The sequence below is a fragment of the Suncus etruscus genome, chromosome 6, assembly GCF_024139225.1.
Source record: "Suncus etruscus isolate mSunEtr1 chromosome 6, mSunEtr1.pri.cur, whole genome shotgun sequence".
Lineage (NCBI taxonomy): Eukaryota > Metazoa > Chordata > Mammalia > Eulipotyphla > Soricidae > Suncus > Suncus etruscus.
In genome coordinates, this window is record NC_064853.1 from 66,465,026 (window position 1) to 66,537,114 (window position 72,089).

At 44.6% G+C, this 72,089-nt stretch overlaps 1 protein-coding gene and 1 non-coding gene across 2 annotated transcripts; both read right to left on the reverse strand.

Moving 5' to 3' along the window:
* Window positions 1-16,204: 16,204 nt before the first annotated feature.
* On the reverse strand, window positions 16,205-50,887 carry TIPARP (TCDD inducible poly(ADP-ribose) polymerase). Its single transcript, XM_049775228.1, has 5 exons — window positions 49,691-50,887; window positions 26,210-26,378; window positions 24,517-24,677; window positions 19,198-19,476; window positions 16,205-17,759 (listed from the first exon to the last, which is right to left on the reverse strand). The coding sequence occupies exons 1-5, from the start codon at window positions 50,602-50,604 to the stop codon at window positions 17,312-17,314; spliced, it is 1,971 nt and encodes a 656-aa protein (XP_049631185.1). The 5' UTR covers window positions 50,605-50,887; the 3' UTR covers window positions 16,205-17,311.
* Window positions 39,733-39,890, reverse strand: LOC126012742 (U1 spliceosomal RNA). Its single transcript, XR_007497147.1, has one exon. It is a non-coding gene; the product is annotated as a U1 spliceosomal RNA (small nuclear RNA).
* Window positions 50,888-72,089: the final 21,202 nt, after the last annotated feature.

The following is a 72,089-nucleotide window of genomic DNA, read 5'->3' on the forward strand; positions in this document are numbered from 1 at the left end:
GGAGCTGACCTGGGGCTCTGCTGTCAGACAACCCCCTTACAGACAGAGAATGTCTCAGGCAGAAGCTGTTTTTGCATGGGAACCTTGTCTTCAAATGTGATTTCTATTTAATGGGCCAGTGAGGACATCTGAAATCAATACCAGTTGGTAATCCAAAGCAGGAGGTGAAAGGAGGAGTGTGTGTAAGCAGCTCTAAGGCCGATGAAACAGAGGGAAAGTGAGACGGGATACCCCATGGAGAGCTGGTCTCTTGGGACCCAGAAGGTTACTGTCATGCCATCACGCACATGCACGCACAGGCCCATGGCTGTATGCCAGCTGCCTGCCAAGCAGGAGCAGAGCGTCCATCTCAAGAATGGGGCAGGGAGCATATGGGCATGGCCAGCCACATGGCTGGGCACAGCAGGGGCTGGTGTTCCAGGAAACATGCTTCCCAAAGCACAGGCGGGCCCCTGTCTCCCTAGCTTCAGGGCCCTCAGGCTGGTAGTTGATACTCACCCAGAATTGCCTCCTGTTTCCATCCCAATTTGGACAGCTGGGGATGCAAATGAGTGTGTAAATGAGTGAAAAAAATGACTGTGTGAATGAATGAATTGTAGTGGGTGAATGAATGAATGAACATATAAATGAGTGTGAGTGATCGAACAGTGAATGACTGCGTTTGTACATGGTTGATGGTAACAAGCCAACACCCTTTCTCAATCCAGGGTCTGTCAATTGAGGGTGCTCCAGAGGCCTGTCCCTTCCCACTCTTGGTGGAAACTGGGAGCTGGTCTCAAAGGGAGAACCTGAGTCTTCCCAATCAAGCAGCCCCTCAACACCAATGGGCCCCAATGTTCTATAAGCCATGTGTTAATACCATGGTGAGGAGACCTCAGGGTCACCTTCTCATCTCTCCTTTTCCTTCTTGGCCAGGTCTTGGATTTTTGATGGTTTTGGTTTTATTTTAATGTTCTATTTACAGAGCTATTGGCAACAGTTCTGGCATCCAATGTCCCCAGGGCCAGCATCTCCACCAATGACCCACAGCACCTTGACCTGCCCGCCCTGCTCGTCCTGTTTCCCCACCAACCCTTTCCTTTCCCTTTCCTATTCATTTTGGGTCATGTGCTCCACCAGTGTCCATGCCTATGGCCCTGCTGGACTGAGTTGCCTCACCTGTTCCCCACCAGCATTCTGAGACCCTTAGCCAGTTCCCTCTGTTCTTACCGCCCCCTCTTTTCCTGCTGTTCCTCTGCAGCTCACAGAACCTAGGAGCTGCCTAGGCCGGGCATGAGGCCATGGGTCATCCCTGCCCCTGGCCAGGGCCTGGCTCAGCAAGGATGTGATGAAATTCAGGTCAGGAGACAGGAGGCCCAGTCTGCTGGGGCCTCAGGCTGAGAGAAGGCCGTGGGGCAGGGAGGGAATCTGCTCAGAATGTGGCCCTGAAGAGCTGCAGGGACAGGTAGTAAGGCGGGTACAGACACTCTGGACCCTAGTTGTTTGGTAGTAGGAGGCAGGAGTTTTTCTGTGGACATTACGGAAACTTTACTGGGCCAAAGCCCAATCCTTAAGCAGCCCACAATCTGCAGATCCCTTTTCACAGATGAAGATTGTACTGTAAAGTGCAGTGGCTGGTAAATATAAGTGCTAGAACCTAGCCCGGTTGTGCCCGCATGCTCATCCACACACTTGTTTACATGCTCATCCACTCCTTTGGCCCAACAGTGCTTCCCAGTTGGGCTTGCTCCCAGTCCCCCTTTTGCAGCAGCCACTGAAACTCACCTCAGATGATGAGAACAAGCGTTTTTCTCACCAAGGCTCAATCCATACATATGTACCCTGCTAAAAATGTAGATCACAAATGTCAGGTGTTTGATTCATTTTTAAAATTGCTCAGGCCAGCACATTTGATGCTGCTGCAAATTGGGTGTTTAGACGCAAGAGAGAAAACTATCTCCCAAAGCAAAGCAAAACCCATGGGGAGTGCTGCAGATTCACATGGCCGCAGTTCTTTACAGCTCAGCCCTCCGCCATGGTGTATCAACTGGACTGAAGTCCATGAAGCAATCAGCACTTCTCGACAGCACGACTGGAAAAGAAACATATTTAACATGCTTCCAGGCAGCCACAGGAGGCACAAATACCCATGAGAAACAGCGCAGTCTTAGGGCCTTGGTGCAGCAGAGGGGCTGGAGACAATTCCTGTCTCCATGCTTTCGAAGACATCTTTCTCATATCCTGCACCAGACATGAACTATTTGATGAAAGGTTGATTTGCTGGACAAATGCAGCCTTCCCGCTATTGCCACTTAATGTCCTATTTATCAAAACGACATAGATTACTGTCACCTCTGAGCTTGTGTGGGGGCAGGTCTGGTGCTGGGCTGTGGCATTCCTGGTAGCCAATGGAACTTCTAGAAAGCCTATTTCACCTCAAATCGTGGATTTCAGAGTCCTGATCATTCCTGCAGAAGTGGCCAGCTGTGAGGTGTATGAGTGGCTGTGATGTGACTCTCAGACTCCAGGTGTGATTATGGAGCCTTTCTGGACAAGGGACCAGGTTATAGGGACACAGCATCCTTGAGATCAACAAGAAATTGTTTGTGCCTTTTGTTTCCTATCTGAAAATATCCAGAACTCAGGTCATTTGTGAGTAGCCTGCAGGGGACCGATCTGGGGGATGGCAGCTTCAGCCAGCACTTGGCTTGGTTTCACTGTCACTGTGTTACCCCAGCATATAGCAGAGAAAAGACTCCTCAGTGACCCCATGAGAACTTTTCAACATCAGGGGCTCTCCAAGTCCTCCCACTTTGTTAGCTACCAGCACAAGTGATTGCACACAGGAGGCAGCAAGAGACAGGTACACAGCGGCAAGGGCACAGGAGACCAATGAGGAGCCAGCCTGAAACCCGGCCATCCTATTGGTGATCTAAAAGCACCTTCTCAAAACTGTGAAGTAATTAAATGACTCATTCTCATGTGGAGTCCTGTATGACAACCTTTACCTATCACTCAAGACCCAATTACTCAAGGGAAAAATCCATTTATCCACTGACACTAAATTGGCACCGGCAGCTAAGGAAGCCATGTTGGGGGTCAGCTGAATTGTCACTGCCAAAGTACCAGGACAGCACAGTGGATGGGAGGGCTTAGTGACTAGACAGCTTAGGAGTCAACTGACACACAAGCTTGGAAAAATGTCCTTAACATGTAAGTCCTTGTAAAGTAGATACTTGAGGGGCCGGAGAGATAGCATGGAGGTAAGGCGTTTGCCTTTCATGCAGGAGGTCATCGCTTCGAATCCTGGCGTCCTATATGGTCCCCCGTGCCTGCCAGGAGCAATTTCTGAGCCTGGAGCCAGGAATAACCCCTGAGCACTGTCGGGTGTGACCCAAAAACCACAAAAAAAAAAAAAAAAAGTAGACAAGTGAACTATTTCATGAGCATTCCCAAAAGCCATGTTTCTAATGAAGATGTAGGACCAGAGAGATATACAGTGGATAGGGCTGTTGCCTTTATACACAGCCTACCCAGGTTTGACCCTCAGCATTCCATATGGTCCCCTGAGTACCATCAGGCGTGATTCCTAAGTGCAGAGACAGAAGTGACCTCTGAGCATTGCCAGGTATGACCCTCCCCCTTTCAAAAAAGGAAAAGAAAATGTAGTCTCCAGCACAGCCAGTGAAACCACATCTTTAAGAACCAACATCTCTTTTTATAAGAAAATCAGTGAAAGTCAGTGGAAAGCTAAACCACAAGTCAAAAATAACTCAGAAGTGGGAGAGACAGGCCGGATAAGGTTCTACCTTGCACGCGGCTGACCCTGCCTCACCCTCAGCACCACAGATGATCCTTAAGCTCTACCAGGAATGATCCTTATTGCTGGATGTGGCTCCTAAAACCAACAAACAAAACTCCAACTCAGCTAAGAGAGAAATGGTCCATCCAGCTTTGCACTAAGTGATAAGACAATGTGTTTTAAATCCTTGATTTACAAAGAATTCCTTCAGGTTACACATAGGTGGGCTTCAGAATCCAGGCTTGGAGGCATCCCCTTTAGGTGCTGGGTGTGGGCAGAGGCATAGCTGGTCCTCTGGAAGGGCCTTCTCTCCATTCTCCCCAAGCGACAGGGGCCAAGAAGTCTGGGACAGTTAGGAATGACCTTCCCTGGAATTTGGGGGATTAGCCTGTAAGGGTCAGGTAGGGGGAAACCCCATTTCCTGGGCATGTCCTCTGTGTGGACATGTGGACATCACTCCATGAAGCTTCCAAATCCTTTCCCATCTAGGATGCCAATGCTGATTGTAGCAGGACCATCCTGGTAGGTCAGGGTGAAAACACACACTGGGGAAGCTAACAGAAGTTACTCAGTCCTGAGTGTCCGTGTCCATGTGTGTGTGTGTGTGTGTGTGTGTGTGTGTGTGTGTGTGTGTGTGTGTGTCCGTGTGTGAGTGTGTGTGATTACATTAGTCAGTTCTGAACTCCTGCATCCGGGGATGAGGAGAGGAGAAGGAGGACCCTTTCCTCTAAAATTAGGCCTGACTCAGCTCCTTACCATTTGCTAGCAGGAAATTTTCCTTGGTAGCCTCGTCCTGACACAGCACCCTCAGTGGTCATCCAGACAGAACCTCATCTCAGGCTTGTTCTCGGCCAGGACGTGACCCTGGGGATCAGCCCATGTTCCACAAGATCAACCTGGACTCAGGCCCCTGGTTCCAGTGTGATGGCTTTGTGTCCCCTCCAGGCCAGAGTGCCTGACTCCCCTCTCCACACAGATGGTCCCCAGGCCTCTCCCCTGTGAGAACAGGGCTGGAACCTAGGCAAGAGGAGGCAGGGGCCTGTATGTTGGGCCAACCAACAGGAAGTGGCCTCAGGGCTGGTCAGTTCCACAGCCCTGTTGCAGGCTTCCTGGTCCTAGTACTTCAGAGAGCCTCAGACACTGCTGGGAATGACCCACAATCTTGGAGTCAGGAGTAACTTCACAAAAGTGTGAACTTTGCAAAGTGTGGTCCCCAAATCAAAAAGAATGAATTAAGGGCCCGGAGAGATAGCACAGCGGTGTTTGCCTTGCAAGCAGCCAATCCAGAACCTAAGGTGGTTGGTTCAAATCCCAGTGTCCCATATGGTCCCCCGTGCTTGCCAGGAGCTATTTCTGAGCAGCCAGCCAGGAGTAACCCCTGAGCACCGCTGGATGTGACCCCCCCCAAAAAAAAATGAATGAATCAAGTGGCTGCCCCTTCCTGGGATCCTCCTGAGCCCTGCTCAGCTAGGCCTAAGCTCTGCTGGACTGAGGGCTGCTGGGTTTAGAGGAAGCTGACCCCCAGAGTGATCCACAGACAGGGACCCTTCCTCAGAAAACTTCACCCTGGGTGTGGAAGCAGGCTCAGAGGCCTAGAGGTGCCAGTCTGAGTGGGTGCAGGGAAAGAGCAATGGCCAATGACCCACCTACACTGCCAGCTCATGGGGACTACCAAGATGGGGCTTCTTTCCAGGATCCCTGAGAGGAAGGAGTGCTGGGGGTACCTGCTGGGTCCCAGGCCACTGTCCTCAGATTCCTGAGCCTCTTACCTAGTTTGTGACCCCACAAAAGCAGAGCTTGGCCTTCTTTGAGTCCACATCCACAGTCCAAATTTGAGGCACAAGCAGCTACTCAGGAGTAGCATCTGGGGGTAATGCCTGTGACAATGTCACAGAAAACACAGAAAGACAGACTGACACAGATCTTGGACAAAGCCTCAACTAGAGCCGAGACGTTAAGCCTGGGGCTAGTTCCTATCCTGGCGATGGGGGAGGGGTATATGGAGGGTGTGTGTGGTCACTGCAATGTCTCCCCCAAACTAAGATGCACTGAGTCCAGCTGGCCCCAACACCCAGACTTCTAGGACTCTGGATAGAGCAGCAGAGATGCTGGAAGGTCAGCTTAGGGGAGATTTACTGGAGACTGTTATTGCAGAGATTCTGGTACCCCAATCCAGCCTGGGTTGGGGAAGAAACTGGGGACTCCCAGTGGAACTGCTCTGTGACAAGGTATGCTGGAGCTCTGCTGTGGCTGGCCCTAGAAGCACCCTATGCCCATCCCCATCTGCAGCTGATGGTACATCTTGGATCTGTCTCAGCCAGGCCAGGGAGCAGCAGACAGATCTGGGCCCTGTGTGGCCTGTGCCTGATTCTAACCCATGCACGCATCTGTCATGAGCAAATTTGGCTAGAAACATGCAGCCTTTCTGTTTGAGTGACTGCACAAATCCCACAGCAAGGTGATGCAAATACTCTAGAGGCAGCCATGGGCCAGGCAGTGAGCATCTCTTGGCTTCTGCAAGAGGTTTCTGGAAGGTACGTTGTCCAGGATAGGCTATTCAGAAGAAGGTGTATTTGCCCTCACCCATCCCAACAGTGCCCTCAGCCCACTGGTGTTCCACTGTGGGAGCATGTGGGATGTAGCTTTCTCAAAGACACATTCTGAGCAGAGATGACATTGCAAGTCTGTGGAAGTCTGAGGGACCTTGACTCCAGCAGGAATGTATCTCAGCAATCCTGGCTGATGGTGGCTGATGTGTGTATGTGTGTGTGTGTGGGGGGGGGGAGGACTCTGCTCCCAGTATCAGCCCTGTGACCCTCTCTGTTCTTCCTTCAGCTCAGCATAGGGACCGCATGAGCACAGCCAAAAATACTGAGAGCCCCTGTCGACCCCCAGGGAGGCTGAAACTACAGGGAGGCCCACTACACAGAGCAATTTCATTGCACAGGAACGAGCCCTGGGCTGATCTGGTCATAGCCGGGGCCTGTAGCACTGTGTCCAGCTACAACCACGTGTATTGCTGAGTTCTGGTCCACTAAGTCTCAACAAACTAGCTAATCAGCAGAATGCATGTGAGCAGAACTTTCCAGTTAAATGGCCAGACTGATGAACTCATGGTGGCTACCCTGCAGTCTATCCGGGCCTGCCAAGAGAGCCCAGTGCTGTTCCTTTGGAGATCGTGCACCTGTGCCCCCACTCTGCCTCAGAGCTCCTTAGCAGCAGAAGGAGTCCTGGGCAATGGCTCCTGTCCTATCACTAGTGTTCAGGGGTGTAGGATCCCAAGTTCCTACATCAGACAGTGACAGAATTGGCCCTAGGTGCTCCCACAACCTGCCCAGAGCTCCTTTCTGCTTGTCTCCAGCTGATCTCTGAACCCTACCTTCAGTCCTACACAGAAAGATTCCTCATGCCACCTTACTTTATCCCCACTGTCTCTGAGATTCCTGCAGGCAACGGAGAGTCAGATTCTCAGAGGGAAGCAGCAGCCAGTTCCCATGGAGAAGAGGAGCCAGGCATTCCTTTCCATTACTGTTTGACTCCTTCATTAGGGGTGTCTGAGCTGGGGCAGGGGCACTGTTTCATCTGCATGTACCTGGGGGATTTGGGGAGCAGAGGGGGTAGGGCTCCAGCCTGAGCTGACAGATATCCTGGGCTCAGGGATGGGGTGGCCCAGAGTTTCACCCTCAGTGCCACCCACATGCAGAGGAAGGTCCAGACAAGGCCTCCTGACCCAATCACACTGGCACCTTTGAAGGTTTGTGCACAGCCAAGCTCCTCGGTGACCAGACCTTTCAGGCATACAGCCAAGGGCCTGGACACTGACTGAATACACTGCTTTTTGAATCCTTTCCAGAATCTTTTCTAGTGAGAGTTTGGACTGGCCAAACTCTGTCCAAACTGTCCCCCACCGGCCGACCTTTCCGAGATGGAGCTTGGAGCATGAGGCTGGGAAATCATTCCTGTCACACCAACATCCCCTCGTGACCAAATCCCAAGCCTGAAAGATGAGCCGGCTTTTCTATTTATGAAAACAGATATTTCAAAGTTGCTGACCTTTTTTAAAATTTCTGATGACAAGTAGCTGACTCCAGTGACCTAGAAAATATTCTTGAGCAAAACAATTCCCTCACCCCCACCATACAATTATTTTAAGTGGAATGTCCTTTTGTTTTTAAGCACTGCTTGAGAAATGCTTTCCTTCCCTAGAAGCCTAAGAGGTGTGGGGGGAAGGGAGTTGGTCACCATTGTGCGTAATTCTGTTTCTAGAAAAAAGCAGGTCCCACGAATCAGTGTTCCCACTCCACCCTTAGACCTAGTTGGAAGCAGAATGATCCTTTTAAATCCCATCTCAGAAGGGCTTGGGAGGAATTAGAAGCCGTGTGTCAAACATACAAACCCAGCAGTTGGCCAGGTGCTCACAGGAATGACTGGCTGGTATCTAGAAAGAGCAACATTTGCTGGATTCCAGTAGGAATCTTGGTGGAGAGTGAGAATGGACAAAGGGTGGGGATGGTGTGGGAAGCTCTGGCAGCCACGGTCGGTCCTTGGATGCTTCAATGCAGGAGACCAAGCAACCAAGATAGACAGGATGTGTTTTGCCAGGTTTCTGGGGACCGCCTGGAGGGATCACCCTGGGAGGTCTTCCTGAACAAAGAGGCTCACTAGTTTGTTGACTACTCAGGAGTGGTGGGACTCCATCTCCTCACAGTCAGTAGTTCCTGACCTGTAGTACCCCACAAGCTGCACAGGAAACTCCAGTGCTGGCACTACCCTCTGCCAATACCACCCTCATACAAATTCTGTGAAGTCCAACTTCCTGCCAGTAATACAGAGCCGGGCATTGACTGATGCCAGGGAGGGACTGGCACTATTGGCTTGATTCCACTGTCATCAGCCTGACTAGTGAGTTACTGGGGCATCACGATATTGGACTCGTGAGTTCCTGGGGCTTCACTATATTGAACTGGTGAATTACTGGGATGTCACCATACTGAAATAGTGACTTACTGGAGCTTCACCATATTGAACTGGTGAGTTACTGGGGGCTTCCTACTGGCATTTAGTGATTCAGGTTGTCAGTTTCACACCATTCTGAGGATGCTATGCTGTCCAGCTGAGGTGCTGGTGAGACCCCAGGGTAGGGTCTGCAAAGTTGCTCCCAGTGTTCTCAAGGACCAAGTGAGGCCAGAAATCAAGTGTAGGACTGTTGCATTCCAGGCCTACATCCAAACCTTGTACTATTTCCTGGCCCTAGTATTATATTCTTTTATCACTATTGTTTACAGTTCTAACTTACTAGAGCTAGGCAGAAGTGGGGTGTTTCACTTTGCAGGGGTGTCCCTAATGAGCAAAGGTCTGTGGACAAAGGCCATAACCAGTCTGTGTCGCTGAGTTGGTGGACACACTCAAGGAGGGAAGGAAATGGTCTTGGGCTGAAAGATTTGGTCCTGTGCTGTCCCAATTCCTGACTGGTAGGCACCTCTGTGTGCCCACTCCCATAGTACCTCACAGGATGCTGAGTGGTGGTCCAGTGGGAACCACTTTGAATCCAGACTTTTGCAGACCATGGGTAAATAAATCCCTTTCAGTCTGTTCTTCTCAAGAGACAGCCTATTCCATAATAACCTGGAGTCCTGGGGAAGAGGGCTGGAGCAGGGCACCCCTAGTTCCACCTACAGTCAGAAGCATGGCTATCACTGCATCTGCACAAAGCCAGCCTGTTCCACGGAATCACCCTGTCACAGCCGTCCTGCTGCTTACTGGGATGTGGAGGGGTGAGGGCAAAGGAGCAGTATGGTCATGAAAAACACTATCACAGCAACAGCATGCACTGGGGGCTTTGTGAGAATTTCCTGGCTCCTGAGAGGAGAGAAGCCTCTGATGGGCACTGCCCTTCCAGCTTTGACCATTGTGAAGACTGGTGGGTTAGGGTCACAAACATCTCTGGAAAATGTGGCTGAGAATTGAGATGGTCTGGGTCCTTGGAAATGTTGGACCTTCATCATCAGCCCATGTTGAAATAAGCTGCTCTGAATCTTCATTATGAGACACCCAGAGTTCGAGCCTTTAATCTATTATGATTTTAGACGTTTTTATGTCTTATTACCTATCTTGCTACCAGGGAATTCTGTGGAGGAAGATGCAAAAGGGAAAAGCCAAAGTCCTTCTTTCAAAGCTAAGGACCAAAGAAGCTCTGGGTTATTTTGTTTACTTCTGTTGGACTACACCTGTGTGCTCAGGGATCAATTCTGGAAGAACTCTGGGACCATATGTGGTGCCAGAGAGTCATCCCAGGGCTGCCACATGCAAATGCCCCACCCTTTGTACTATCTTTCCAGCCCCAATGGAAGTTTTTGGGAAAAGTTTTGTGGATGACAAGCAAAACTGCTAAGAAAAGAGCTGGAGAGCAAAACAGGGTGTCTCCAGATACGAGAGTTAAGAAAAATCTCCTAAGAAGCTAAGGAAAGGCAGAGCTTGTTTAGCACAAGTTGCTGTAAAGCCCAGAATATTGGTCCTTTCAAGGAGAAACCCGAGTTCTCAGAGCTCATCAACACATTCCTTCCCTGCTTATGAGAAAAGATCACTCAGCCAGGCAAACATCTGCTCAGGAAAGCCTCCTGGAAACTACATGCTAAAAAGCCCATGCCTTTTTGTACCAACCAGTTTTAAAGCCACTTGTCTTTTTTTGTTTGCTTTTGTTTTTGGATCACACCTGGTAGTGCTCAGGGGTTATTACTACCTCTGTGCTCAGAAGTGGCTCCTGGCAGGCTCAGGGGACCACATGGGATGCCGGGATTCGAACCACTATTCTTCCTGGATTGGCTCTGTGCAAGGCAAATGGCCTACTGGTATGTTATCTCTCTGGTCCCCCCATTTGTCTTCTGGAGACTTACTTAGGTTCTATATATCATGCGTGTGGGCCTCGGAATTAAAGCCCCTTTAAATGCCCAAAAAGGCTTTTTTTTGTTTTGTTTTGTTTTGTTTTGGTTCTTGGGCCACACCCGGTAACGCTCAAGGGTTACTCCTGGCTATGTGCTCAGAAGTTGCTCCTGGCTTGGGGGACCATATGGGACACCGGGGGATTGAATCGCGGTCTGTCCAAGGCTAGCACAGGCAAGGCAGGCACCTTACCTTTAGCGCCACCGCCCGGCCCCAAGTTTTTTGTTTTTTTGTTTTTTTGTTTTTTTTTTTTGGTCCAAAAAGGCTTTTAAAGCTTTTTAAGCCGGGGTTCCTGCCCACAGTTCTCACTGCTTGTTTCAGTTTCTTTTCTGCCTATGTCCCCTCTGGACAAGTCTGCATTCTCTTGAGCACACATGTCTCCTTTCTCCTGCTTCACCAATCATGGGAATTGTTCAGATTAATGATGTTCTTCCCTGTTATTTATGTAGAGCTGCGGCCTGAAGGCTTTGCAATTTGTATCTGTTGACTTTCTGGTCAAAAGACCTGAACCTGAAAAGCTGACCACGCCTGTTTCTTTTGGACACCAGAGGGTATTCTAGCTTCCAGCCCACATCTTCATGCCCAAGTTCAAAGTCCGTGGCACAGCCCTGGGCATATGTTTCCCTACTAAGGACCTCGTGATGGCCAGAAGCCCTCTGCAATCATGTGCCCCATCCGGCCGGCAAAGTCACACTCCATGGCCTAGGTTCCTAGGCCTAAATTCCTGGCCTCTTTGAGCCATTACTTAGCCTCCTCCCCACTAGTATTGCTCCCCTGGCAGAAGAATTCTGACTGCAGTTCCTGAATCAGGCACAGTGCTGTCTGCTGCACACGAGCTCCAAGCTACACATGCTCAGCAAGGTTTGTGACTAAGCCAATGTTTTCTGATAAATGACATCAATTCATCACAAAACTGAGTAACGATGATTCATAAAATCTGCACTTACTCTAATGTAGCACCGACTTAAGCTTGCAAACTCATTATAAGGCTACAAGCCTGTATTTTTAGTAAAAGATAGTCAGAAAAAGAATCATTTGGGTGGAAATTTGCATTTTTGAAGAAATTTTCAGCTCTATGTGAGTGGTTGAGATTCTGAGTTCCACTACTTCAGTCTAATAAGGCCAATTGAGGGACACTTCAATGCACGCAGCTTAAACCCCAACCAAACTACTAAGAAATAGGCTTTTGTCAGTTATGTGTGGGCTCATTGCCCAAACCCAATTTACAAACTGATCTTATACCTCAATATCCCACCTTGAGTGGGGGGTGGAGAGTAGGAGCGCTTTAGTCAATGTGTCCACTGGACTGCAGCAGATGCACTGGAACAAATGATGTGGCCCCTGACACTTGCTAAGGGTCTGCATGGGTTAAGCCTCTGCTGGCCAATCGCGTTAAGGCTATTTCAAGACTGGATATTAAAGATTGCTAGAAAAGCATGCTATAGAAAAAGTCTAGCCTCTAGTTAAAGTGGGCCTTGACCTCACAAAGGGTTGATTTAACTTCTGAAAAATGTGTCTGACTGATAAAGGCTTAAGGAGGGTCTCAAGTTGGGTTATTCATAACTAGCTTTTTTCAACTGCATTCAAGTTTACATTAATGAGGAGATGCTGGAGAATCTCCCCCAGGGAACCTGGCCTATAATCAGACTGGAGTTTAGTCACCAGTGATGGAATCAATCATGTCCTTGAGGTAACAGCACTGCCAGGAGACCCCTGAGCTTCAGAACTAGCAGGAGGGGGTACAAATCAAGCTCCACCCCCTTAGCATGCCTCAACATCCCTCTCTCCTATATGCTCCCCGAGTTATTTCATTTGATAAATTGATAACCTAATAAACTGAATAAAAGGTTTTAAAATAAATTCCTTAAACTGAAGAGATTACTCAATAAATTGAGCACATGCTTTACTTGCAGGAGGCCAGGGTTTGATCCCTGGCCCCACCTAGTCCTAAGCACAGAACAAGCAGCCACCGCAAGTGCAGTCAGGAGGGGCTCAAGCCCCTCTCCAAATACTATTTCTCTATGATGACCAGTAGGTTTGATTTCTCTTGTTTTTTTGTTTTTTGGTCACATCCAGCAGTGCTCAGGGTTTACTTCTGACTCTGCACTCAGAAGTCGTTCCTAGCAGGCACAGGGAACCATGTGGGATAATGGCATTCGAACCACCATCTGTCCTGGATTGGCTGCTTGCAAGGCAAATGCCCTACCTCTATGCTATCTCTTCAGCCCCAATAGGTTTGATTTCTATACCTTTTATAGGCCTATACCTCCAGAGCTGGTTAAAAATTTCTCAAGTGAACATGCGTTGCAAATGGAAGTTTCCGCAATCCTGGGCTAGCCAGATCATCAGCTCCTGCAGCTCTTGGGTGTGACCAGAAGGAGCCCAGTAGCTTATCTGAGCACCAAATGTTTTCTGTAAACATGGCTGTGGTGAATAATACAATTTTGCTTTAAAAGATCACTGAATTCAAAAGATTTTCTTCATTTTACACTTAATCACCAGGATTTCAGTACTTAAAGTGGCTGGGCACCTCTACTTCATTCTGAAGTAATGGATCAGAGGGTAGGCATGTCACCCATACCTTGCAATTCTTAGGGCTTTTTTTTTTGGTTTTTGGGTCATACCCGGTAACATTCATGGGTTACTCCTGGCTTTGCGGCTCAGAAGACCATATGAGATGTCAGGGGATTGAACCATGGTTCATTCTGGGTCAACTGCGTGCAAGGCAAATACCCTACCGCTGTGCCATCACTCAGACCCCCAGGGCTTATTCTTGACTCTGTTTAAGGATCATTTCTGGCAGTGCTTAAGAGACCATAAGGCAGTGCTGGGGAATCGAACCAGAATTGCTCATTATTAAAGGCAAATGCCTCATCTCTCTTGTGTTTAAAAAGCTTAACTAGTGTTCATGAAATATTTTTAAATATGCAAATATCCATTAATGCAAATTAAAAGCATTAGTGTTTTGGAGGGGTTTGTTGTTTTGTGGAGTCTCCCCAATAATACTTGGAGTCTACCTGGACCATGTCTGAAGGTGCAGGGAGGAAGGGGGATATGGAGCCCAGAAGCCTTTCATGTATGCTTGTCTACATCTCTGACCCAACTCCCCAGTGAGAAGATTACAGCTTTAAAAACAGCCACTACCTGATTTAGTTCCAGAAAAGATCAAAGATTTGCATGAACACTACCCAAATCCAGTTTCTCAAACCCAAAGAACATTTTTCAGAAGGAAATCTGCATCCTTTTTAACCAAATTGAGTCCTAGTTTTTAGCCTATAAATAAATGTTTGCATCACACTTGTATTGTCAAGCTTCAAAGTTGAAACATCTACCTTATATTTGCAGCTTTACCCCAAAACCAAGACTCAAATAGGTGAAACCTATAGAAAGTTTAAGTGATTTGTCCAAGATTAGAGTCGTTAGTATAATAAGCTCAAGTTACTTTTAAAAATCATACCATTCTGGGTCAGAGAGATAGCATAGAGATAGGGCTTTTGCCTTGCACACAGAAGAACAGTGGTTTGAATTCTGGCATCCCATATGGCCCCGAGCCTGCCACAAGCGATTTCTGAGCATAGTTAGGAGTAACCCGAGTGCTGCTGGGTGTGACCTCCCCTCCAAAAAAACCCAACGACAACAAAAATCATACCATTTCAAGACATAAATGATGTGGATTCAATTTTACAAAAGGGCCAGAATTTTCAAAGCACATTTGGCCCACCAGATCCCACCTGATGGTCTCCTTGCCTGTTTAAATGGGAGAACCCTTTCATTTCCACCAGCAGAACAGAAGTGTTGTAAAGGTGCAGAATACACTTTCTTTCTTTTTTTTTTCTTTTTTTTTTCATTCTTTTCATTTTATTTTTTTTTCTTCTTTTTCCTTTTCTTTTATTCTTTTTTTTAAAAAAAAAGAAAAGGAAGGAAGGAAGGAAGGAAGGAAGGAAGGAAGGAAGGAAGGAAGGAAGGAAGGAAGGAAGGAAGGAAGGAAGGAAGGAAGGAAGGAGGGAAGGAAGGAAAGAGGGAAAGAGGGAAGGAGGGAGGGAAGAAAGGAAAGAGGGAAGGAGGGGGGAGGGAGGGAAGAAAGGAAAGAGGGAAGGAGGGGGGAGGGAGGGAGGGAGGGAGGGAGGGAGGGAGGAAGGAAGGAAGGAAGGAAGGAAGGAAGGAAGGAAGGAAGGAAGGAAGGAAGGATGGAAGGAGGGAAGGAAGGAAAGAGGGAACGAGGGAAGGAGGGAGGGACGAAAGGAACGAGGGAAGGAGGGGGGAGGGAGGGAGGAAGGAAGGAAGGAAGGAAGGAAGGAAGGAAGGAAGGAAGGAAGGAAGGAAGGAAGGAAGGAAGGAAGGAGGGAGGGAGGGAGGGAGGGAGGGAGGGAGGGAGGGAGGGAGGAAAGGAGGGAGGGAGGGAAGGAAGGAAGGAGAAAATACACTTTCTTAGTTTAGTTCTTTCAGACCTATTAAATTATGAATCACTCTCAAAAGGTTAGTAAAATTCAGGCTCCGCTGATTTTTTTTTTTTTTTTTGGGCCACACCCGGCAGTGCTCAGAGGTTACTCCTGGCTGTCTGCTCAGAAATAGCTCCTGGCAGGCACGGGGGACCATATGGGACACCAGGATTCGAACCAACCACCTTAGGTCCTGGATAGGCTGCTTGCAAGGCAAACGCTGCTGTGCTATCTCTCCGGGCCCTACAGTTTATTTTTTATTTATTTATTTATTTTTGGGTCACACCTGGCAGTGCTCAGGGGTTATTCCTGGCTCCAGGCTCAGAAATTGCTACTGGCAGGCACGGGGGACCATATGGGGCACCAGGATTTGAAGCGATGACCACCTGCATGAAAGGCAAACGCCTTACCTCCATGCTATCTCTCCGGGGCCTCTACAGTTTATTTCTATCTGCACCTGTAACAGACACTAAAAATTTTCACGAATGCTGTTTGCAGATATTAAACTTGCTCCTTTTCCCCAAATATGTACATGCCAAATAAAATACCATCTTCTGTTACTTAGTCAACTGTAATGCACTTTGCACTGAGTTCAGAGCACAATTCTAAGCTCAGACTGCACTCATTAGGTCACTCACTCATCCAACTAATGAACCAGCTAACTGTGAAATTCAGTTATCTTAGATAAAGCCAAAACACCAAAACATGTGAAAGAATTACAGAACTTTTATTTTTGCTTAGTTTTATTAAAAAAATAAATATGTCATAAAGCTTTTTTTCCTTTAGGAAGGAAAAAAACTCACGTTTCATGAAGTCAAATAAGCAACTGTAAATGTTTTAACTTGAAAAGACTGGGAATCACTGGTTTACACAGTATAACTAAATCAGAGACCCACTGAAACAGTCAGTTGGCTGTCTCATGCCAATGGCAGCAAACAAGACCAACTTGGATAGAATAAATAATGTGTGGAAGCCCTGGTAAGTGGTTCAACAGACTGACTCACTGAGACATCAGCGTAGACAGATCTTGCAGTAAGCGACAGAGACAAACATACTACAAGAGCTTAGTTTCTGAAGGAATTCAATGATCAATCCTTTCATAACTTCTACTTCCATAAATCCAGGACAATTCCTAAAAGCAAAGTGTCCCTAGCTCCCCATCTCTGGACTGAGGCCTGCATTTCTGATAAGTAGTGTAAGACAGAGTGAGCAGGAGGAACCTGCATTGGTGATGCGAACAGAGGGGTAGGGGTACCACCATTAACAGTGTTTCCAAGTCAACAGTGCTATCCAGTGTCTGCTCTGTGTGAAGCACATCAGTAATGAGCTACATCAGTGAGTTATATGTGAGTCTTCTGCCCCCGAAACTTAGAACTGCTAATCCTTAGAACTGGCTTTCCCCAAATTTGCCATTCAACTCTTTCAAATTGGGATGGATGGTAATGAAGGAGACAGCCCTCTAAAGCTGAAGTTTAATAACATGACACTTCATATACTTAGTATGACCTTTGCTGGTGACAAAAATGTTTCAAATGCTTAAAAAAAATAAAATAAAACAAAAAAAACCTTCCTTCAAAGAGAACCCTGAATTCACAGGCCAATTCAGCAGCACAGCTAGATCACCTACCCTTTCTAGAGGGAGGCACATTTCAATACTGCTGCCACAGAAGCTTCTTTCACCTGCTGAATGCTACAGTCTTAGCTATGCCACAACACAGGAGCTTCCTGTAGGCAGTCAAATGGCAGCACTGGCTCAGGTCAGTTTTCTCAGGGTACAGAGGGTACAGAAAGAATTCTCGCTCTCCCCTCATTCTTAGATGGCCGAGCTCCTATCAGGCTCAAGCCACTTTTAGTTAGGCTGTTGAGTTTGTTTTTAAAATGCTGCAACTAACACTGATGCCTACATGTACAAGTGTGACTGAAAGGAGTATAGGATCTGCAGTCTTTTCCACACCTAGAACACTAACAACAATTAGTAAATCATTAAAGAGTGGTCATTTTAAAAGGCTTTTCTTTAAAAAAATTTTTTTTCACTTTCCTAGAGCTTAAAAAAAGTGCCCTCCTCATGTCCAGTGCTGATCCCAGCTCTTTCTCACTCATCCAACCTCCACAAATATTCAGTGGAGTTCATTCTCCACAGTACAGGGATCCTTCAGACTGAAACAGTGCTACTAACTTCTTCATACTGGATCACAAAGTAAGGGTAACTCTGGTCATCATTAAAAATGACAAAAATCTGAGGCTCAAAGAAATTATCCACACAAGAGTCATATAGATCACTGGTGACGCTGCCAGGGTTGACAGGTGGGGGTCTTCTCATACCATGGCTTCCCATGGTGTACCTGCCTGTCAGCACTTTGGCCAGAAACATGAAGTGCACTCCTTTGGAGGACTTCTTGGAAAAGTTATGAGAGTAGCTTGCCTTTTTGGCAAAGTAACTGCCTTGTCCAAACATTGTGGCATGCTTCCCACAGACTCGAGGATCAAAGTTGTGCTTGCAGATGCCATCCACTACATCCTGGGACGTTCCATGAAATAAATGTCTCTCGTTTATTATTCTGTCACGGCCAAGCATTTTCCTGTTCATATATTCCTTTTTCCTAATGCAAAAAATAAATAAGAAATTCAGAAGGAGTAGGCTAGGATGCATTTGTTAAATAAATCTGTATCATCAAATATTCCTGTTGTTTCAAGGTGGAGAAAATGTTCAAACTACCAAAAGTAAAATGTAACAGAATATCAGACAAATTACAAATTTAAACTTATCTTTTTCCCTCCCTTAGTAGACAAACTTCCTTTCCTTTTTTCTCTACTAATTTTCTTTCTATTCTTCAAATCAAAGGCTCACATCTTTTTCAGATGGTTTGAGCAATTCCACCTACCAAAATGCCTCCTAATTCTGAAACTCCTCAAGCACCACCATAGTCCTTGGTTACTATGGATATTTGTCTGTGCACTGAGAAGCAATAGTCCAGAGATGAAGAGCAAGGCCCCTGGTGATAGATTCCAGGGGCCTAATAACCCAGGACCAAGTCTTAGTAACTGCATTACCTGTGGCAAGCTGCCAATCTTTTATCATTCAGTTTACTTTAAAAAGTAAAATCTGGGGCCAGCGCAGTGGCGACAGAGGTAAGGTGTCTTGTCTGCCTTGCCAACGCTAGCCTAGGACAGACTGCGGTTCGATCCCTTGGCGTCCCATATGGTCTCCCAAGCCAGGAGTGACTCCTGAGAGCATAGCCAGGAGTAACCCCTGAGCATCACCGGGTGTGGCCCAAACCACCCCCCAAATAAAAAAAAAAAAAGTAAAATCCTGGGGCCAAGGCAGTGGCACAAGCAGTAGGGTGTTTGCCTTGCACATGCTAACCTAGGATGGACCAGTTTGATCCCCCAGAGTCCTATATGGTCCCTCAAGCCAGGAGCGATTTCTGAGCGCATAGCCAGGAGTAACCCCTGAGCTTCACCATGTGTGCTCCCCCACAAAAAAAAGTAGAAACCTACTTACAGATCTGTTAAAGAAAATTGTTAGCAAATTAGTGTATGGCAAAATAAAAATATATTAGGTTCTAATCAATCTCAATAGAAAAACTATTCTTTTTTTACTTTTTATTATTAAAACTATTCTTTTTATGAAGAGTTATTTTCTTAATTTTTCCATTATAAAGCAAGCAGGTCATGGGGAAGTTGCCCATAGCATGACAATGAGCACTAAGAGTGATATGAAGCATATCTGGGAGTTCTAAGAGAATCTATCTCACATATACAAACATACATGTACAAAGCCAAGGCCTCACACATACAAGGCATGTATTTTACCATGAAGCTACATCCCCAAAGAGAGTTGTGGGTCTTAAAGGTTCTCATCACAAGAAGAAAACAACTGTGTGGTGATGGACGTGCTTTAATAAAATCACCTCATAATTATACAAATATTAAATCATTATATTGCATATTTGAAGCTAATACAGTATACCTAAATGAAAAAAGTGCAAAAAAAGAAAAAAAACAAGTTCTTGTTATCTTTTCAAATGATAAACTCACCTTTTATATTTCTCCCAAAGAAACTGGTTTTGAACTCGCAGTATTTGCAAAATTCGATATTTGAACTCAGGCACAGTCTTATGAAAAAGATTATATATAATTCGGTAACTTTTGTCCTCTGCAGAAACAGGCACTTGGATGAAGTCCTGAGAAGGATGCATATAAACCCAGGTTTCAGGGTAAAAGTTTGCTGAGGTGACCCCATCTGGGCAGATGATTTGTGAGGAGGAAGTTGCTTCAAGAGGTGGAGGAGCCTGTGTGGGAATACCGCCAAGTGTCCTGGAAGGGAAAGAAGAAGGGTCAGCTGAAACACCCAGACTAAGTCCTACCTCATAGAGAGTATGCGGTAGCAGTGGTTATTCTGCTAGGATATGCATAAAGTACAGTGGTCATGGGCACCTGCCTTACACATGGCTGACCTAGCTTCAATCCCCAGTATTCCATATGGTCCCCTGAGTCCTGCCAGTAATGATGCCTGAGAGCAAAGAAGGAGTAATCCCTGAGCACTGTTGGGTATGGCCCCCAAACATAAATACATACATACACACTCAGATTTACACACACACACACACACACTCTCTCTCTATAACTCTTAGAACAAACACTACCTATACAAATTAAGGAGTAGACATTGAAAGCTGATATTTGGTTATTTTTCAGTATCACCTATCATCACAAAACCATTAATATTCATATTTTACAAGCTTTAGGTGTGATTGAGATGGAGCTAATTATGCTAATCTCCAGGCATAAGAACACATTTGTCAGCCTTAATACAAGCTGAGCCTTTAAATTCAGGTCACACTGTGTGCGGGAGGTCCTAGTTTGATCCCTACATGGGATCACATGATCCCCTAAGCCACATGGTTCAACACCATGTTCCCTTGAACACTGGGAAAAGCTCCCAAGGGCAGAGCAAAAAAAAAACCAGCAATGAGCACTACTGAGTGTGGATCAAAAAAGAAATACACACAGCACTTTACATACACTAATTGAGTATCCCTAGGCATATCCCCCTGTACTACAGCTTGGTTATCTGCACTCTTCAAGCAAAAAAACTGCTAGAACTACTAGCAAAGCTCGGAGACTCTGGCTAGATCCAGGCCTACCCAGGCAATTTCTAAGCTCACACTCATTCATTTTTATAGACTTCATAATGCATATGTACATGTGTGTGTTTAGAGGCCATGAGAGTGAGAGAGATGGACATTCTACCTGAGTGCCAGTGAACCACACCACCACGGCAGTTAACTGCCATTTAAGGAAGTAGACACACCTAAACTTAGGGAGTCTCACTGCACAATGCCCCACTTCAGGGAGCTGTGCTTCCCAGGACCTCTCAGACAAGAGAATTCTTGGTGGATTCAGAGCTTAGGAAAACCCCCAGGCACTTTTAAATTCAAGGGCAGATTTTCAAGTATTGGTTTTTCCAGCCTTCCTGGCAGAAGGAATATTTTTTGTCTTCTGGAGCATTTTCATGTAGCTCAGAGATTTCTCTACAAATTTTGTTCATTAACACATATCCCCAAAGGGACCTCACTGCTTCAGATTCTGAAAGGTCTAGAAATAACTAAGATGTCATCCTCACTCTTCTGGAGGAGAAATAGGAAACAGAACTCTTCCGACTCCACCTTGTCCCAATAGCTGTGCTCATTCTCTTTCCTTGCTCTGCAAAGCGGCAAGTCAACACCACCGGGTTGAAGTTACTTCAAGAAGCTTCCAGGTGGGAAGAAGGGTTAACATTTTCCCAAGCATATGACTTAACTAAGCTTTAGGGAGTGGCAGCCAAATTGAAAGTCTGGCGGTGGCAGCAGAAGGGACCCTGTGCCTTTCTTTTTGACATCACCATTTCTAAGAAAGCTGAAAGCTAGGACACCAAGCTTCCAGCACATCCCCCCACTTTCTCTTTCCAGCATGATGGAAGCTGCCAGACTCAGATCTGCTTGAAGATAAAAGTCAAAGGTATAAACCTCAATTTTATACAGGTGGCTGCTGTGGATTCATACAGCTGCAAATTTTATTCCTACCCACACATGCTTTCTTTCCAATTTTTGGTTTACTTTCTTTAAAAAAAAATTGAATACCAGAAGATATACAGTTACTAACTTGTAAATGACTGGGTTTCAGTTATACAAAGTTCCAACAACCATCCCTTCACCAGGGCACACTTCCCACCACACAAGCTTTCTTTTAACAAGCCAAAACCTTAACTAGGCACAAATAAAAATGCTGATCTGTCTGATAAGACTAATACACACTATAAAAAACATGCAATTATGAACACATCTTTATTTTTTGAGAATAGTGAGTTTTTGTCAGTCTCTTGTTTGTTATTCCACTAATAATGTTACCTGCATCATGCTTTGCATGAGGTCTTGGGTTTGATCCCAGCCATGGAAAATAAATAAAACAAAAGGATTCAAATTTGTAGTAAATTCATGAACTTCTCTCCAACCCCTAGTTCGATGTTCTCTTCGTTAACCTCTCTCTATGTTATTTGGGGCCTTTCTCTGACCTTTGTCTATGACCCTCTGCACTTATGGACATTGAAAACAAAATCTTCCTCCCTGCTAACAAGACAACAGTTTCTCTGAAAACCAAGTTCTTTTACCATCTGCTCTAGAGGAGCCAGCCCAGAGGGTAGTTCTTCCCAGGAACCTCTTGCTGGACTTACTACTGCCTGGCAGTTTTGGAAGAGTCTGCACAAATGCTTTGATATTCTAACCTTGTATTTGACACCTGATTATCACTGCTTCACACAAGACTAAAGCAGGATGTTTTGAGACAAAAAAAAAGGAAGAGAGAACAGAGGAATTTTCTTTGTTCTCTTGAAATCTGTGTGATAAAAAGTGAAGCCATATTTGTGACATCAATATTTTTACAGTTTTAAAAAACGGGCCAATTTTACAAAGGTTTATTTGTTTTAGGAAAGAAACAGATTCATCATCACCATCCTGTAGCTCAGTTCACTCACTTGAGTATTTATTCTTCCTCTCCCAGAGACTCCAGCTCCTTGATTGGCTCAGCATGCCTAGCTGCTGGCCCACTAATTAGTTCTACATCTCACTTGGAGGACAATCTGTCCCTGACTACTGGCCGATGACTCTCTCCAGCTGTGCTAGTAAAATCACAAAATTGGCATTTTTCTTTAAGAGCCTAATGAAAAATATGTACAAGATAAACATATTCACACTTGGACTATGAAGAAAGCACATTTACCCTAAGACAATTCAAATTCCTAAGACTGACTTTATTATAAATTGCTTTTGGTCACTAAGCATTACAGGGGTTTTATGTGTTTACATTATGTTTTCACATAGCCTTTGCAATCTAAGAATGATAACTGTTAAGTTCTGTCATAAAGATCTTGGGGTTGGAATAAATAACTGGTAAGAAGAGGTCAACTCTAGCCCTCCCAAGGCCATGAAACCAAGTTAACTAATTCTCCTGTAAAAATTAAAGCTCTACAGATACAAGGGCCAGGAGTAATAACTAGTTCATGGTAGGAAGCTTGTCACAAAGAGAAGGAAAGTGCAATTAGGGAAGAGAAGAGACTATGAAAATGATAATTGGGGGCCGGGAAGGTGGCGCTAGAGGTAAGGTGTCTGCCTTGCAAGCGCTAGTGTAGGACGGGCAGCGGTTTGATCCCCCGGCGTCCCATATGGTCCCACCAAGCCAGGGGTGATTTCTGAGCGCATAGCCAGGAGTAACCCCTGAGCGTCAAACGGGTGTGGCCCAAAAAAAAAGATAATTGGAAATGATTCACTCTGGACTAGATCTGGATGCTAAAAGGAGGTAAAATGACCTAATACCCCTTCAGTAACAATATTTTAACCACAGTGCCTTAAAAAGGAAGGGGAGGGGAGAAAGAGAAGGGGGGAGGGAGAGATAAGTAGAGGGAGAGGGAAAAAGGGAGAGGAAGAGGAAAATTTCTGCTAGAGTTGGAGAAGAGGGAAGGAAACTGGAGACATTGGGGATGGAAAATTACACTAGTGAAGAAATGGGTGCTAGAACATTGTATGACTGAAACTCAATAATCAATAACTTTGTAACTGTGTATCACACTATAATTCAATTCAAAAATTAATTTTATGGGCCAGAGAGAAGCATGAAAGTAGGGTGTTTGCCTTAAATGTAGAAGGATGGTGGTTTGAATTCCGGCATCCCGTATGGTCCCCCGAGTCTGCCAGGAGCAATTTCTGAGCATAGAGCCAGGAATAACCCCTGAGCACTGCCAAGTGTGACCCAAAAACCAAAACAGACACACACAAAAAAATTAATTAAAAAAAATTCAAGGTCTAACAGGGCCAGGTAGTAGCTTCTGTGGAAGATCTTGTCTTCCACAGAATCAACCCAGGTTCAATTCATGGCATACTACATGGTTCCTTCCCCCAAGTCAACCAGCCAGAAGTAACCGCTGAGCATCAACAAGTATGGCCTAAAAACAAAAACACACACAAAAAAATTCTAACTCTAACTAGGGCACATATGTAGAGTATATTAGAATTTCTTTCAGGGCCCGGAGAGATAGCACAGCGGCGTCTGCCTTGCAAACAGCCAATCCAGGACCAAAGGTGGTTGATTCAAATCCTGGTGTCCCATATGGTCCCCCTGTGCCTGCCAGGAGCTATTTCTGAGCAGATAGCCAGGAGTAACCCCTGAGCACCACCGGGTGTGGCCCAAAAACCAAAAAAAAAAAAAAAAAATTTCTTTCAGAGACAACCCTGGTAATAGTTAAGGGCTGACCGTGTGGCATCTACAAAGAGATGTCCATAGGCTATCTAGAAAGAGAAGGTGATGGTACCTAGAAAAGTAGAACCAAAAAACTCACCTACAATTCAGAAAAATGATGTCTAAGCCTAACAGAATGGCAGGCACTGTTAGTATTACTGAGAGACAGATGGACCTTAACTAGCAAGTGAGAATACAAAATTATTTTTCAAGAAGAATTCTTCCTGCACCAATATTCTGACGAAGAACTGGACTATGCCAGCCAGCCCTGGTAGTCAGCCTGGATTGGGATGCAGAGCCCTAACAGAGAAAGCTTTCAACACAAAACACTTCCACAGGAGGTAAATGCAAACTCATTCACGCCAGAACTCAGCTCTACTTCTCAGATCAAAAAGTCCACTAGTACAGTGACTCTCTGTGTTGGATTTTTCTGAACTCTATAGATTTCGAAGAAATCCAAGAACAATTCAGAATTTCATATCTAATGTAAATTCTGTAATAACCAAATCAAGCTACTACATGAAAATCTTTTCCTCTTAGGAACTCAGTTGTACATTCACAGAAATGCAACTCTGTCCATCCACTCACTGTAAATAGGGAAGCAGTATGAAGCAGGAACGGAAGAGGGGCCTCCTTTTTACTTCTCTCCTGAAGAATGAGTTGTGGAGAATGTAGTGGTTGTTCCACATCATAAATCGAACCTCTTTTAGACCCCGAGAATTGGCTTCTTCAATTAGTCGAATAACAGACTATGAGTAGGAAAGAAAAAAAATACAAGTTCATAAATAAGCAGTATAAAATATGAAGTGCTAATGTAACTAAGGCAAAAGCAGATAACCTTGCTGTTAAAAAATTTTAATAAATCATTAATTTCCTTTATAATAGGACTGGGGATGGAGGGCAGCATGAGGAGTAAAGAAAGCAAAGGTGCAGAGCAGAAAGCTGTTCCCTATTCAGAGTGATGTGACTTCTGCCTATTAAATAAGGGATAAAGGAGGCAGCAGGTAGGTAACTAATCTATTTTAAGGCTTTAATATCCTAGAGTTGTTTGTATTTCTTAAAGGGATGTTCAGAAGAGGAATTAAAGAAATTAAGTTCCAAATACTGAAATCTCAAACAGGGTAATGCAGATATTGGGAGACTACATTTAAAACAACCTCTTGGGGCCGGGCGGTGGCGCTGGAAGTAAGGTGCCTGCCTTGCCTGCGCTAGCCTAGGACGGACCGCGGTTCGATCCCCCGGTGTCCCATATGGTCCCCCAAGAAGCCAGGAGCAACTTCTGAGCACATAGCCAGGAGTAACCCCTGAGCGGCACACGGTGTGGCCCCCCCCAAAAAAAATAAAACAACCTCTTACTCTCTTTGGATGACAGTGATTACTTAAACAGAGTTTTAAATTCAGTATTGCTTTTTAAAGCAATTATCAGAGTAGATAATTTTCTTTTGCTAGTGCCTTAAAACTTAAATTAGATGGGTCCACTCTAGTTATTGTAGTGTTAAAAATGAGTTTAATCAAGCCGAAGAAATAAGCTCTTTGGAAACAGAGTGTTAACATTTGACTCAATTCTCATTGAGTAAAGTGAACCATCATCATTTTAGAAACCTGGCCATGGTTAATTAATAAGCTATTTTTACCTTTTTAGATTAAAGATGCACATGTACCTATGGCAGAATTTTAAATGCCTGACTACAGACAGCTCAATAAACATGTTTAAGTACTTTTTCCAGGGGCCTAAGCGTAACTGTCCTTATAGTCCTGACGTGCAAAGGGCAGTAAGATTCAATACCAGGAGCAGAAGTTGCACAAAGGTTAATCATCTCATGAAAACCATTGAGAAGGTGGAAGAGTCTGAGAATTTGATCCCTCTCAGTTATGATCAGATTAATAGGAAAATTATCTTTTTAGTAAAATAAAAGAGTGAACTTCTATTAACAAGACTCAATTGTACATCCATAATCTAATTTGTAGCTCTGTCTTTAGTGGAAAGGGAAAGTCATTATTGAAAGGAAAAGAACAATGAAAGACAAAAAATTTAAATGCACTTTTGCTGGGATTGGAGAGAGAGCACAGCATTAAGGCGTATGCCCTACATATCCAGGACAGACAGTGGTTCGAATCCCAGCATTCCTTATGGTCCCCCGTGCCTGCCAGGAGCGATTTCTGAGCGCAGACCCAGGAGTAAATAAACCCTGAGCAGCCACCAGGTGTGACCCCCCCCCCAAAAAAAAAACCAAATAAAACAAAAAAAAAATGCACTTTTGCTAAAAGAACCTGTATATACCTCAGGATATTCTCTCCATCCAAAGTGATCCCTACAGAAGAATTTCCAGACTGTGTGGTGAATAGAGTTGACATTGCTAGAGGATGGTGTAGACAACCTTCGTAGTTGGTCAAATTCTGTTGTATCATATACATTCATTCCATTCAAGTCTCCCCAAAATTCTTGTACCCTATATTAGATTCAAGAAAAAAGAAAACCATTACTATGAATATATTTGCAAAATAGAAATATCTAAATATTTCTAAGACTACATAAATATCAAGGCCAAAGAAATAGTACAGCAATTAAGGTGTTTTGCCTTGTACATGGCTAAGGTTTGATTCCCAACATCCCATGTGGTCCCCATAAGGGAATAACTTCTGAGTGCAGATCCAGGAGTAACCCCTGAGTAATACCAAATATAACCCCAAAATAAAACAAAAGCAAAAGATCATACAAATATCTACTTTAGCTTGTGGTATAACTTTCAAAACAGCCTTATTTGGAGTAATAGAACATTACTGATTGGTTTTTTTGTTTGTTTGGTTGGTTTTGGTTTTTGGGTCACACCCAGAAGTGCTCAGAAGTCACTCCTGGCAGGCAAGGGGGACCATATGGAATGCCAGGATTTGAACCACCATCTGTTTGAATCAGCTGCATGAAAGTCAAACCCCCTACCACTGTGCTATTTCTCTGGTGGCCCCCATGGTTAGTATGTGTGACTTTTCATCCATGACCAAAATTTCAAGGCCAAAGAATTATGAAAGGACTGATTCTATACTACATATCACTGGCCTAAATCAGTCCACATAATCCTACCTTCCCCAGCCTGGTGGGATTAGACTGACTGACCCTGGCCTCTATCTGAGCAGCAGCTTCAAAATAAAACTGACAGGAAAGACAAGTCAAGAAAGTCAAGAAGCAGGCTGAGAACAAAATAAAGTTCTCTCAAAGCTTGTCCTTTTTTTCTGTGTTTATCCACATCAATACAGAACTACAAAATATTTTTAACAAAATACCAAAAAAAGGCAGAGCGTACCCAGATGAGGCCAGTACTGCTAATCTACCCAACATCAATATTGTCTCCCATCCTATCAGTAGAAAAATAAATTGGCAAAAAATGAAGAGAACATTTGTTTAGTTTATTTTCAAGTTTAGGTATGAAAATATTTCTGTTGTTATTGTTATTTGGTATGCCGATGCTCAATCAACATTTTAAAAACATCTCAGTATTACTGAGGACAAAAACCTATAATGAATCACATTATACTAATAATTTATAGAGATTCGACTAAAACACTTGCTTCTTTTTTAGAGAAAGAACTTCATCTAATGTTTAAAAGGTATTAATTTGGACCAATCATTTTTGTTTGGTGATGCAACCCTTTCTAAATATTGCTACAATACTTGTTTCAAGCCTGTTAAGAGGCACACTAAGGGGGGGCCAGAGCGGTGGCGAAAGCAGTATGATGTCTGCCTTGTGCACGCTAGCCTAGGACAGACCTCTTATGGTCCCCAAGCCAGGGGCGATTTCTGAGCGCATAGCCAGGAGTAACCCCTGAGCATCACTGGGTGTGGTGGTGGGGGAGGGGAAGCACTCTGAGGGGAGCATCACTGGGTTTGGGGGAGAAGAGGCTCTCTGAGTGAACAATGCATTTGTGGTCAATTGCTTGAAAACACTTGATTATAAAAATTTATTTTTATTTTATTTTATTTTGGTTTTTGGGCCACACCCGGCAGTGCTCAGGGGTTTACTCCTGGCTATCTGGCTCAGAAATAGCTCCTGGCAGGCACCGGGGACCATATGGGACACCGGGATTCGAACCAACCACCTTAGGTCCTGGATCGGCTGCAAGGCAAACGCCGCTGTGCTATCTCTCTGGCCCCTTGATTATAAAAATTTAAATAGTTTATTATCGCAGCCTCCTTTCTTAAGCTATGGACATTTAAATATGATATACACGAACATTACTCTTCCAAACCTATAAACCACTGTTTATTCTTTCTCCCATGAACACCCAATTAACATTTCTCAATAAACACTCCTAGCAAAGGTGAAGGGGGGGGGGATCTATTTCTACCCTCCACTTCAATGTTTATGCATCAGATTCTATTTAAAAAAAAACTCATCATATATTACAGCAGTATCATCTTTTAAATATTAAATATCTTTCTAAAGGCTCATTTCTTGCTTAAAAAGACACTAATAAAATGTGGTCTTAAAAAGAATATGCAATTTTATTTTTTTATTTTTTGTTTTTTGGGGGCCACACCTGGTGATGCTCAGGGGTTACTCCTGGCTATGTGCTCAGAAATTGCCCCTGGCTTGGGGGACTATATGGGATGCCAGGAGAATTGAGCAGTGGTCCACTTGCGCCACCGCTCTGGCTCTAAGAATATGCAATTTTAATTGTGAAATATAAGATAGTAAAATGTAGCTTTAAATCACATCTGGTTATTGCTATGTCATATGGTAAATTTAAAATTTTTACTAAAAAGCATTTTTTTCTTAGAAGTTCTCTAAAAAAGGAGGTCTGGGAGATAGCACAGAAGTTAAGATGCTTGTCTTACTTACATGCTGCCAATCTCAGTTCAACCCTGACCCATAATGGCTAGGAGTGATCCCTGAGCACTGTTGGATATGGCTCAAAACAGAAAAACAAAAAAATAGGAAAAGGAAAGGAGTCCCACACCTTAACATACACTGAAAACTGGAAGTCCTATACATAAATTAAACTTTTTTATAAAATTGCTTTAAATTACTTCCACTTACTCTAATTTTTAGTTTCTTAGTTTCTTTGGTGGTAGAGAGTTGTCAGTGCTCAGGACTTCTGGTTCTATGATCAGAAATCACTTCTGGAAGTGGCTCGGAGGACAACATGCATTGCCATGGTTCAAACTGAGATTGGCATCATGGAAGATAGATGCTTTAACCCCAGTACTATCTCTCCGACCCCTATTTTTAATTTCTCAACAGATTTTATTCCCCTGTAAGATTATCAAGATTAAGGGACCGGGAAGGTGGCGCTAGAGGTAAGGTTTCTGCCTTGCAAGCGCTAGCTTAGGACGACTGCAGTTCGTCCCATATGGTTCCCTCCCCCCAACCCCTGAGTGTCAAATGGGTGTGGCCCCCAAAAAAAAAAAAGATTATCAAGATTATTTCCCTTCAAACATTCCCAATTGTCAGTTAAATCCTCAGTGTTTTTTGTTTTTGTTTTAGCTTTTGGGTCATGTCCAGCTGCGCTCAGGGGTTTACTCCTGGCAGGCTAGGGGGGCCATATGGGATTGCCAAAATTCCAACCACAGTCCGTCCTGGGCTGGCTGCATGCAAGGCAAACGCACTACTGCTGTGCTATCTCCCCAGGCTCCCACAGTGTATTTTTTTTTGGTTTATGGGTCACACCTGGCAGCGCTCAGGGGTTACTCCTGGCTCTATGCTCAGAAATCGCTCCTGGCAGGCTCAGGGGACCGTATGGGATGCCGGGATTTGAACCACCAACCTTCTGAATGAAAGGCAAACGCCTTACCTCCATGCTATCTCTCCAGCCCCTAAGAAATTCTCAGAACAGGGGCCGGAGAGATAGCACAGTGATAGGGCTTTTGCCTAGCATACTGAAGGACAGTGGTTCGAATCCCGACATCCCCAGCCTGCCGGGAGATTTCTGAGCGTAGAGTCAGGAGTAGCCCCTGAGCACTGCTGGGTATGACCCAAAAACAAAACAAAAACAAACAAACAAACAAACAAAAAAGAAATTATCAGAACAACAATAATTATACTACATGCATTATAATACAACCAAACTATCTATGCTTTTTGCTGTTAAAATGTCAGATTTTATTCTGGACACTACTCTAGCAATTTCTGTTTAAGACTGTAGGATGGGTGGGAGGGAAAAGGGTATCAAGGAGGGTGAGAGGGAAACTTGACACTGGTGGCATTATATATTGTATGACTGCAACTCAATCAGGAACAATTTTATCTGGGGGGGGGCGACTATCTTGTGAACAACCTTGTAACCATGGTGTTTAAATAAAAAATATATTTAAAAAAAGACTTCGTACATAATGATTTGCATTAGAAAGACATCTAAAACTGTAGCTTCTGCTGCTACATTCTCTGTACACTTCAGTCCTTGGGGCATTATAAAATTTCTATGACAATTCCTAATTTACTAAAATCAACTGTTCTTTAGTTTGATGTAGCAAAGTACTATTTTAACTCTATTTGATTTTCAATATGCTTTTATAGACTTGAAAGAGACAGAACAACAAATCTGAAACATTAAATTATCTTTTTATAAGATTAATTTTACCACCTGCTCTCCCTTAAACAGAGAATGCTTAAAAGATTCAAAGCCAGGAGGTTTTTCTTTCTTCTCAGTCTGCATCAGCATAAACACATGCAATAAGGATCATCAACTGTTCAACATCCACACTTTCCTTTATGAAATCATTGTTTCCTATTACCAGAAAGCAGTTATGAGTTTTCTATGTGTGGTAATGGTGATGGTGGGCTGTATGAGGCAACACACAAAGAATTCAACAGATGTAGCTTTGGCTGCCAGGGGCTTTAAGAAAAAAATAAGGAAGAAAATGTAAAACCAAATAGTCAGAGCATCTGCCTATCTGCCAAGAGTGGCAAGAATATTTCAGGAATGAAAGAACTAGGAATAGGCATGAAAAGCATTGAGGGAGAGGAGGTGGTTCCTGGCATCCAGGGATAGATAAAGGTCAGAAAAAGTAACTCAGTTTTCTGTGAGGAAAGAATTTTAGTAGCAGCTTAAATAGGAACTTAATACAACGGAAGAGTTGTGTGTGTCAGAAAAAGGAAAGAATTCTTCAAAGACTTTGCTTCCTGGAAGAAAGGTGAGGTTAGAGTAAGCAGGAGCAGTGTGAAGAGGTAGAGAAATAAACTGGCAGACAGGAGTACATCAGAGGAAATGTAAACCAGGCTACTATAAGGTAAAGCAAGAGATGTCAAGCTAGGAACCAAACAAGTATTCCAAGGGCTCAAAGACTTAAATAAGGATAGAAATTTAGGGCCAGCGAGATAGCATGGAGGTAGGGTGTTTGCCTTGCATGCAAAAGGGCGATGGTTCAAATCCTGACATCCCATATAATCTCCAAGCCTGCCAGGAGCAATTTCTGAGTGTAGAGCCAGGAGTAACCCCTGAGCACTGCTGGGTCTGACTCAAAAACCAAAAAAAAAAAAAAAAAGAAAAAAAAAAAAAAAAGAAGGGTAGAAATTTAGAGTATTGAGCAGCTTATCAAAGGTCAAAGTAATAACTACAAGATGTGTGGCAATAGAGGGAGAGCTAGCCACTGGAGGCGGCATTGTAAAAGCAGATGCCCAAGGTTTGGTGAAGAAAAACCCTATGGCCTAAACTCACCCCTATAGAAAACTAAAAATACCTATGATGTTGCCCACTGAGCAGAAGATTTACATTTTGCTTACATATCATGTGGCTAAATTCATCAGTATGGGTTTACCTAGGGAATAATCCTATCACAATAAATCAGTTTTGCTATGATGGGAAAAGGAATTAAGCTACTGAAATAAGAACAATTCTGTTTTCACATGCTTTGCCAACAAACATACCACCACATACCAATTTAAGAATCCAGATACAGAAACTAATTTAAAATTCTAAAAAGGTCACCCATTCTCATAATTTAGATGCTTTACAACAATGATTCTCCTACTCAAGACATTTCTTGACAGCCAATTAAGCCAACATTTCCAAACATATCTATAATTAATGTATAAAACACCAACACACTAGTTCTGAAAATATATCCTATGGTCAACACTTCCATATATATTTCAGATACCAAAATTTTATGTTTTGTTTTTAAAAAACTATGATTAAAAGGGGCGGGGGAGAGTATGGAATGAAAACAAAAGCTATTAAAGAAACAACTAAACAACACAAATCAGTAAAGAACATAATCTGGCATGGAACTGGAGATAGCATAGCAGGTAAAGTACTTGCCTTGCATGAGGTCAATCAGAGTTCATCTCTCTATATCCCATATGGGATCCCAAACTTTGCCAGGAGTGACCCCTGAATGTAGAGCCAAGCCCTGATCTCTGCCAGGTATCAACCCCCCCCCAAAAAAAAAGAACATGATCTGTCAAATAAATAATTTTAGGAATGTTAGATAATAAAAACTTGTACATTGGGATCTGGTAAAAGAATTACTCATTACTCATTTTAGGAATTTTTCTTTTCTTTTTTTCTTTTTTTGGTTTTTGGGCCACGCACAGTGACGCTCAGAGGTTACTCCTGCTATGGCTCAGAAATCGCTCCTGGCTTCGGGGGACCATATGGGACGCCAAGATTTGAACCGAGGTCTGTCCTAGGTCAGGTGCGTGCAAGGCAAATGCCATACCACTGCACCATCACTCCGGCCCCTTTTGGAATTTTTCTAAGTTGTTTGAAACCAAGAAAGAAACTTGACCATTAAAAAAAATATTGAGAGGCCGGAGAGATAGCATGGAAGTAGGGTGTTTGCCTTGCATGCAAGGTAAATGGCCTGCTGGCGGTACTATATATATATATATATATATATAGGGCCATACCACAATAGTACCGCCAGCAGGGCATTTACCTTGTATGCAAGTGACTTGGGTTGGATCCACTGAGCCCAGGAGAGATCCCTGAGGGCAGAGCCAGAAATAACTCTTGAGCACTGCCAAGTGTGGCCCTAAGCCCAAAATTAAACAAATAAAAGGCAAACATAGGGGAGAGGGTTTTCTGCTGGCAAGATAATATACTATGTAGGATATTTGCCTTGCATGTGACCAACCCAGGATCAATCCACAGCAACCCATATAGTCCCCCCCCAAGCACTGTCAGGAGTAAACCAGGTGCAGAACCAGGTGTGACACTAAATTTAAAAGGAAAAAAAAAATAGCTTATTTTGGAGGGCCACATCCAAAGAATGGTGCTCAAGGACTACTCCTTGATGAGGTGCTAAGGGAAGCATGTTACTGGGAATCATAATCCAGGCCTCCTGCTTGCAAAACATCCATTACAGCCTGTTGAGCTATTTTTCCTATCACCAAATAAAATCATCTTAAATAGCCACACTGATAAGGCACAGTGCTAGGTGTTGGAGATAAGAGAAAACAAACAAAATGCCAAAATGGGGAAAGCAATTATGGCTACAGTATGAAATATGTCATAAAGCTGGCCTGGTAACTCAGAGGCAGAGGGCTTAATTCCACTGGGAAAGGGAGTAGGAAAGGAGGCACAAGGAGATAACCCAAAATGGATGATTAAAAGTCAAGCTTGGAAAGCCATCAAGCAAACAATGGAAAGCAGAGCCACATGCAGAGTCATGTATGCCAGAGTCAAGCAGCTAACTACACAGGTAGTAGACCCAATAGTAAGAATAGGCAATTCATGTGGGAGGAGAGGGGAGGGGAGGGGAGGGGAGAGGAGAGGAAACGAGAGGGATGGGGAGGACAGGGGAGAACAGGATAGGATAGGGGAGGAGAGGAGAGGACAGGGCAGGGCAGGACAGGACAGGGGAGGGGAGAGGGGAGGAGAGAACAGGAGAGGGGAGGAGAGGACAGGGGAGGGGAGGACAGGGGAGGGGAGGACAGGGGAGGGGAGGAGAGGAGGGGTGGACAGGGGAGAGGAGGGGAGGACAGGGGAGGGGAGAGGAGAGGAGAGGGGAGGACAGGGGAGAGGAGGGGAGGACAGGGGAGGGGAGAGGGGAGGGGAGGACAGGGGAGGGGAGGGGAGAAGAGGGGAGGGGAGGGGAAGGGGAAGAGGGGAGAAGAGGGGAGAAGAGGGGAGGGGAGAGGAGGGGAGGGGAGGGGAGGGGAGGGGAGGGGAGGGGAGGGGAGAGGAGAGGAGAGGAGAGGAGAGGAGAGGAGAGGAGAGGAGAGGAGAGGAGAGGAGAATAGAGGAGAGGAGAGGAGAGGAGAATAGAGGAGAGGAGAGGAGAGGAGAGGAGAGGAGAGGAGAGGAGAGGAGAGGAGAGGAGAGGAGAGGAGAGGAGAGGAGAGGAGAGGAGAGGAGAGGAGAGGAGAGGAGAGGAGAGGAGAGGAGAGGAGAGATGTTGGCTGCGGCTGCGGCTGATAATGAATAGCTCTGTTTACTGGGTACAGAGGTCAGAACTGGATTGAGTGGCCAGCAGGAATCACCAGATTTTCAACAAGGTTCAGACTTGCCTTTTTACAGAGGTTATTTCAACAGGAGTGGGGTGGAAGACTGCTTTATACAGGAAGGCAGGAGGTAAAAGAAGGGTAGCATTGTTTGCTATTTATTAGCCTATTTACTCTGTGCTAAGCAAATCAAAGCTACTAGCACTGCACAGAAGACAAATGTAGGGACCTGAAGCTGTGAGCCCAGAAGAATGATCTGCAGTTATAGACAGCTGGAAGACAGGGAGGGAGGGTGGGGTTCCTGACATGTTAGGTCAAGGGGCCCATGAAAAAAGTTTGGGTTGTGGCCTACATTTCTGATATGGGTGCGTGGACAGTAAGACGGCAAGCACAGGAGGTGGAGCAGCTTTAAAAGGGAAGATAATGTAAATACAATAGGTAATTCAAACTGTGTTTCTGAACCATATTCCGTAGAAACATTAAACTTCGTAACTTTGGCTTCCTGCTTATAAGGGTTAACTGGCTTCTACAAGGATAAACCTGTGACCTCAAACTAACTCACCCTAACTAACTATACTACCTCAACATACTGAATAGGGTATTATATTTTACTACTATGATGCAAAGCAAAAATGTCTCCCCAAACTGGGGTCCTAATCCAAGCGAGATAAAGATCATTTACAGTATGGAGATACAGGCAGGCATGACAGATGGGGTATGTTTGCTGCTCCTGCTGCTGCTTAAGAAATTTCACAGATACACGAAAGCTAAAGGGCTTTAGATACCTGGCTTTGATGTTTCCATGAATCTACTTAGCAATGCTAGAATATCTAGCAACTTCTCTGTCCCTTCAAATGTTACAAGGTGATATGAATCAAAATACACAGTACCAACATATTTTGTGTGAGCAGTATAGATCCTAAATTTTAGAGGCTCATGCACTAAGTTTCTATTTTAGAACATAACAGTCATTTAATTATTAAGATTGTTGCTAATTCTAGCTAAAATAAACTGCACCGAACCATAAGGAAAGGCAGTAAAAATTACCTATGAAAGCTTGCATCTTAGCCAAGTACTTAGCAGAGGCTAAGACTATATACCTAACCTTACAATATGATTCTGAATTTTGGCAACAAATTGGTTTTTCCAATTGGATCCATTAAAAGCTATAGACACAGACACATCCACAAATTAAAACTGGAAGTTTATAGTATTATGCATGTAAGCCCTGCATAGCAACAGCAGTATGGCTCAGAACTAAATAAGCCAAATGTTGACAAAATGAAAGCTGCTCACCTCTACAGTAACACTGAGCTAATCACACTTGCTCAGCCTGAGTCACTCTAAAACAAACATCAAAACTGGATGATAAATTTACCTTATGGTTCTAAAAAGACTTTGGGATAGATTACAGTACTACTCACTTTAAGATATAAAGTGTAGGGGCCGGAGTGGTGGCACAGCAGTAGGGCGTTTGCCTTGCACGTGGCTGATTGAGGACAGTGATTCAATCCCCAGAATCCCATATGGTCCTCCAAGCCAGGAGCGATTTCTGAGCACATAGCCGGGAGTAGCCCCTGAGCATCATCGGGTGTAGCCAAAATTCAAATTAAAAAAAAAAAAAAAGATATAAAGTGTAGTCTTTGGTCGTTATGAGGTTCCAAAGATGGCTTGATACCTTAAAACTCTTACCTGGCAGTATAGTTACATAGACTTAAAGATCAGGACAATTCCCATGTTTGGGATCCCCAGCAAGAAGGGCCATTAAGACAGTGCAGCAGCTTTAATCACTTGCCCATGAGCATAAGGCCCAAGTTCAAAACCCAGTGCCACCTAGAAGTATTGATATTTTCCTTAAAGCATCTTACTGGGGGTTCTCCAATGAGAAAGAGCCCTAAAAACAAATCAGGCATGAGGCCATAAGCTCTATCCCCAATGCCACAGCAAAAATGCCAAACTGACCAGAGCCTATTCCTGAGTCCTGGGTGGGGAAGAGTGCTCACAGAGAAGCATAATTGTGATTCGAATCTGGTTGCTCCAGAGACATCTCAAAAAGTGGTGAATGAGAAGGTAAAAATCAGTAGAAGCTGTCTAGAATCATACTTCTCTATAACCTATGCCTGATATACACTGCCTTAGACTTCACATCTGTGGCCTTAATGCCACTCTAGAATAAATCACAGTAAAATAAAAATAAAGTAAAAGACAGAAGGAAAAAAAGGCAAGAATAAGGCAGGTAGGTTTCCTGCATGAAAAGATGACCTGTTTTTAAATTTTGATAATTCTATGTTTTCTAACAAGTATGTGGGAAACTAAACACTAACAGTTGAGTCTCAAAAAACTTTTCCTGAAGCACAGAATCAGCTGAAACTGATTGTTTTCTAAGATCCTAAGAAATAATAAATAATACAAGTCTTCAAAAGTCCATGCAAACTCTAAAAGCAACACACCAGAGGAAAAAAAATCTTACTAAAATACTGCTATTTTTTACTCACTTTTATTTAAAACAGCCAGATCAAAGAAAAGAACACAAAGTAACTAATAAGATATAGATAAATCTAAAATCTTTCATAAGTAAAAATTCTAACATTACATATTAATACTCACTTCCCATGATAAGGGTTTAAATTCTGCTACTGAAAATATCAGTAATGCTAGTTGCGGGGCCAGAGAGATAACACAGTGGCGTTTGCCTTGCAAGCAGCCGATCCAGGACCTAAGGTGGTTGGTTCGAATCCTGGCGTCCCATATGGTCCCCAGTGCCTGCCAGGAGCTATTTCTGAGCAGATTGCCAGGAGCAACCCTGAGCGCCGCCGGGGGTGGCCCAAAAACCAAAAAAAGAAAAAAAAAATGCTAGTTGCCTAGTTTTGACCTACAAGCAGGCATGGCATGAGTCCCAACACTGCTAGAGGTAGCTTCTCAATCATGAACTGAAATATGTGCAGCCCGAGCTATATAGTATTCCTAGCATATATAAGGCCCCAAATTTGATTCCTGGCACCAGACAGATACTATCCCCCAACTCCTCCACCCTGCCCTCCCCTTATGCATCACCCACCATAGGCTTGAATAGTAGATCACTGGGCAGGAACATTGAACCATCTGGCCCATACAACTGGACCAGGTCCCAGCCCTTCAGCACTGCCTAGGAACCCCCACTCAATGTGCATCCTGCTTTACCTGACCTCACACTATGTAAACACAGCCTTTTATGAAAATGAAAAAGTAATCAGTCTGGTCTGAAGAGATAGCATAGCAGTAGGGACCCAGTTCGATTCCGGTATCCCATATGGTCCTCAGGCTGCCAGGGTCGATTTTTTAGTGCAAAGCCAGAAGTAAACCCTGAGCATTGCTGGGAGTGACCCAGCAACCAATTAATCAATTAACCAATCAATAAATAAAGTTTTAAAAAAAGTAATCTGTAACATGAAGTAATCCCTGAGACCAAAATAATAAATTATCTTAGAGAAAACTATCAAAAATGTCTCCCTTATGTTTAAAGCACAAATACTAGTTTAATTTTATGGTTATAGAATTTCACAGTACTAAAAAGAGCTAAAATTTATCTATAAAACTGTTCCAATGGGAGAGACGTACAGAGCCAGGAGTAGGGCATGGACTTGGCACACCCATCACTTCCGTAAATTCCCAACATGAAAGCTACCAGAATACTGTCCTTTAACTATTTTGTGGAAGCAATATTTTTTTTTCATTAAAACAAATTACTTTTAGGGGACTTAGAGACAGCACAGCAGTAGGGCATTTGCCTTGCATGTGGCTGACCTGGTACAGACCGAGGTTAGATTTCCAGCATCCCATATGGTCTCAAGACAAAGCCTGTCAGGAGCGATTTCTGAGTTCAGAGCCAGAAGTAACCCTTGAGCGATGACGGGTATGGCCAAAAAAAGAACCAAAAAGAAATTTTTTTTTAAATTTTGGGCTATTCCTGGCTATGCTTGAAAGACCATAAGTGGTAGTGGAAATCAAACTGTGGCTAGCTAAATGTAAGTCTAGTAGTCTGGTGCCTTAATTTCTGTGCTCTCTCCAACCTGTGGATGCTTTATTACAAGGCCCACCCCTGATAAGAGATTTCAATCTTCATTAATTCTCTTCTAGAGGTAGAATGGGAATGATGTTCCTTTGACTACAGCACATTTTCTTTGATGCTTTCCAAAAACTGCCTCATGAATATAAACCCAAACACAACAAAAATGGGCTTTCTATGACTAGTATACCTATTGTACTTTTATGGCTCTTTGTAACCAGAACTAAGGATGAAAAACCAAATACTGTAGTGCCCTAGAGACACTACAGTGGCAGGGTGCCCACCGTGTACACAGTCAATCTTCGTTAGATCCCTGGCCTCCTCTTTGGTTCCTTGATCCCTACCAGGAGTAACTTTGGAATACATAGCCAGAAGTAAGCCCCGAGCACTGCTAGATGTGATCCCTAACCTATTAAAAAATTTAATGTTTTTAAAAATAAATATTATAGCAAAAGATATTCCTGAAATCTGATGGCATTTGTGAGAAGATGTATGGGTTAATTAAAGAATTCACTAAATTGGGGCCCCTAGCACACAGTAATAAAGAGGTCAACATACATTTACATATATTAAACCACAGAGCTGGGGATGGAGAGATAGTACAGTGCATAGGAAGCTTGCCTTGTACAAAAGTTGAATCGTTTAATCCCCTGCACTCCATATGGTTCCCTGTACTCCTCCTGAAGTGATTCTTGAGTGCAGAATGAGGAATAAGCCCTGAGCACCACTGTGGATGGCCCATCCAAAAAACAAAACCCTTGGAGTCAGCAACAAAGAAGCCAGGAGACCCAAACTACAATAACTAAACTTTAGAATATGCCTGTCAAAGAAGCATGCAGGCTGGGAGGTAGGAGAGAACTTAGGAGTATTAATGGAGGGAAGTTGACACTGATGATAGGACAGATGTTGGAACACAATGTATGCCCTGAAACTCTATTATGAACAATTCTGTAAAAATAATCATGCCTTGGGCCGGAGAGATAGCACAGCAGTAGGACATTTGCCTTTGCCTTGCACGCAGCAGATTCAGGATGAACTGTGGTTCGAATACTGGCATCCCATATGGTCCCCCATGCCTGTCAAGAGCTGTTTCTGAGCACAGAGCCAGGAGTAAATCCCCAAGTATTGCCATTTTTGGGTGTGACCCTAAAACAAAATCCAACAAACAAAAAAAGATGCCTTAATGTAAAGAACTATATATGTAGAGGCCGGAGTGATAGCAGAGTGGTAGGACGTTTGCTTTGCACACAGCTGACCCTAGAAGGACGTGGTTTGATCCCCAGCATCCCATAAGGTTCCCAGAGCCTGCCAGGAGTGATTTCTGAGCACAGAGCCAGGAGTAACCACTGAGCGTTGCTGGGTGTGGCCCAAAAACAAACAAAAAGAACTATATGTAAACTTCCCCCCCCCCCCCACTACCACAAATTATGCACTGAGTTTCCCACCGCAGGGGTCAGCACATCCGGAGTACAATGGATAAGCCTTGCCCTGGGGAAACCACCTTCGTGATGGTGGTATCTCCCCTGCCAGGTAAGTATTATATATAAACTTTTAAAAAAGAATTATAGACAGGGGCCAGAGAGAGAGCATGGAGGTAGTGCGTTTGCCTTGCCTGCAGAAGGACGGTGGTTCGAATCCTGGGATCCCATATTGTCCCCCATGCCTGCCAGGGGCGATTTCTGAGCATAGTACCAGGTGCCAGGAGTAACCCGAGCGCTGCCGGGTGTGACCCAAAAACAAAACAAAACAAAACAAAAAAAAAAGAATTATAGACAGACTAAAAACTTTTGGATGAGGATTGGAATTGTGAAATTGGTACTTTATATAAGTACTAAAATCGCTTTTAAAATAACCTTAATTCTGACTCATTTACACATAATTAAATACTAATAATAGTTAAGAATAAACATGTATCACCTAATAACTGCAAGTAAGCTAAAATTTATTAGCTCAATTTTAGGAATTGGGGGGGGGGGGTTGGGTCATATCCGGCAACGCTCAGGGGTTACTCCTGGCTCTATGCTCATCAATCGCTCCTGGCAGGCTCAGGGGACCATATGGGATGCTGGGATTTGAACCACTGACCTTCTGCATGCAAGGCAAATGCTTTACCTCCATGCTATTTCTTCGGCCCCAATATTAGGACTTTTAAAATTACAAATTTCTTCATTTTATTCAGAATATTTCTTAGTCTTGCCCTTATTTTCAATTGGTACAGATATATTAACTGACAAATAAATTAAAATATGCTAACTGATGGCTTACTGAGAACCCAGAGAAAGATAAAGAAGCTATCAGAACTAAAGATTTAGGATGTACACAAATAATCTATTTAAGAGTTCTTTTTTTTTTTTTTTTTTGGTTTTTGGTTTTTGGGCCACTCCCGGCAGTGCTCAGAGGTTACTCCTGGCTGTCTGCTCAGAAATAGCTCCTGGCAGGCACGGGGGACCATATGGGACACCGGGATTCAAACCAACCACCTTAGATCCTGGATCGGCTGCTTGCAAGGCAAACACCGCTGTGATCTCTCTCCGGGCCCTATTTAAGAGTTCTTAAAACACATTCCTGAAGTTTCTTATAGAATCATATGAAAAGATCAGATTTAAAAATTTTTTAAGTTTAATGAACTATGACCTGTACAGAATCTTCCAACATGGTTTTAAGTAACTTTTTCATGGGGAGAGGGTATCTAACAAAGACTCATTTCTCTAATAGGTTTAATTTTAGTCAATTAGCACAGACTAAAATATTTTTATACTAACAAATTGTAGAACATTTTATACAATGCTTCTGATATCTGATAACATCTGGACAGCCCAATCTTCAACAAGCAAGCAAGCCACGTTCTTTTATTTTATCTGTCATTCATTAGTATAAGTAAACACTGGAAGGCAGACCTAGTGCTTATTTTTACTCTCAATGCCTGAAAATGAAAGAGCAAAGCCAGGTGACAGTCAGAAACCAAAGACCAACCACAGCAGGAAATTATTCAGAGTATTTTGTGCCATTTGCTCTCTCTACACTCTGATCAGCTGCAGAAGCAGTGAAAAATCACAGGGTGCAGGCAGATTTTGAAAGCACATGTAATACAGCAAGCAAAGTTCACCTGGGGTTCCACAGCCCTAATCATTCTTCACTGAGAGCAAAGAAAATTACCCAAACTCTATAATTATATTTTCAAGTGAACAGGCAAGTTAAAGAATCTCTTCAGAAGGGCCGGAGTAATAGCATAGCGGTAGGGCATTTGCCTTGCACACAGCCAACCCAGGATGAACCCAGGTTTGATCCCCAGAATTCCTTATGGTACCCACAACATGCAAGGAGCGATTTCTGAGCACAATGCTGTAACCCCCTGAGGGCCGCTGCGTGTGGCCCAACCTCCTCCCAAAAAGAATCTCTTCAGAAAGAAATAATGTAATAATGAGAAAAAAAAAAATCCCCAAGTGTGGCCTAAACAAATTTCTAATCAATATGAGAAATTTCAACCCAAGACTATTCACAAATCATATTCAGAATCAATAGCACCATTCCCTTATACTCAGAATCAATAGCACCATAGAAGACATTCATCTGCATAAAGAATACAAAAAGAACACAAATGTCCTGAACTCTTTTCTCAAACCACTTAAGTCTTGGGGGGTTCTAATTCCTCATACAATACTCTGTGGCAGACATACTGGCAATTCGCTGGTTTCTGTTGGCCTGTGAAAGGACAATCTTCACTCTGCTATAAGCTTACCCTTTCATTATGATGCTCATGCAAAGGTTCTTTACTGGTCAAGTGGGTGTTGCCAGTAAGTAAACAGCACTGAGCAGAGGAAGATAGAGGAGACAGACACATTCTGTGTGGTTAAGGCAAATAAGAATGCTTAGTTAACTCCCTTTTTATGCTTTTCTTAGAAACAATAACTGACAAGGTCAGAAAGGAAAATTGGAAGCTTCACAATTAGCTTATAAACATCATTAACTTCTAAAACCCAAGTTTTGCTTGATGGAATTCATTATGTTTAGCACAAGACTGCAAAAATAATTTTGCATAGATCAAATTAAATCTTTACAACTACCAAGTTACATTAACTGAAATTTATTTTTACATAAAATATTAATTTTTTGTTTGTTTGTTTGTTTGTTTTTTGGGCCACACCCGGCGGTGCTCAGGGGTTAGTCCTGGCTGTCTGCTCAGAAACAGCTCCTGGCAGGCAGGGGGGACCATATGGGACACCGGGATTCGAACCAACCACCTTTGGTCCTGGATTGGCTGCTTGCGAGGCAAACACCGCTGTGCTATCTCTCCGGGAAAATATCAATATTTTTAGAGATTTCAAAATATGAACTTCAAAATTCACCCCATGTAAGTTCAATTTTCCCTATTTACAAGAAATTAATCTGTATCAAAAGCTTTCCATTAACATGTTAGAAACTGAATTGGATTTCTATCTGGTTGCTAAACAAGTTCCTCTTATCTAACATGTAAATTGTTTCTGCCTACAAATGGTTAGTTTTATAAGTATTTTATTCCTCTGTACAATGTTATTGTTATGTGTGTACAGTTCAACTCAAGACCTAACAATTTTAAACCCGGAATGAAACAGAAAATGACTCAACTTAGTACTCTGGTGTCTGCTAAAGATATAAAATTACTAGTATTCTCTTCACCTTGCGACTCCCAGATATAATTTAAAAGAAAATTTACTGCACCCTTACAAAGTTTTCTACACAACATACCAGTGTCCATCCAATTTGAACTAATGTTAAGAGAAAGTTGAATCAAAATATTCAAGAACCAGAGCTGGAGCGGTGGCGCAGTGGTAGGGTGTTTGCCTTGCACACAGCTCACCTAGGATAGACCTCGGTTCTATCCTCCAGCGTCCTATATGGTCCCCCCAAGCCAGGAGCGATTTCTGAGCACATAGCCAGGACTAATCCCTGAGTATCAAAGGGTGTGACCCCCCAAAAATACTCAAGAACCAAGATTTAACAAATATACTTTTCTTTTGTAATGTGATACACACATGTACATGTTTCTTCTGCTATCTTCCTATTTGGTATGACTTGGTAGATTATTTTTTTAGGTCTATACTCTTAAAAATAAAAGGGGGGGTTTCATATAAGTTAATGTTAGCCCTTCTGGACGCCAAACAAAATAATAGAATGTTCTACTTCAGATAAGACCTGTACTTAAATTTTTTCCTTCTGCAAAAAGGAAACTATAACACCCAAAACAGCATTTCATAAACTGGCACTTATTAAAAGTTACTGAAGACTTCAGGTCCTAATTTAGATGTAGTTTAGGATATAAGAATTTAGATATAGTTTAGATATAATTATATATATAATTATAATTTAGATACAATTTAGATGTAATTTAGGATATAAGGAAAGCAGCCAAGATGTTAAATCAACGGACTATTACATTCCTACAGTAGTCAATGTTTGACTAGTACAGATAGTGGTGCCTGCAGGCCTCAAACCAAGGTTCCTAAAATAAAAGCAGAGAGGAATAGAGAATTTATCATTTTATCTTTGCTTTATGGTAGAATGCAAATCTAGGATTAGTTTTAAAATAGGGAAAGAATAGAATAGAATAAGTATCATTTGGCTATGTAGAATGACATGCAGAATAACATGTATCATGCAATTATTTTTAGGGCTCGCCAGATAACCTTATCTTCCAACTGTCTGATTTAACAGTTATAAACACTTTCGCTTTTTTTCAAGGTTCATTTCCATGACCATAAATACACCTGGAAGAAACTGACCCCAAACTGGAACCAGATGACAGATGCATCATAAAATCTTACTGACTAAAAATCCAGAAAGGGAATAAATGATCGCTAATAAATCTCACCAGAGGCATACTCAGTAACTTTTCTGGATTAGTATAGACAGAAGCCAATTAGGTTCATTTCATATGTAAATAGAAGATAAAGAGATACAAAAAATAATTCATTGAGTTGCTTTATCCTAAAGCACAAGGCACACATTCTGAAAGTCACTTCAAACAGTTCTTGGGTATGGTGCTCTCTCAGGCAGAAATTTTTTAAATAAATTCAAACTCATCCAGCTGTGTATATTCAAGAAATACCAAAAAGTCACAAGGCATAGTAAGTTTCAGCTGTTCTCCTCTCTCCAGTGTTATCAATAACACATAATGAGTTAGTTATATATCACAGCTGTGCAGGCCAGCTCTAACTTGGCTAATTTAACTATTCCAGCACAATTAAATCAGGAGCTTGTTCTAGTAGAGGTAATCTACCCTGCAAATTAAATAGAAAAATAATAGCTCATGCTTTTTAGAAAATCATTAACATGCATGTTTCCTTGTCTTCTTTTACTTGTCTATTAAGCTAATAGGCACATAAAAAAGGCACATACAAGGCTGAAATGGAGGAGTGGTCATACAGCAATTAGGGCCCTTTGCTTTTCAAGTGTCAATCCAGATTTAATCCCAAGTATGGTCCCCTGAGGATCAACAGTGTGCCCCCCACAAAAGACATCTAAGCAATCTGTAATCAAAATCATTCAAAACATAAAATAACACTCTAGGTTAAAACATTAAGTTAAACTTTTTTTTAAATCAATAGGCCTTGGTATGAGATAAAAGAATGTTGTCCTCAGAGAAAAATTATCCATGAAAATTAGTTTGCAATTTTTCTTTTCACCCTTATTTCTTTTCTTCCAGGAAACTCTTCACATATTCATCTACATCATCCCAAAATAAAGTTTGCAGGGACCAGAGAGATAGCATGGAGGTAAGGCGTTTGTCTCTCATGCAGAAGGTCGGTGGTTCAAATCCTGGCATCCCATATGGTCCCCGGAGCCTGCCAGGAGCGATTTCTGAGCATAGAGCCAGGAGTAACCCCTGACTGCTGCCGGGTGTGACCCAAAAAAACAAAACAAAAAAAATAATAATAAAAATAAAAATAAATAATAATAATAAAGTTTGCAAAGTGTCCTATGGCTGGTAACCAGAAAACTACCCTGACACACTTAAAATGGATGTAATGTGAAAATCAATGATGGTCTTAGTTGCATATACTCCACAACTTCAATGATACAACAGTATTCCAAAATGAGCTCTTTTAAAAGTGCTTAGTTCTGCAACTGAGAATCATTTTCTACTAGGATGAATGCAGAGTCTCCATTAAATTGTTTTCTTAACTGAAAACACAACATTTAATGTTGTTTCTTTATCTGCATGTTTGGAATTTGGAACTTCTCCAAAGGCCCATCCTGTGTGCAAAAGAAGCCATGGCATCTAAATGTGGGGAACTTATACAACTAGTTTCCAGATGATATTGGCCATAAATACCTACAGATGTGCAAAAGCAGAGTGAGAACGCAAAGTGGGTTGGAGTAAACACAAAATTGGGGGAAATTTAAATAATCTGATTATAATGACTTTCATAAGCACTTATTATTGCAATTGTCAAACTTGCCTTGTGTGTGGGAGGCCCTGGTCTGCTCCCCAACACTATACGCAGAGAAAGTTTTGTAAAATTCTCTAACTTTTCTAAAATCTGCAAAGAATCTTTGAACTTAAGTAGCTAAACTTCCTTTCCAATTTCATTCTTTTTTTCTTTTTTGGGGGGAAATTTTTGGGTCACACGCGGCAGCGCTCAGGGGTTACTCTTCGCTCTGCGCTTCAGAAATCGCCCCTGGCAGGCGATCCACATATAATTTGGATTAATCTGAAAGTTAAATCCAATACATCTGGAAAATAAAAAAAAATTCTCTGCACAGTTTCAAACTATGAACTTTTGTCTCTGCTAGAGATCTAGAACTATGAAATTTTCCCAAGTTTCACGCAATGAGCTACTATGCATATTGTATACAATGATTTACTAAGTCACATAAACTGCTTAAAACAAATAGGATAAACAACTGCCATTCAATATTCTTGAATCCAAAGACTGCTGGGTCTGACTTGGACATATACACAGCTGAACACACACTTCCTCGTTATGTGCAATCTGTACAGATAGACCAGCTTTACAGGCCTGACCACAGAGATTAATAGCTTTAGCCAAATAATGTGGTAACCATGTGAACCTGGGCTACTCCAGCTTGTTTGTGAATCTCTCAGCAAGGCTCAACATGCCGTTATCTGCATCTTGTTGCCAGGAAACACAACATCGCTTTGGGATACAAGGAAAATCAGGTTGCAATGACCACAGGTCAACTTCCCAAAAGACTAATTTTCACACTTAGCACTTCTTCCCGTAGTTCATGGAGAACTTTACTAGTAATTAATGTACTGTAATAATACTATTTTTATCAGTGCAGGACCACTTACTACCATTAACAATTAGCAGTAGTAATTATATTAATGATAACTCACTTATACCTTTTACTCAGTTTACTTCATTAAGACTGATTTAGAAATTAAGCATCCTGGGGCCAGAGAGATAGTATGCAGGTAGGGTGGGGTTTGCCTTGCATGCAGGATGGTGAATCCCGGCATCCCATACGGTCCCCTGAGCCTGACAGGAGCAATTTCTGAGCGTAGAGCCAGGAGTAACCCCTGAGCGCTGCCGGGTGTGACCCAAAAACAAAACAAAAAAAAAAAACAAACAAAACAAAACAAAAAAAGAAATTAAGCATCCTGAAACTGCTCTATAAACATGCTATGGAGTCCATATTTCCATATTTATCAGCTCAGAAATTTTATGAAAGGATAAAACAAATACCTAATAAATTGCTGACCTCAGTCCCTGGATTTTCTGGAATCAAATGCTTGCTTTGCCTTGCTCATGGAAACAGAAAGTAATAATGTTGAATAATAATCCTTCTGGTGTATTGCTGACCAAATCAAGCAGACAGAAACTTAATGTACCAAGATGCTGAAGTACTCAGCAGACTGAAAATTTGCTCCATGAGTAAAGTGGAAGGTCGCTATTCTGCACAGTTTTGCAATCAGGAGATGGAAGGGATTAGAGCGACTTTGAAAGTATATAAAATTAATTACCCGACATAACAACTAGAAATGCTAACTCATAGGCAACAGAGATGTGGACAATACTTTTTACATTAAAGGGTTATTTAAAGATATACAGAACTTTTTCTTCCTGATGCTTTAAAAAAAAAGAAAATACTTGGCTTTACTACAGAATGCATTATAAGGAGAATTGTTGGGCTATAACCTGTTCTCACCATAAACAAAGCTGGCTTCCAGCCTTTTTCCCAGCTCTCTTTACATGTGAAAGACTCACCTACCTGAGATAAGTTCCAGAAAGGCCCTTTGTCTTTGCTTCCCACCTCCCCCTGGGATGGGGGTGGGGAGGGTCTCAGTGCTTAATAAATTAACAGTTTAGGTAGGGTTCTGGTGCGCTCTCACTCACTCTCTCCCCCTACCCCAAACTCCCTCTCTCTCCCTTCTCCTCTTACTACTCTTCTCTCTCTCCTTTTCTCTTTCCATACCTCCCTCCCTCCTTCCCTCCTTCCTGTTCTAGACCCGATTTCCCCAGGGTGGGATTGAGGCATGTGGGGCCTTACAGGTAATACTTTCATAATTAAGAAAACTGCATTCCTGATCTAACCTGACTTCTTATCCCAAGGATCTTTCTATCACAGTGCCTTATGCAGTTTCCTTATCTAGTTCCATGCATCCCTTTGAAACAAGGTGCAAAGCACTAGTCTCCTAAATTGCTAAAACCACACACTGAGAGGTTGCTTTTTTTCAGACTGCATTTCTGCAACGCCAACAGTGTTCTGACACAGTCAGAATGCAGAAGATTGTCATCAAGACTAGACTAACCCAATTAGACAACTTGGAAGTGATCACTTGCTCATATACACTTCAGTCTTAAGGGTAGCAAACCCCACTTATCTGTGAATAATGACTCAAAAAAGTTTCTTCTGGACTTCTGGAACCAGATATCCTCTCCACAGGTCATGCCTTTTAGTACTACCTTAGGCCATACATTATCTGAGAAACTGTGAGGTTGCCCTCACATCTCCCAAGTCAGATAGCATGAAATCACAAGCTTTTCTTCCCCATAAAACTATAATCCATATTCTTTTTTTTTTTTTTTTTTTGGTTTTGGGTCACACCCGGCAGCACTTAGGAGTACTCCTGGCTCTTTGCTCACAAATTGCCCCTGGCAGGCAGGGGGGACCATATGGGATGCTGGGATTCGAACTATCATCCTTCTGGATGTAAGGCAAACGCCCTACCTCCATGCTATCTTCCCGGCCTCTATAATCCATATTCTTGATCAAAAACAATTATCAAAACCACAAATTTTAATTCCCTCTACACCACAAGAGAAACAATTTAGAAAGATTTCTGTTCCTATATATCCTTGTTTTGCATTAGTAATTTTATGCATGGGAACTATAATTTTCTTCATTTTAAAATTCAACTGAAAAGTTCAAATGTGAAAACTATCATCAGTTCCTAGTAAATGCTTGGATATCATACTCATATATACATGTCTTACATACAAAAATATAAGGATAACTGATTGCTATTTTATTCAAAATAAAAATAGGGTCCCTAATAATCTCCAATCAAACTTTAGTTAAAAAAATTTAACTTCTTAAAAAAAAAAAAAACTCAATATGCAAACTTAAGTAACATGAGGGGGCTGGAGAGATAGCATTGAGGTAGGGCATTTTTGCCTTGAATGCAGAAGGTCAGTGGTTCAAATCCCGGCATCCCATATGGTCCCCTGAGCCTACCAGGAGCGATTTCTGAGCGTACAGCCAGGAGTAGCCACTGAGTGCTGCCAGGTGTGATCCAAAAACAAACAAACAAACAAAAACAAATAAAATTAGTAACATGAAAGTAAATACTACCGTAAGATTCATCAAAGATTTTCTTTCAAAAGAAAGCTCTCCAGAGGCTGGAGTGGTGGCGCAAGAGGTAAGGAGTCTGCCTTGCCCATGCTAGCTTAGGACAGACAGTGGTTCGATCCCCCGGTCCCATATGGTCCCACCAGCCAAAAGCGATTTCTGAGCACACAGCCAGGAGTAAATAAACCCTGAGCGTCACTGGGTGTGGCCCAAAAATCAAAAAAAAAAAAAAAACAAAAAAAAAACAACTCTCCTATACAATTAAAATACTGATTCAGAACATTCAATGTATATTCAACTTTTCAGTCACACACTGCAGTGACATCTGAATTGTTCAATCATAAAACCTTCACCGTCTGGTTACATAAATAACCTGCATTCAATCACCATGAAAAATCAGAATAACATACTGAAAAGAACAATAGTAGAAAGGAAAAAAAAACCTGTTAGGTTACTACTCAAAGAAACCACCCTAAGCTTTAGCTTCTTTCCAGTCTCTTTAGGACTTAAAAACAGCTTTAATGTCGTTATAAATACATACCCAAACTTCATTCTCATCCTATCATTTTCTGGGTTACAGTAAAATCTTTCCAAATGTTCCTGGGAATCATTGGATATACTCTGCCACTTCTGAGAAGCTGTTCTCCTGATCTGCCAATGATACGGCAAGACAGTGTGGTGCCTCAAACAATCTCTGCCATAAATACAAGTGCCTTGCAGAAAGTTCATGCAAATTTCAACTCCATTCTCTTGGTGAGTGTGGTACTGTAGCTGGTTCACCAGTTCAAACACGAGGTCAAGGGAAGCTTCTTCACTTTTGTTCTGAAAGAGCTCAGTACTCAATTTATCACTGGTCTCCAAAATGTATTGGATTGTAAAACTATTATCTTGGAAAACCCCTGGGACGTAATCCATGGCTTTGTCTATACAGTCAGGACTAGTCGGAACATCACCTGAAACTGGGTGCAAAAGGTCAGTCTGGAAGTGCCCGGTGGTAGAATCGGCCACTGTTCCATTGATGGCCTCCGGTGGAAAGCTGTGATCCTGAACTGGAACCACTTGCTCTGCAGTATCAGTGGAAGGATGGGCTTCTGGAATTTGGCCCCTAATGTCTGCATTGTCGGGAAGCAGGACAGACATACTGTTTTCTGCCGGAGAACATGACGAATTGATTTCCAGGGGCTTTTTCACAATAGGTTCGTGTAAGCTACTATCATCTGCACCCTGATTTCTAGACCTAAAAACCCCATCAAGTGAGCCAGATTCTAACAATGTGTTCAATATGGGCCTCAAAGACCTCAGGGTTCCAGTGCCCAATCTCTTCTGATCTTTTTTCTTAAAACAGGTCTTTAAGGGAGTGATCTTCTCAGGGAGTCTCATTTGGCATGAGAAGTCATCAGGAGAAGGAGGTTGCACGATGCAGTCTGGCTCAGGTTCGGTGGTTTCCATTTCCATGGTGTGAATTAGCTCCAATTGCTCTTCAGTTTAAAAATCCTACCAGGGAAAGGAGAGATGATCATTTACAAGAGACAACAAGAACCCATTCATTCACCAAAATGTTTTTTTGGATTAGTCTATGATTAAGTCCCCGAAGTCATTCCTCTTACACCACATTTCATCTTCCCACATCAATTTTAAATTTTCTTGAGAAACTAAGCTTCAAAGCAGTCGCGGCTATCCACAAGACACAAGTGATAGCAAACACAGGCCCTATCTTCTAACAGTTTCTTCTCGATTACCTTCACACACCACAGTTGGTCATTTAGCTGTGGTACAAAACTTTACTGTAAATCTAGGGTTGGGCGCAGGGTGGGGTAAAAATAAGCATCTAACTGAAGATAGCAGGGGAAAACCACATCTCCACCACTGCTCTCTTCACAGCTGTTTGTGTATCCTTTAACTCATGAGATGACAAAACTGTTTCTTGGGGCTGGAGAGATAGCATGGAGGTAAGGCGTTTGCCTTTCATGCAGAAGGTCGGTGGTTTGAATCCTAGCATCCCATATGGTCCCCCGAGCCTGACAGGAATGATTTCTGAACATAGAGCCAGGAGGAACCCCTGAGCGCTGCCGGGTGTGACCCAAACACACACACACACACACACACACACAATCAGAAGGACTAAAAAGCCCATGGGAGGAAGGCTGAGCTTCAAAGTGAGTGAACCTGAGGTCATGGACTAGGGGCTTTCAACTGAGCTGTTTTATGGGAAAGAAAGCCAGGAGTCGAGAGCCGCCTTTCTATATTCAGGACAGTCCAAGATAGTCATTCCCCAAGGATGTGAAGGGTCTACTTGTGCAATCCGCAACGCATACCACTACTGCAGGAGAAACACAAGGACCTGTTTAGCAACACAAGTTACATCAGCAACCACCACCAACACCACTGCACGCCCTCTTGAAGAGCCCAAAACAGTTTCAGGGAGCAGAAGGAGCCCCTCGGGTCTTCAGAAACATCACCCATCTGCACTTCTTAGAGGATGCATAAAAACGTGAGGGAGAAAAGGCACGCGAGAAACAACATCCTCTTTAAGGGAGGAGGCAGACTCCGGAGGGAAAAAAGGGCGTGTGACCCCGAAAGGAACCAAGAGCAAAAAAAAAAATGGTTCACTTTTTCCTTGGGGAGGGAGGGGGGAGCAAACGTAAAACTGAGTCAGCGCCGGTGCAGCAGAGGCAGCCGACGACTTCCTCGCTCAAACCTCGGGGGGTGTGGATGCCCCCCCTGTGGGACCGTCCAAGCCCGTAAGACATCTTGGGGGGCCAGCCAGGGCTCGCGACTTCCTCCCCGCGCCCCAAGAACGGTGCCTAGGTCCGGGGCCCTCGCCCGCCGCCTGCCCCCGGCGGGGAAGAGAGGCGAAAGCGGCGAGCGGCCCCGCGCCGGCCGTTACGGGTCACCGCGGCTCGCCCGGGCCCGCACACGGAGGGAGGCGGGATCGTGCGGGAAGGCGCGGCGCTCCGAACCACCGCGCACCTTCCTCTCCCGCAGCCCCCGAGCGACGTGCGTGCACACACGCACCCCAACTTTCCCCGCAGCCGCCCGCGAGGCGCCGGGTCCCGCCTTCCATTCAGTCCGCGCCGGGTCCGGCCTCTCGCGGCGCGCTCGGCGTGCGTGATGTGAGGACGCGGAGAGCCGGTAAAGTTGTGGCGGGGCCTTCGGGGGCCGGCGGGGACCCCCGCGCGCCGCGCGCCCCGCACCCCGACACGGGGCACCTGCCGGGCCCGGACGCCGCCGCCGCCGCCGCCGCCGCCTTGCGCCCGGCTTCTTCGGGCGCGGCGAGTGGGCCCGGGCCGGCCCGCCGCGGTCGCCGCCGAGCCCCTACCTCAGCGCAGCCGAGGGAGGACGAACGGTCACGCCGTGTTCGCGGGCAGCCCGGCCCAGCGTCCGAGCAGGCAGCCCGGAGTCTACGGGGCGTGGGTGGTCGGTGCTCCCGCGAGCCGCGCACGGGCCATTCGGCGGCCGCCCGCGCACACAAGAGCCGCCGCTGCCGCCGCTGCCGCCGCCGCTCGCCGCCGCCGCCGCCGCCGCCGCGCTCGATGCGGCGGGTAAGCCTGTCACCGCGAGCTCTGCCGCCGGCTGCTTCCGGTCGCTTCCCTCAGCGGCTCGGGGGGCGGGGCCTCGTTCGAGGCGTGTTTTCACGGGGGCGTGGTCTCCAGGGTCGACCGCTCATTGGGCGTCTAAAACGAGGCCTCGCCCCGTGGTCCCGCGCCTGCGCACTCGCAAGCCGGAATGGCCGAGTGTGTGCGTGCGCGCGCGAGGAGGCGTGTCCTTCCGCGGGCTTGTCCCGAGGGGCGCCGGGGCCGTTCGCGGAGGGTTTGGTTAGGCAAGGCTTGCGGGTGGGGTATGCCGGGTGCGGCCGCGGGGGCACTGGAGCGCTACGCCCCGGACTGGGTTCCGCCGGGACGCACGGGGTGGCTCGGTCACTGTGTTCCGAGGGGAGGAAGCCGAGCCCGGGGCGCCCGCGGGACGGAACGAGCCGTTTCGGGGCCGTTGCTTTGTTCGCTCTGAGGCGCCTCAGCCGCCGCTCGCCCTCCCTCCCTTCCCGCCCAGAGGCTGCCGGCTGGCTGGCTGGTTCAGCGCGCGGGTGCCGCCTCCCTGCGGCCGGGCGGGGACGCCCGGCGGGGTGCGCGCGGGATGCCACGTCCCCGAGCCGCCTGCGCCCCCGGGAGCGGACCCCCTGACCCCAAACACGTGGTTCGGCGCTTCGGGACCTGGACAGCAGCTCGCCCGCCGGCCTGGGGCTCGTCCCTTCCTACTGCTGCCGCCTCTCCGGCGCCCCCCGGTTGCCTCGCAAATGCTTTGGACGGTGAAGAACTTTGCAATTCCACCGCCAGCGCGCAGGGCCCCCGGCTGGAATGCAAACGCTCAGCGCCGGCCTCGGGCCCTGGCCCAGCCCGACTAGCCCACGCTGACGGCACCCTGACCTGGTCAGCTCAGGATGGCGGTTAAAAACAAAAACAAACCAACTGGGTCTCCCTAAAGGCTTCCAAACTGCCTGGACTGGGGCTCCTGGGGCTGCAGGCTTGGGGGCTGGTCCCGAATCATCATCAATCACCACAAAATACCCCCAACATTACGGTGTCGCAGGGTTCCCCCCCCCCCAATGAGACAGCTGGGAGTAGCCGCCTGGGTGTGATCGCCCCGCAAACCAGGAAAAATTCCCAGCTAGTCTCTGGATGACCCAAGCAGCCGATACCAGGTTGGGCAGCTCCTCCCTGCGGTCTTCTTAGCGATTGCTCAGAGGCTTGTCTATCCTTCGACCTAGGTGGGGAGGAGGGACCGAATCCCAGGGCTAACTGACCTGAGAGGAAAACTTTCCAGATCAATAAACAGCAGCTGAGGCTCCGGGTGGGCGCAGATTCGCCTCCTAACCCAGGTCTGCTCCTCCCATTGACTGTTTTTAGCTGGGAGGGTTAGGCCACACCTTGGTCCTCAGGGCTTACTCTTGCTATGCTCTGGGGACCACTACCTTGCTGGGGATGGAACCCGGGTCAGTCTGTGCAAGGCCAATGCATTAACTCTTTCGACCCTCCCATAAGTGCTTTTTAATTTTTTTTTTAGCTTTAAAACAAAAGTACATACATTTTTATTTACTAATATTTTCTTTCTATTTTATAATATATTTAAGCACCATGATTACAAACATGATTATAGGTGGGTATCAGTCATAAGAAGACTTCACATAAGTGCTTTAAAAAAAAAAGTTGTCGGGCCCGGAGAGATAGCACAACGGCGTTTGCCTTGCAAGCAGCCGATCCAGGACCTAAGGTGGTTGATTCGAATCCCGGTGTCCCATATGGTCCCCTGTGCCTGCCAGGAGCTATTTCTGAGCAGACAGCCAGGAGTAACTCCTGAGCACTGCCGGGTGTGGCCCAAAAACCAAAAATAAAAAAAAAAGTTGTCTTAATTCACTGAATCACTGAAATACAAAGATATTCATGATTGAGGGGCTGGAGAGATAGTACAGCAATAGGGCATTTGCCTTGCACACAGAAGGACGGTGGTTCGAATCCCAGCATCCCATATGATCCCCCATGCCTGCCAGGAGTGATTTCTTAGCGTAGAGCCAGGAGTAACCCCTGAGCGCTGCCAGGTGTGACCCAAAAACAAAAAACAAAGTTATTCATGGTTGAGTTTCATTCCTACAATGTTCAAGCACACATTCCTTCACCAGTGTCCTCTTCCCACTACCAGTTTCCTTCCCTCCCTTACTCCCTTCCTTCCCACAGCCTGCCTCTATGGCACTTCTATTATTTTATTTTTTCCTTTTAAGTGCTGCAGTTTGCAGTAGTTTTACTGAAGGAATATTATACATACCACTTTCCCTCCTTTCAGCATCCAGTTCTTTTTTGTTTTTTTGTTTTGTTTTGTTTTGGTTTGGTTTTGGATTTTGGGTCTATAGCACCCAATTCTTGTCCAGAAGGATCACTTTGCACTATCATTGTCGCACTGCTCCTTTCTCTAATTTAGGATCTCTTCCTCCAGTGTGGCAAGTTTTCTACTAAAGATCAGTCTTCTTGGCCTCCATTTCTTTTGTCTTTGGGCATTAGTTATGTTTCTTTATATCCTGCAAATCAATCTATGTCTGATTTCTTGATATCTAACTCATCATGACCATCTATTAGGAGTGCAGATGCCTTTTCTGTATTGTGTTTGGGGTCAATAGAGACTATTTCCAAGAGCAGAATTGCTAGGTTGTATGGCAACTCAATTCCTTTTTTTTTTTTTTTTTTTTTTTGAGGAATGTCCACATTGTTTTCCAGAAAGAATGGACCAGTTGACAATCCCATCAGCAGTGGATGAGGGTCCCTTTTCCCCCACATCCATGCCATCACTGGTTGATTTTACTTTGCGATGAGTGTGAGATGTTATTTCACTGTGTTCTTGATTTGTAGTTCCCGAAGATTAGTGATATAGAGCACTTTGTGTGTGTGTGTGTGTGTGTGTGTGTGTGTGTGTGTGTGTGTGTGTGTGTGGTTTTGGGTCACACCTGGCAGTGCTCAGGGGTTATTTCTGGCTCCAGGCTCAGAAATTGCTCCTGGCAGGCACGGGGGACCACATGGGACACCGGGATTCGAACTGATGACCTCCTGCATGAAAGGCAAACGCCTTACCTCCATTCTATCTCTCCGGCCCCTAGAGCACTTTTTTCATGTACCTTTGACCATTAGGATTTTTTCTTTGAGGAAGTTTCTATTCATCACTTCTCCCTGTTTTTGTTTGTTTGTTTGTTTGTTTTGGATGAGGTTGGATGTTTCTTTTTTGTAAAGTTCTACCAGTGCCTTATATATCTTGGAAAGTAACCCTTATCAGATGAATGGGGACCAGTATGTGCTTTTCCTGTCTCCCCTGGTCTTTCCAATCTTTTAGTATTTTTAATTCTCTTCTCATGACAACTTTTTGTCCATTCTTAATTCTTGTAGTACTATTTTAATTTACTTCTGTGCTGCAAACCAATCCCCAAATCATGCCGTGAGCAACTGTTGCTCCTGATCAAAGACTGGTTCAGCAGAAGCACTGCCACATCTCTCTGCTGTCTGAGCTCCCACAGTTGTTCCAGGCCTGGGCCTGACTCACCAAGGCCTTAAGTCTTGGGAGTCTGTCCTGGCCCTTGGTAGCACTCCCTAGTTTCATCTCCATGGCTACCTTGGGTTTCCCTGTGGCCTGGTCATCTCAGTCCTGGCCTGGAACAGAGGAAAAACCTCTCCCTGCCCTTCCTGCATCATGTGTTACAAGTCATAGGACAAGCATGGAATCTGCAGAAGGGTGATGCACCAGATGGGGAATAAGTGGAGGTGTGGTTCCATTGGGCCTTTGACTGTAAAAGTAGATCTCTTTAATCCAACCATGAATTAATAAGTATTACTTTCACGGTGTGACTCTTTGGAAACCAGCTTCCTCAGACCCTGGATTAGCTTTGCCCACTCTCATCCCTGGAGACTCAGTTCCCCACCTCTTCCCAGCTGCTTTCAGAGTACCAGTTGCCTAAAGGGGTAAAATAGTACTAGATTCCAGACTTCTGGGAGCAAGATTCCTCAGGCTGCTAAGGTTTTACTGCCTCACAGATGGCCACTGCAGAGTCCACTCAAAATCCACCCCTGGAGGCCGAAATAGTGGCATGAGCCATAGGCATCTTCTTTGCACGCTCTAGCCTAGGACGGACTGTGGTTCGATCCCCCAGTGTCCCATATGGCCCCCTAAGCCAGGAGCGATTTCTGAGCGCATAGCCAGGAGTAACCCCTGAGCATCACCGGATGTGGCCAAAAAACCAAAAAAATAAAAAAATTTAAAAAAGAATTGTTGAGTTTTGGGCTGGAGAGATAGCATGGAGGTAGGGCATTTGCCTTGCATGCAGAGGGATGGTGGTTCAAATCCCAGCATCCCATATGGTCCCCGAGCCTGCCAGGAACGATTTCTGAGCGTAGAGTCAGGAGTGACCCCTGAGCACTGCCGGATATGACCCAAAACAAACAAACAAAAATTCACCCCTAAAAAATAATGGAAAGCTATCCCCACAGATATCCCATGAAGCAGGCATTTAGAGGGTACAGTAATGAGACCCAAGATGGGATTCAGAGAGGTTGCATGGTCTAAGCCTGAGGCAGCCAGAGCACATGAAGGCTCAGATTCACTCTGGCGATGTGGAAACTAAGGTCTGAGAAGACTGGCTGGCACTAGCACTGACCCAGAGAATGCTGGACCCCACCTCCAAAGAGAAGCCCCAGCTAAGAACATTAAGGTGAATCCCCCCAAAACTCCAAGCCCTTCCTTGGCAATATCCTAGCAACAGGCTTTTATCTTCATGGAGAGCCTTGCCTCATGTGGGGGCAGTTGGGAAGAAAACGTAAAAAAATTAATTCTGCTAAGGCAAGTGGAGTGCATTCCATTCAAGGGGTCACCTGCACCCATATTCTCTCTTGAACACATTACTCTCTCCTTATAATCTTTGAGTGAAACTGTCTTTACTGCACTATTCATGTTCTTTTGAAATGCTTTTTCTGTGAGGGAAGCTGACAGACTTGGCAGTGCTGGGTAAGGTTTGGGACTGAATTACTCTTCCTCTTCCGAGCCATTTCTCGCACCAGCCTGGACTCCACAGTGCCTCTAAGACTAGGGGACAGAGGTCATCCCCCACACCAGACATAGCTAGTGGAACCAGGTACAATTTGACGACTGTCTCGTAGGGCTAGTGAGACATGAGTGAATCTGTATCAGGGTGCCAGGGCTCCTGTATCAGGGTGCCAGGTGCCAGGATGACTCCCCAGCCATCACCCTCCCCAGGCACATCCCAGGTCAAGCAGGAGACTATCTTCTCAAGATTGCCACCTCCTCTCCTCATTTCATACCCATGATAGCAAAAATGGACACATATTCTGCTCATGGTCCAACCAGATTTCAGATGTTCCACAGGCCACTGACCCTGCTTTTCCATTCCCCTCTTTTAAGTGCCAGTTTACTGGTTCCCTTTCACTGTCTCACATTAGAAGCAAGGACGCAAATAACTTCAGAAACTGTCAGAGCACGAGGACTCACCATCATCGGGCATTGAGAGGCCCTCTTTCAGAGTCCTGCAGAAACTGGATGAGATTTCAGGGCTGTTTCTATTGAGGGAGATAAGAAGGGCCAGGCTGGGTTCCCACTGCTTGTGGTCTTGTTCTTCCCAATTAGAATATCTTAGGATCCTTTTTCCCCATTTCTTTTTCTTTCTTTTTATTTTGAGGATTGGGTCTCACCATTGTGTCTAAAAACTCACTTACTTAGTTCTCCTCTGGCTACAGACGGGAGGCCTTGGAGTATAACTGGAGACATGGATTGAATTGTCTTCTAACAGTCTGTTCCTCTGTCTTATTCCTACTTTTTGGAATACTAATGCCTGAGGTTGGCGATGGAGCCTCCTGATGCAACCAAAAGCAAATACAAGGGGCTCTGGCAGGCATGACAACCCCCAAATGGGAAATTTTGGAACAGGAAGGGATTTACCGCTGGATGGGTTGGCCTGTCTCAAGGTAGATCCAGATTGGCTCAATTGTTTTTTTTTTGTTCTGTGTAGCTGATCATGTTCTTGATTAATGCAGAAACTGAGTGATCTTCTCAGTAATCTTCCTGTCAGAAAGCTCTGCTCATTAGATAGCAACATGACTTAGTGTGGGGGAGGGGGGGTGCGAGGCAATAGCTAACAAAGTGGTACAGCTACTCCTAGCACATTTCCTAATAATTCTAATATGTATCATACTATGTGATCAAGACACTTGTTTATTAGAGAAAAAAGAAGAGAGCAAACATAATGATATCAGTACCGCAGCCTTCTGAAGCCCTCTTTGAAAGTGCTGCTCTAAAGATGGTCTTGTCTATTCAAAGGAGTTAAAGAACAAAACAGTAACAAAGGAGATACTGCTAAATTTTCATGTTTTGCCCAACACTGTACATATGTAGTTTACATGTTAATAGTGTTTTAAACAAATCATTGCTTAATATTTTAGGTAATTATGTCATGTTTTATTTAGCTTGTTTCCTGTCATTAACATTAATTCAAGTGTGTATTGCATGGCAAAACTGTGATCAAACCCTTATGTGTGCAAAGCACATGGTTGACCACAGAACTTTATGCCCAGACTTCTCTTTTTAAATGTTTTAATTTCGGGGCCAGAGAAATAGCACAGCGGTGTTTGCCTTACAAGCAGCCGATCCAGGACCTAAGGTGGTTGGTTTGAATCCCGGTGTCCCATATGGTCCCCAATGCCTGCCAGGAGCTATTTCTGAGCAGATAGCCAGGAGTAACCCCTGAGCGAGGTGTGGGCCAAAAAAAATTTTTTTTAAATTTTACTTTAAAAAATCATTTATTGGGGCAGGAGAGATAGCATGGAGGGAAGGCGTTTGCCTTGCATGTAGAAGGATGGTTTGAATCCTGGCATCCTATATGGTCCCCTGAGTCTGCCAGGAAGAATTTCTGAGCATAGAGCCAGGAATAACCCCTGTGCGTCACCGGGTGTACCCCCCCCCAAAAAAAATCATTTATTGGAGCTGGAGTGATAGCACAGCAGTAAGATGTTTGCATTGCATGCGGCCAATCTAGGACGAACTGTGGTTCAATCCCCCAGTATCCCATATGGTCCCCCGAGCCAAGAGCGCATAGCCAGGAGTAACCCCTGAGCGTCACAGGGTGTGGCCCAAAAAGCAAAAATAAAAAAAAAATCATTTATTTTCTGAGTATCTGCTACATTCAAGTCACCGGGTTGGATTATTTCATGTATGGGAAGTAGATCCTCTGGTAAAAAGTGCTCAAATGCTGAAACAGACTAGGGAGAGCGGAAAGGGGCTCAGACACTGCCTGGCACACTGCTGACCCCATCTATCCCCAACAGCATGGTCCCCTGAGCAATGCCAGGTACTCTCCAGCAATATTGCATCCCTTCAACTGCTTGCTGAAAACTTCCAGAAGCCCTCAGGCCTTCTGGACAACACCTGACAGACTCCTAGTAATAAGTACAACCCCCCACACACACACAATAATAAGTACAATACAATCAACATGTGCATGTCTGTGCTATAGGACTCTAGGTTATCCAGTTATTTTAAAATATGCTCATAGGGGTCCGGAGAGATAGCACAGCAGCGTTTGCCTTGCAAGCAGCTGATCCAGGACCAAAGGTGGTTGGTTCAAATCCCGGTGTCCCATATGGTCCCCCGTGCCTGCCAGGAACTATTTCTGAGCAGAAAGCCAGGAGTAACCCCTGAGCACCGACGGGTGTGACCCAAAAACAAATATATATATATATATATATATATATATATATATATATATATATATATATATATATATGCTCATAGACTCAAACTATTTTAATATCCTTTCCACATTTTCCTTTTATCACTCATTTCTGTTGTCCTAATCGGCTGGTCTTGCCTTACTGATCAGTTTAGTAGAGTACTTCAGTAAAAGAATATTAACATAAAAACCAGAGCTACTTACTTGAAACTTCAAGAGTTCCAGGACCTCCAATTTTTATTTCCCTTAACCCTGCACATGCGGTAAAGTTTGAATATTAACAACTGTGGCTTTCTGTTTTCACAGTGACTAGTAATTGTCAATTCCCCAACTGCCTTCTGCTGGAAAGATCATTTCTGGGTTACAACACAAGAAGGAAACCAATGACTAATGTGACTTTGCAAGCACAGTGCAAGACCTGAGATTTGAAAACAGGCCTTGGCTCGTAGCAGTGTTGTTCTGAGGTTACACAGAGAACAAGGCAACCTGCAAATGGCAGACTGACAAATCATTATCTGTGAGTGCTAAGTCCAAGCTATAATGTTTCCTGGCTACGCATATAAGAACAACTTGTTCTTACTCAAAAGAAGTTTATAGGTTCTGGGGAAATGGTTCAGTGAGCTGTAGCACAGGCCTGTCATGTGGGAACCCTGGTTCATTCTATTCCCATCACTACCAGGAGTGAGCCCCCCCACCCCCCAGAAAAAACCCACCCAAGCAGGATTTACACCTAGCACCCCCAGGGATGGTCCCAAGACAAAGAAATTGTATATGTGCATATAACTAATATAGCTACAGTGAAAGAGAAGTCAAACTGATTATCTATGCAACCCAATTACCTTTGTTTTTAAGCATGTAAAATCCATTTCTGGAATTATGTCTTGATGTTATTAGTGACAGGCCAACTCCTGGAACTTTCTGAATTTTCCCCTGAGTGAGTCTGCACTCTTGGAATTCCAGAGCAAGACAACATTGGGGCTGGAATGTGGTTCCTTCAGGTGGGTTGTTTTGCTTTGTTTATTTTGTTATTTTTGAAGTAAAGACAGGCTTTATTTGGAAATTCTGAGGAAGGGGAGGGTGAGGATAAGAAAGGGAGAGTAATGTTCTTAAGAACGAGTGTGGTCTTCTCCAAAGAGAGAACCCAGGTACAAACCTAGCATTCAAGTAGGAAAGTGCACATCTCACGAGGGGAGATGCAAGTGACATGTGTTCAGGGACCATGTTCATGGGCCCAGGAAGCACATGGGCCTCCCTCAGGTAGATTTTAAACATGGTGTAGACAGAAGAAAAATGAGAAGAGAGCAATCACTGACTAAAGTCAGAGAATTAATCAGCATGAATAAAGGATGAATCAATTCAGTGCTCAGGGGTAGGGTGGGTTTTCAGCCTGACATGAATGTGCTCAGATAAATGTATACTAAAGACTCATATGCTTGGGGCCTGAAAGATAGGACAGCAGGCAAGGAAAGGTACTTGCAAGTTACTGACCCAGGTTTGATCCCCAGTAAGTCCTGAGCACAAGCAGGACGTAACAAAACCAAAACAAAATCCGAAAAACCTAAAATAACAAAGATTCATATGATCATAAAGTGATAAAATGTTGCATTTTTTAAATATTTCCCCCACACTATCTGCTCTTTCTGGAAACTCTTTTCTGCCCCTCTGAGGAGAAAACAAACAGTAAGTCCTGGTATGCAGGAAAGGTGAGTACACACACAATGCAGTAGAAAGATGAAGTGAAGCAGATGTGGCTGGATGGATTCTCAAGTGTTTCTTTTTATCCAGACTGTCCTGTGAATTTGGGATTATCATCTGTCATCTGCTCGTCCCTCGCCTTCCCAGAGTCCACAACCACTGCCGACCACCAAGCATGTGCTCTCATCCCATCCTCTTTGAGACCTGGTTAGGTCAAAGTCTAGTCCTGTGGGAGTGGAAAGCTAATAAATGGTGTGATTTCCTCAAAGAAATCCCAAATCAATCAGCTGACTCAACGTGGTTATTGGGCGTGTGTGTGCCAGGCACTAATTGTGAAATGAAAACGAACTCCCTGCTCTGATATTTCTGAACATTGCTGATCTGCTCATCCCAGAAAGCCGCCCGCTGAGTCCCAAGCACACCCAGCCCTGCTGGACCCACTGAAACCTGGACAGGGTGTCCTAGCATAAAAATTCTGTGTTTTGGAGAATTTCTCAGGGAATTTGAGAATTCAGGGTCTTTTAAAACACTTGGGAGGAGACCTGGAGGGGAAAGCAGAAGAAACTATGAGAACAAAAACTCTACAATGGTAGATGCCATCATTGACATGCCAAGAGCTGCAAAGAAGACAGAATTCTGAAATCCAACAAGAATTACCAGCAGCTTATTTCTTTTTTTTTTTTTTTTTTTTTTTTTTTTTTTTTTTTTTAGCAGCTTATTTCTTAAAACATTTAGAATTAGGATTCTTAAGTTGTTTGTTTTTTTTTTTTAAATAAATGTCCTTGGAGCACCCCTACATTTAACAGGGAGGGAAAAAAAAAAAACCTTTTAAAATTAGAGTGCCTTTCCAAGTCATTAAAGATCTTAAAAATTCTGAGCCAAGGTCATCCAAGTTAATAGCATGAGTCCATGTGTGAATTTACCCTAAGGGTATAATTAGGGTTCTCTGTGCAACTTGGTGACAAAGCTGGTGCCGACAGCAAATAAATTGTGTTCAAGGGCTTCCTTTTCGTGCTGTCCCTGACCCGGTTCTCTACAGAACAACTTGCCCGTCCTCACTCCTACCGCTGTCAGGAACATTCTGGACCATAAATAGTGCCTGTGTTTGCAATACCGGCACAGCCAACACATTCTCTCTCTCTGTGTCTCTCTGTGTCTCCATCTCTCTCTTACATTCTGTTTTTGTCTCTGTCTCTCTATCTCTCTGTCTCTGTCTCTCTGTCTGTCTGTCTGTCTCTGTCTCTGTCTCTGTCTTTGCCTCTCTGTCTCTGTCTCTCTCTGTCTCTGTGTCTCTCTGTGTCTCTGTCTCTCTGTGTCTCTGTCTCTGTGTCTCTGTCTCTCTCTCTCTGTCTCTCTGTCTCTCTCTGTCTCTCTCTGTCTCTCTGTCTCTCTCTCTCTCTCTCTCTGTCTCTCTCTCTCTGTCTCTCTCTCTCTCTCTCTCTCTCTCTCTCTCTCTCTCTCTCTCAGAGTTTTCCCAGCAGTAAAACAAAATTTAGGAGTTGAATTCCTGTCAAGTGGCCCTTGACCTCCACCGAGGGTAGGCCCCGATGCAGAGCCCAAGACTTCCTGTGGTATCTCAACACAGAGCTGTGGTTTCAGCCGTTGCTGGGCGACATGACTGGCTCCCCACTAGGCAGAGAGCTATTAGAACCTGGGTCCCTGCCTGGCCTGTGCCCACAATGCTGGCTTAAGCTCTTTAGAGAAGGAAGTAGCTAATCTGTCTCTACAGAACACCGGCTTGGCCAGTCTCCTGGGGCTGTACGCCAAGTAGAGCCTATCTTTTTCAGCTTTTCCTCCTGCAAACTAGAAAGGTGCAGCTGTCTTTATCTTAAATTTCCTGAAGAGCACTTGACATTATCAGGGAGCTAATAGACCTCCATTGGTTCATTCCTTTCTTCCAATGTATGTTTATGGAATATTTGAGTTCTAGCCCTTCTAAGGGTGAAGAAAACTGTGAAACACTCAAGTGGTTGCCCAAGGAAGGCCTCAGAGTACTGAGCAAAGGCATTCCGGGGTGGAATAGCAGAAGCACAGGCTCTGGGCTTAGTGTGTTGGGGTAAGATGGGTGAGGAAAGTACAGGAGCTGGTTTGACTGGAGTGGCAGGAACAAACAGAGGGTGTTGCTGGAGAGGTCCATGCAGTGACCAGATGATCCATTCTTCCAGCCCCAAGCCAGGACTTTGAATTTTTCCTGGAGAGGGAAATCTATATAATTTACATTGGAAAAGGTCTCTGGCTTTGAGATAGGCCAGCCAGTAAATCTCCGAGCAACAAGACATCCTGAGTTCTGAGGCTGGGGCTCTGGTGGCAATGGGGTCTTGGCGGGTGGTAGAGTGAAAGTAGAGCAGAGGATTGACCATTGACCTGGATTTGGGGTGAGGGGAAAAAGAGGTATCAATGTTTAGCTTCTACAAGTAGTGGCCTGAGATGTGGGTGACAGATGTGAGAAAAAGGGTAAAAGGGTAGGTTTGGGGGCTACAGAAGATGGGAATGACCAGTGAGGTTTTAGAAGGGACAGTTTGCAATCATACCAAGAGCCCCCTTTCCTACCCAATGCAGTGGCCACACCCATGCTTCCAATTTGGCCCTGATGGTAACTAAGGGGAGAGCAACTGGCTCCTGATTATTTTCCATGACTTAGAGGGGTATTTCTTTTTCTTTTCTTTTTTTTCTTTTTTGTTATTGTTTTTGTGTCACACCTGGCAGTGGTCAGGGGTCACTCCTGGCCCTATGCTCAGAAATCCTTCCTGGCAGGCTCAGGGGACCATATGGGATGCTGGGATACGAACCACCGTCCTTCTTCATGCAAGGCAATCGCCCTACCTCCAAAATATCTCTCTGGCCCAGAGAGGTATTTCTTATTTCTCCTACCGAGATGGACTGTGAACCCAACACACCTGAGTAAACTCTAGGCTTTCCTAACTTGACTTGATCCTGGAAGACTACATTAGGGCACTTGAACTGGGTACGAAAGAACCCAGACTAAAGAAGGAACAGGGGTCAATGGGCAGAGGTATGTTTTGTATGTTGAGAGTAAGAAAAGCAGAACATAGATATAACTAGTGGCACCAGTTATTAGAATTACAATCTTAGTTTTGGGTTCAAAACTAAAACCTAGGGTAACAATTAAGAGTAACACACACACACATACCCCACTTTTTTTTTTAACTTCTTGACTACAAACTTTAAAGGTGCAGCTGTCTTCATTTCCAAATGCAAAGCAGATGGAACGAACTCTCCCAGGGAAATCTATACTAAACAAGGGGAAATATTTGCAACACTATTTGCTGCGTGCAGGGTTTGGTTTGGCTTGGTTTTGGTTTTTTGCTTCACCAGCCTGTGGTTCAGACTTTTTATTTTTTATTTTCTAAAGACATGCTAAACGGGAAATCAAAGATCTTCTGTGTGTTTACAAGATAACCCTTGGTTTCAAAGTTTTGCAGAGTCACAAAAAAAAATTTTTTTTTTCATCCAACAGTGTTTCTTGGGTTAAAAATAACAGTTCTAGTGGCTTGGAATGAATGTGACCATAGTAGAAATGGAAATCGAAACTGTTCTTTATCATCACACTTCAAAGTTCCAAGAGGGAAACTCATGGCACCAACAAAACTCAGGGTCAAAGCTGTAGGGAAATAAGAACTAAAGTGAGATAAGGACAGGAGGGGGCACAGCTGATCTTTCCTTCTCCCCTGATTGTCAAATGCCTTCTGCAAGCCCAGAATCCCTGACAGGCTGTAGGTATCACTCCAGTAGTAGCTAAAATCTACACTAAGTTATCCCAACAGGTACATGTAAGCTGAGCCCTGATCTCAGCCTTGGAGCAAAGAATGCTGCGACCTTGGGAAGAGATCCCTCTCAGCCCAGGCTCTGACCACTGCTGCTTCCGTGGAGCTGGGATTTTGTGTAGGAGCAGTTGAGCTGGTGGGAGCAGTTAAACTGGTGAGCCAGCCTGAGGAGAGGGGTCTACAATGGAGGGAGTGGGAGTGACTGGAGATGATGGGGTGCAGGGCTGACCTTCAGGCCTCACTAAGGATTCTGAAGAAAAACAGTGTTTTGATGAGGAAAAGACCTGACCTCATATTTGATTTTTGAGCATCAACCCGGAGCAAGCAGAACTTTCACTTCCTGGCCCTCTTACCGAGAAAACATTTACAAATCGCTACTAGAGTAACAGGGACTGAGAAGGCTTAAGAGGACAAGTGGAGAGGGTGGGAGGGAGGGAGGGAGGGAGGGAGAGAGAGAGAGACAGAGAGAGAGAGAGAGAGAGAGAGAGAGAGAGAGAGAGAGAGAGAGAGAGAGGAGAACAGAGCAACTACAACAGGGACAGAGAGGGCTTAAGAGGACAAGTGCTGAGAGAGAGAGAGAGAGAGAGAGAGAGAGAGAGAGAGAGAGAGAGAGAGAGAGAGAGAGAACACGCAGAGCAACCACAGCTGTCTTCCCCAAGGGGGAACAGAACTTTCAGATACTTTTTTTTATGGGGCCACACCCAGCTGAGCTCAGGGATCATGCCTAGCAATGCTTGGGGCTACTGAGGTACAAAGGGTCAAACAAGTCAATCATGCACAAGGCAAATTTGACAGGCTGGCAGGAATAGGTGTCAAAACTGAAGCTACAGAAAGGTTGACTAGGATGAGACCAAGCTTTAGGTTAGGACCCAAGCGAGTATGTGAGAACTGAAAGATCTCAGAACTGCGCCAGCCCACCCTAAATTCAGCCAAGGGTACATAGCTGGTCTCAGTTACTGACAGGAGTCTGAGTATATCCTCTCTGGAGAATGAATGGGTTTAAGGCCTCAAATGGTGAGCCATATGGCATCTGGTACCCAGTGACCATGGAAACATCAACCCTCCCATGGGACACATTAGGGGACATGGAAGCAAGAGCAAAAGACCCTCCGGCAAGCCCAAATACAACAGGGGGACAACGAAAAAGATAGCTCAAGAGGGAGATAAGGCGAGAGGTAAGGTGTTTCCTTGTACACAGCTAACCCAGATTTCATCTACAGGAGACGTATTTGAGCTCTGTGAGTGACTTGAGTGATCCCTGACTATAAAGCTGGGATAAGACTTGATCACTGCCAGGTGTGCCTCCCCCGCAAAAAAAATTGGATGCATGGGAAAGTTGAGGGAATAAATTGTACAGCTCCTTAAATTTAGTTTTTGCAAAGAAAAGGCCTAAGTTGGTTAAGAAAGAGATAAAAGAATGAAAGGAGAGAACACCACAGAATTCCCAGAAACTCTTGCCAAACCTGGGCCATCAGAGTAAGCAGGCATCAGGCAGATAAAACAAGGAAACAAGATAAAATAGGAAAACAAGAGCTAGAGCAAAACTTGTGCCTCAAAATCCAAGCATGGGCAATAACCAGACAAATCCAGATAGTGTACCATTCAACAGAATTCCTTAACAAAAGATCAGTGGTGACCAGGACATGGTCAGGAGCATGTGCTCAGTGTGTACAAAATCCAGATTGATCCCTGGCCTGAAAAGCCCCCCAGAGAATTACTGGGTATGGCTTCAGAAGTCTCACACCCAAGACCACTGGCCTGGCCTTGGTGCTCCTCAGCATAACAACCTGGGGCCCTATCTTGGAACTACAAGCCCTGGTTAGTGTGATCCTTAGCCTCCCCAAACCCTGTGTAGGAGGAAACAAGCAGAAAGTACAGAGCTGAGAGCAGAGCAGTGGGGAGCCTTCCACAAAGTCTCGAACTCAGCAGCTGGAGTTTCTGTTCCCAGGGTGCTTTCTGCAGTTGTCAGGAGGAAGAAGACTCTCTCTCTGGGCACTTCTAGAAACAGAAAAATGAAAGGCCTGTAAAACAAGTTTCTACGTAGAAACTCACTATTGAACATTAGATACAAAAAAGATGAATATTTATATTTATTTTTGTGTGTATTGGTAGAGGTCATCACTATTGGAGCCAGGCCTTCAACTCAGAGCTTCACAGAGACCAAACTTGTACTCTACTAGGTCATATCTTCAACTCCTGCAGTATTAGGGAGAAGGGTTCCCAAACTGTTCTTTGGAAGCCCAACCCACCAGCAGGCAGTGAGTGCTCAGGGCCTCTGTGTGTGGGTTTCTGAGTTATCCAGTAGTGATCAGCAGCCTCCCGGACCACAGCTAGAGGTGCTGGGAATCAAACCACTGGAAATGTTGGCTGCATTAAATACAAGTACAGTGCCTGTGCTCACTCCCGCCCAGCATTTTACTTCTTTGTGGCAAGTTCCTGTGGAGTGTTAAGGACTCTAAACTGCTCTGCTTTTGCCAACTGTCATTCTCCTAAGTGAGGACAGCATGAGTCATTTTGTCATTTTCCCCCACAGTGTCATTCATTGTATCCCAGAGTCCCTCAGATGAAGTTCCAGCCAGCATTACTTTCTGTGATGCTGCCGTCACAGCATAGCACCTTCATTCACTCGTCTGAGTCAGCACGTTCACTGAGTCCCTCCGGCCACAGCTCGGGGACTGGCTTCCTGGGAGCGCCTGATGCTGATTTCACTCCCACTGTCAACCTTGTCACTTCATTTTCCCTTTAGTGGTGTTGGAGGATGAAGCCAGGGTCTTACAGATCAGGCCGTGCCTCTGTGCTGGCTCTGCCCTCCTTACAGACTATGGCCTTCTTTCCTTTCTGTGCCACTGGCCTGTTTCAGGTGCCCTTGAGTGAAGCCCAGCAAGTGAGTTATCTCCCAGAGTTGGAGCCCATGATGGCTTGCTGCATTGTGTCCAGGTTGAGTACCAATGGCCAGGGCCCAATCTCTGAAGGGCCTTGCTTGACCATGAGTACAGAGCACCATGGATGTCTGCTCATGAACATCTATTTGCTCATGAAGGTGAGCACATGGATGTGAATTGTGAGTACATGAATGCCTACTCATGGACATTTGTTCATGGATGTGAGCTCATGGACATCTGCTCATAGATATCTGTGCAAGGGTGTGAGCTCGTGGGTTTGAGAACATGGATGTCTTCTCATGGACATGAGCACATGGAGGTGAGCATGTGGATATCTCATGGCTAGTGACTTGCAGCCGACAGGTTGGGCAGAAAGTTTATTATACTTATAGTTCCTATCAATGTCTCATGCTGGTTGATACTTTGGGCTATCAGCATAGAACTTACCCTGTGCATCATACTTGTGTGTGGGTATGTATGTGTGTGTCTAAGCCCCAGACAGTTGGAGACAGGAAGCAAGTGGTGAGCAGACAAGAAGACAACATAACAGAAATCTAGAGAAATAAAGAATGAAAATAGATGCAGGGCTGGAACCAAATAAGCAGAGACTGAGTTACTTAGCATCTGGGAGATGTTAGACAGTAACTGAAGACATCTGAATCCATCTCCTGCCCATAGGGGTGAGATACCACCTAATTCAGGGTGCCTAATTCACTAAAAATCTCACAAGTCTAAAGTGCTCAGACAGCAGAGCCCAGTGCAATAAGCAAGGTCCCTATCCCAAGCTGGTGAGGGAGGTGGGACATTTTTAAGTGCAAATACTGAGAAAAGTGGAAGCAAGAGGCTGAGGTCAGAAGGGAAAAGTAATGGGGCTTGGTCCCTGAGGAGGGGAGAGACTGGGGGAAAGGAAGAAACAGGGTAGGTCTAGGTGTACCTCTCTGTTTGAGTATGATGAGTACTGTGTGGGTGAGGGATGAGTGGGATCAAGTAAGCTAAGGAAAATAAGGAGCTGATCCTGGCAGGGGGTCAGAAGTTGCTGTGCCAGGGCCCAGCCTGCCATCTGCTGCAGGGTGAGGCCACCCCATGGGCTGTGGAGCTCAGCCAGAGCAGCCCCTCCAGGCAGATGTGTAGAAAAGCTGAAGAGGAACTGAGGGGTGGGCGGGAAGATTCAGGAAAGTGTGGGCCATGGCTGACTTCAGTGTGGGAGACAACCAGGGATGGAGGAAAAAAAGAGAGGAGACAGAGTGGTGAAGCTGGGCTTGGCTGAAAGTGGGGGTTGTTCAGGGGGAGAAGGGCTAAGTAGCCTGGTTCTTAGGGGAAGGGCTGAGTATCTCAGGCCTTGGGTCCTAAAGACTGAGGCCTAAAGACTGGAGAAGAGAACAATAGACTGAGTCTTGGGAGTCAGTGCCATGCTGGGCCTACAAAAGAAGGTTCCAACTGGCTTTGGAACACTCCTCCCAGCCCACCCCCACCTAGGGGTGAGAGAGAGGCATGGGGTTGGGGTGTCTTTGGAAAGTAATCAGCTCACAGCTTTCCCTCCTCTTAGTTCAGACTAACATACTGGCCACATAAAGAAATCAGGAATTATGTGGGATCCCAAGTTACCCCAAGGGTGAAAATCACATCATTGAGGGCCACAGTCTGAAACTAGGGAGGAGTAAGGAGGATAAAGGAAGGAAACAGGGAGCCCATGAGGACCAGGACCAGGGAAGTCCAAGGTCTGCTATTTGGAGTGGGAAATCCCTGAGGGTGATAGTGTGGAAAGAGAAGTGTGGGGTGGGCTGAGTAATCTTTATGAGGACCTTTACCCAACACAAGATGATCTGGAGTGGCATGTGGGCAGTGTTGTGTACAAATGCTGGCATGTTGGGACACAAGACTGTCTCTGCCTCTGGGATACTGTCCATGTGAGCATGAGAGAATTGGCTGCTCAGTAAAGAAACCTCCCAGGATGGGGAGAAAGGGCCATTGTCAGAGTAGAGGTCCCCAAAACAGAGACTGCTGCTAGAGGAGGCTAGGGAACCAGTGGTCTAGAAATACCGGATTAAGTCACCTGCCTTTCTCACAACTGATTGTGGTTTGATCCCAGCACTGAATAGGATTTATGAGCATCACCAGGTGTGATCCTTGAGCAGAGTCAAGAGTAAGCCCTAAGCACTGCCAGATGTGCCCCCCAAAACCCCCACAAAAATAGAAATAATAATGGAAGCATCTAGCTCCTCACATATTATGCACAAAGCCTTTTCTTCGTATACCTTCCCTCCACTCTCCTTCCTTCCTCTGATGAATCAAGTGTTCAGGCACTGGTGTCTCCACAAAATCAAATGATGGTCAAGTTCTAATCACCAGCACCTTTGACTGTGGAGCTACTTGGTGACACCTTGGCAATTATTAGGATGAGTTTCTGTTGGTGGAACCCACAGAAAGGGGTCCCTTAAAAAGAGGGATCCTAAAGCTGACTCGAAATGCCAGCAACAAACAAGGAAATCAAAGCCAGTAAGCTGGAAAGAGATGTGACCCAGATGGAGTCCCTGTAGGTTCCAAAAGCAGCAAGAGCTCCTGATGTGCCTTTCCCTGCATTAGGAAAACATAGTCTAAATTGCTGATATGGAATCAATAGCAGGTAGACTGCAGTGGTGGTTTAAGCCAACTGATTGCAAGGTGATTAGATAGACCCTTGGGTTCTCAAGTTTCCATCCCAAAGGATTGGTTTTCATTATGCTTTTCCACAAGGACTTTGCATTTCCCAAAATGTTTGTCTTCTGGAGAAATTACAGTCTTTATATGCCTACTTTTCTGTTTTTCTTCATTCATAATCCAAAATAGACCTGTCTGACCCCTATTCCGGGTGTTTAATCAGAGCACCATGGAAACAAGCCAGAAACAAGGCCCATAGCTTTGTTTTAATGTTAATGTCGATAGAATCTTCTCAGGGTATTTAGGAATCTGTAAAACATCGCAAACTGCCCCATGGTATTCTATTGGGAGCATGATCCTGTGTGTTTCATAAAGAAACAAGCATGATTTTCTTTTGGACATCAAATGTTCCTGGAATATTTTTTTTCCCTTAGGAACTGGGAAGTGAAGGGATTCCCTAATCAGACTGGTGCAGAGTCCCCAGGTAACTTCTTAGAGCCTGAACACCCCAGGGGCCCACACACCACCCTGTGCTGACACCTCTTATATTTTTCTTTTTTTGGGGGGGGCACACCCATTTGATGCTCAGGGGTTACTCCTGGCTAAGCGCTCAGAAATCGCCCCTGGCTTGGGGGAACCATATGGGACGCGGGGGGATCAAACCTCGGTCCTTCCTTG

Excerpts from the sequence above, each read along its gene's own strand:
- TIPARP (XM_049775228.1), bottom strand. The coding sequence starts at position 50,604 with ATGGAAATGGAAACCACCGAACCTGAGCCAGACTGCATCGTGCAACCT. Across the intron at positions 26,379-49,690 it reads AGGATGAGAATGAAGTTTGG|GGTACAAGAATTTTGGGGAG; the intron begins GTATGTATTTAT and ends AATCTAATATAG. Across the intron at positions 24,678-26,209 it reads GATGGAGAGAATATCCTGAG|TCTGTTATTCGACTAATTGA; the intron begins GTATATACAGGT and ends TCCTACTCATAG.